This window comes from Martes martes, assembly GCF_963455335.1.
Source record: "Martes martes genome assembly, chromosome: 15".
In the NCBI taxonomy this organism is placed as follows: domain Eukaryota; kingdom Metazoa; phylum Chordata; class Mammalia; order Carnivora; family Mustelidae; genus Martes; species Martes martes.
The window spans coordinates 5,149,407-5,221,274 of NC_137903.1; the positions used below are offsets into that span (position 1 = coordinate 5,149,407).

General features: G+C 44.9%; 2 protein-coding genes across 2 annotated transcripts in view; both read right to left on the reverse strand.

The window, feature by feature from the left end:
- Positions 1 to 10,991: 10,991 nt before the first annotated feature.
- On the reverse strand, positions 10,992 to 43,906 carry SLAMF6 (SLAM family member 6). Its single transcript, XM_080823916.1, has 8 exons — positions 43,803 to 43,906; positions 20,555 to 20,887; positions 16,349 to 16,609; positions 15,785 to 15,913; positions 15,504 to 15,542; positions 14,333 to 14,412; positions 12,674 to 12,748; positions 10,992 to 12,302 (listed from the first exon to the last, which is right to left on the reverse strand). Exons 1-8 carry the CDS (start codon positions 43,846 to 43,848, stop codon positions 12,255 to 12,257), a joined length of 1,011 nt encoding a protein of 336 aa, XP_080680042.1. The 5' UTR covers positions 43,849 to 43,906; the 3' UTR covers positions 10,992 to 12,254.
- Positions 43,907 to 50,048: 6,142 nt separating this feature from the next.
- Positions 50,049 to 71,868, reverse strand: part of CD84 (CD84 molecule) — a gene marked incomplete at its 5' end in the record, with an annotated part of 33,576 nt that continues 11,756 nt past the window's right edge. Inside the window, 8 exons of the mRNA XM_080823837.1 lie at positions 50,049 to 57,324; positions 58,024 to 59,509; positions 61,076 to 61,135; positions 62,158 to 62,255; positions 64,506 to 64,538; positions 65,176 to 65,295; positions 65,646 to 65,897; positions 69,895 to 70,242. Of these exons, the coding sequence (XP_080679963.1) occupies positions 59,444 to 59,509; positions 61,076 to 61,135; positions 62,158 to 62,255; positions 64,506 to 64,538; positions 65,176 to 65,295; positions 65,646 to 65,897; positions 69,895 to 70,242 (977 nt within the window). The 3' untranslated portion in view covers positions 50,049 to 57,324; positions 58,024 to 59,443. The remainder of the gene's footprint in view (positions 57,325 to 58,023; positions 59,510 to 61,075; positions 61,136 to 62,157; positions 62,256 to 64,505; positions 64,539 to 65,175; positions 65,296 to 65,645; positions 65,898 to 69,894; positions 70,243 to 71,868) is intronic.

Here is a 71,868-nt window from a genome sequence, read left to right on the forward strand (position 1 = left end):
GAAAGACTGCGCCTGAGTCTCAGCCTAGAATAATTAGATCAGTATCTTTGGATGTCAGATCCTACGTTGGTGGGTTTACAAGCTCCTCTTGTGGTTTGGATGAGCAGTCAAGGGCTGAGAACCACTGGATAGGTGATTACTGAAAATATAGACAGGGTAAGGGGGTTTGAATTAGCAAAGGTCCAAAGAGAAATTGCATGGACTGGTGGTGTGTTGCATGGTTCATTGGCTTTCTCCTATGGATGTTGTAAGTTGCACTGGGAAATCAGGATGGGGCAGGAGCAATCGTTTGGATTGGATGCTGGCTCAGCAAAATGGAAAGCGAAGGAAGAGAGCACAGAGTATTAATACTGACTTTATTGATGTGTGGACAGGCAGTGAAAGCTATTCAGATAGGGACTAAGGGTCTGGATGACTTCACATGAGTGAAGGAGGGAGGAAACACCAGTGAGTATAGGGGGAATGTAAGGAAGAGGGGTAATTTCGTATTTCAGATTCCAGAGGCCATTGTGATGAGACAGTTTGGGGTTTGCCATCTTGGTGTGATTCCACTGAAAAGCTGTCTCTCCTTATACAAGGAATCCCCTCTTGTGTTCCCAGCATTCACACACTGGTTGTATTCTAACAATCTTAATGTCACTCATTCTGTACCCTGGTCCTCCCTCCAGTCTTTAAATTCCCCATCTACCAAATTACTTCCGATCTATTGTTTGCTCCTTTATTCAACCCACAGGTATTGAATGTCTACTTTGATAGACTAGGTACCATGTGAAGTTCTGGGGACACAGTCACTATTCTCTTGAAACTCAGAATGCAATATGTTAGATATATCAGACATAAAATTACATAAATGCTTATTAAATTACAATTTGTGTAAGTGTTTGGAGAAACAGAGGGAGCTATGAAACCACAGTTCAGGAATAGTGAGGGTCAATTTGTCAGAGAAGGCTTCTCTGGATAAACGATAAAGAAGCTGAATCCTGAAGGATGACCAGGAGCTGGCTGGTCTGTGTGGGTGTGTGTGTGCACACATGTATAGAACCTATCACAGAGGGAACTGAATATACAAAGGCACAGAAGCAGAGTTTGCACTCTTCCAGGAGTGAAATGAAACGTGGCTGGGATGCTGTGGAAGGAGTGGAGATGTAAGTAGGGGTCTTGCAGGTCATGCCACAGGTTTGGGAATGCCAGTGGTTGTGACTGGGCTGCTTAAAAGGGGAGAGGACTTATCTTTCATGATTCTACCAGAACAGCCAACCACAGTCTTCTTCCCTCAATCAAAGCGGTTTAATGGTGGTGCAATTTCTTCCATTCTGCAAGGAAAACATTGAAGAACAAGCTTATTTTCTGGACAAAGCAAGGTTTTTGTTTTTGCTTTATAGGAATTTTGTAGGCATTGAATGTTTTCTTTCCTGGCTGCAAAATGCATTTTCTGGGTCTTGGGAATGGGGCATCCAGGTCTTAATGTGTTTACCTTCATAACAATAGATTACTTACAGTTGGCTAACTCCTTTTGTTTCCCACAGGAAAGGGAAAAAATGATTAATTATATGGTGAGCATTGGGTGGTCTTCAGGCCTGTAAAGGAGGTTTCTCATTAACAATGGTTCCATTTTAATATGTCAGATATAGAGTTCAGAATGACGATTCTCAAGATTCTAGCCAGGCTCGAAAAAGGCATGGAAGATATTAGAGAAACCCTCTCTGGAGAGATAAAAGCCCCTTCTGGAGAAATAAAAGAAGTAAAATCTAACCAAGTTGAAATAAAAAAAGCTATTAATGTGGTGCAATAAAAAATGGAGGCTCTTACTGCTAGGATAAATGAGGCAGAAGAAAGAATTAGTGATATAGAAGACCAAATGACAGAGAATAAAGAAGCTGAGCAAAAGAGGGACAAACAGCTACTGGACCACGAGGGGAGAATTAGAGAGATAAGTGACACCATGAGATGAAACAACGTTAGAATAATTAGGATTCCAGAAGAAGAAGAAAGAGAGAGGGGAGCAGAAGGTATATTGGAGAGAATTATTGGAGAGAATTTCCCTAATATGGCAAAGGGAATAAGCATCAAAATCCAGGAGGTGCAGAGAAACCCCCTCAAAATCAACAAGAATAGGTCCACACCCCGTCACCTAATAGTAAAATTTACAAGTCTTAGCGACAAAGAGAAAATCCTGAAAGCAGCCTGGGACAAGAAGTCTGCAACATACAATGGTAAAAATATTAGATTGGCAGCGGACTTATCCACAGAGACCTGGCAGCCCAGAAAGAACTGGCATGATCTATTCAGAGCACTAAATGAGAAAAACATGCAGCCAAGAATACTATGTCCAGCTAGGCTATCATTGAACATAGAAGGAGAGATAAAAAGCTTCCAGGACAAACAAAAACTGAAAGAATTTGCAAACACCAAACCAGCTCTATAGGAAATATTGAAAGGGATCCTCTAAGCAAAGAGAGAGCCTAAAAGTAGTAGACCAGAAAAGAACAGAGACAATATACAGTAACAGTCACCTTACAGGCAATACAATGGCACTAAATTCGTATATCTCAATAGTTACCCTGAACGTTAATGGGCTAAATGCCCCAATCAAAAGACACAGGGTATCAGAATGGATAAAAAAAACAAAACCCATCAATATGCTGCCTACAAGAAACTCATTTTAGACCCAAAGACACCTCCAGATTTAAAGTGAGGGGGTGGAAAACAATGTACCATGCTAATGGACATCAGAAGAAAGCTGGAGTGGCAATCCTTATATCAGATCAATTATATTTTAAGCCAAAGACTATAATAAGAGATAAGGAAGGACACTATATCATACTCAAAGGGTCTGTCCAACAAGAAGATCTAACAATTTTAAATATCTTGCCCCTAACGTGGGAGCAGCCAACTATATAAACCAATTAATAACAAAATCAAAGGAACACATCAACAATAATACACTAATAGTAGGGGATTTTAACACTCCCCTCACTGAAATGGCCGGATCATCCAAGCAAAAGGTCAACAAGGAAATAAAGGCCTTAAATGACACACTGGACCAGATGGACATCACAGATATATTCAGAACATTTCATCCCAAAGCAACAGAATACACATTCTTCTCTAGTGCACATGGAACATTCTCCAGAAGAGATCACATCCTGGGTCATAAATCAGGTCTCAACCGGTATCAAGAGATTGGGATCATTCCCTGCATATTTTCAGAACACAATGCTCTGAAGCTAGAACTCAATCACAAGAGGAAATTTGGAAAGAACCCAAATACATGGAGACTAAACAGCATCCTTCTAAAGAATGAATGGGTCAACCAGGAAATTAAAGAAGAATTGAAAAAATTCATGGATACAAATGATAATGAAAACACAACGGTTCAAAATCTGTGGGACACAGCAAAGGAAATCCTGAGAGGAAAATATATAGCCATACAAGCCTTTCTCAAGAAACAAGAAAGGTCTCAAATACACAACCTAACCCTACACCTAAAGGAGCTGGAGAAAGAACAAGAAAGAAAACCTAAACCCAGCAGGAGAAGAGAAATAATAAAGATCAGAGCAGAAATCAATGAAATGGAAAACCAAAAAACAATAGAACAAATCAACGAAACTAGGAGCTGGTTCTTTGAAAGAATTAATAAGATTGACAAACCCCTCGCCAGACTTATCAAAAAGAAAAGAGAAAGGACCCAAATAAATAAAATCATGAATGAAAGAGGAGAGATCACAACCAACACCAAAGAAATACAAACAATTATAAGAACATACTATGAGCAACTCTACGCCAACAAATTTGACAATCTGGAAGAAATGGATGCATTCCTAGAGACATATAAACTACCACAACTAAACCAGGAAGAAATAGAAAGCCTGAACAGACCCATAACCAGTAAGGAGAATGAAACAGTCATCAAAAATCTCCCAACAAACAAAAGCCCAGGGCCAGACGGCTTCCCAGGGGAATTCTACCAAACATTTAAAGAAGAACTAATTCCTATTCTCCTGAAACTGTTCCGAAAAATAGAAATGGAAGGAAAACTTCCAAACTCATTCTATGAGGCCAGCATCACCTTGATCCCAAAACCAGACAAGGATCCCACCAAAAAAGAGAATTACAGACCAATCTCCTTAATGAACACAGATGCAAAAATTCTCACCAAAATACTAGCCAATAGGATTCAACAGTACATTAAAAGGATTATCCACCACGACCAAGTGGGATTTATTCCAGGGCTGCAAGATTGGTTCAACATCTGCAAATCAATCAATGTGATACAACACATTAATAAAAAAAGAACAAGAACCATATGATACTCTCAATAGATGCTGAAAAAGCATTTGACAAAGTACAGTATCCCTTCCTGATCAAAACTCTTCAAAGTGTAGGGATAGAGGGCACATACCTCAATATTATCAAAGCCATCTATGAAAAATCCACCGCAAATATCATTCTCAATGGAGAAAAACTGATAGCTTTTCCGCTAAGGTCAGGAACACGGCAGGGATGTCCATTATCACCACTGCTATTCAACATAGTACTAGAAGTCCTAGCCTCAGCAATCAGACAACAAAAAGAAATTAAAGGCATCCAAATAGGCAAAGAAGAAGTCAAACTATCACTCTTCGCAGATGATATGATACTATATGTGGAAAACCCAAAAGACTCCACTCCAAAACAGCTAGAACTTGTACAGGAATTTAGTAAAGTGTCAGGATATAAAATCAATGCACAGAAATCAGTTGCATTTCTCTACACCAACAACAAGACAGAAGAAAGAGAAATTAAGGAGTCAATCCCATTTACAATTGCACCCAAAACTGTAAGATACCTAGGAATAAACCTAACCAAAGAGGCTAAGAATCTATACTCAGGAAACTATAAAGTACTCATGAAAGAAATTGAGGAAGACACAAAGAAATGGAAAAATATTCCATGCTCCTGGATTGGAAGAACAAATATTGTGAAAATGTCTATGCTACCTAAAGCAATCTACACATTTAATGCAATCCCTATCAAAATCCCACCCATTTTTTTCAAAGAAATGGAACAAATAATCCTAAAATTTATATGGAACCAGAAAAGACCTAGAATAGCCAAAGGAATATTGAAAAAGAAAGCCAAAGTTGGTGGCATCACAATTCCAGACTTCACGCTCTATTACAAAGCTGTCATCAAGACAGCATGGTACTGGCACAAAAACAGACACATAGATCAATGGAACAGAATAGAGAGCCCAGAAATAGACCCTCAACTCTATGGTCAACTAATCTTCAACAAAGCAGGAAAGAATGTCCAATGGAAAAAAGACAGTCTCTTCAACAAATGGTGTTGGGAAAATTGGGCGGCCACATGCAGAAAAATGAAATTGGACCATTTCCTTACACCACACACGAAAATAGTCGCAAAATGGATGAAGGACCTCAATGTGAGAAAGGAATCCATCAAAATCCTTGAGGAGAACACAGGTAGCAACCTCTTCGACCTCAGCCGCAGCAACGTCTTCCTAGGAACATTGCCAAAGGCAAGGGAAGCAAGGGCAAAAATGAACTATTGGAATTTCATCAAGATCAAAAGCTTTTGCACAGCAAAGGAAACAGTTAACAAAACCAAAAGACAACTGACAGAATGGGAGAAGGTATTTGCAAACGACATATCAGATAAAGGGCTAGTATCCAAAATCTATAAAGAGCTTAGCAAACTCAACACCCAAAGAACAAATAATCTAATCAAGAAATGGGCAGAAGACATGAACAGACATTTCTGCACAGAAGACATCCAGATGGCCAACAGACACATGAAAAAGTGCTCCACATCACTCGGCATCAGGGAAATACAAATCAAAACCACAACGAGATACCACCTCACACCAGTCAGAATGGCTAAAATTAACAGGTCAGGAAATGACAGATGCTGGTGAGGATGCGGAGAAAGGGGAACCCTCCTACACTGTTAGTGGGAATGCAAGCTGGTGCAACCATTCTGGAAAACAGCATGGAAGTTCCTCAAAAAGTTGAAAATAGAGCTACCCTATGACCCAGCAATTGCACTACTGGGTATTTACCCTAAAGATACAAACATAGTGATCTGAAGGGGCACGTGCACCTGAATGTTTATAGCAGCAATGTCCACAATAGCCAAACTATGGAAAGAACCTAGATGTCCATCAACAGATGAATGGATAAAGAAGATGTGGTATATATACACAATGGAATACTACGCAGTTATCAAAAGAAATGAAATCTTGCCATTTGCGACGACGTGGATGGAACTAGAGGGTATCATGCTTATTGAAATAAGTCAGTCGGAGAAAGACAACTCTCATATGATCTCCCTGATATGAGGAAGTGGAGACGCAACATGGGGGGTTAGGGGAGTAGGAGAAGAATAAATGAAACAAGATGGGATCGGGAGGGAGACAAACCATAAGCAACTCTTAATCTCACAAAACAAACTGAGGGTTGCTGGGGGGAGGGGGGTCGGGAGAGGGGGGTGGGGTTATGGACATTGGGGATGGTATGTGCTATGGTGAGTGTTGTGAAGTGTGTAAATGTGGCGATTCACAGACCTGTACCCCTGGGGATAAAAATACATTATATGTTTATTAAAAAATTAAAAAAAATTAAACAAAACAAAACAAAAAAAATGGTTCCATTTATTGATATGGGAAAGAGTAGTAGAAGAGCCTTGGAGAGGGAAATCCAAAGGGTTTTTTTTTTTCTTTTTCGGCATCCTAAATTTGATATGTGTGTTAGACAACTAAGTGGAGATGCCAGGAAGTGATGTAAGCCAGCAGGACAGGCTAAAGATTTAAATTTGGGAACCATTAGCATATAAATCATATTAAGGCGATAGAAATGGTTGATATCATGTAAGAACATGGAGATGGAGAAGTGAAAGGGGCCCAGGTTTGAAGCTTAAGTCCAGTCTTTACTGGTCCTGCAGAGGAGAAAGAAGTTCAGAAGGAAACTGAGAAGCAGCTGGTAAAGAAGGAGGAAAATGCGGGACAATGTGGTTTCACAGAAGCCAACAGAAGAGAGTGTGACACTGATAATAAATATGGAAGATGTTTAAAGGTTTAAGGAAATGTAAAAATTAAGAAGTCTATATTTTATTACCTGGTCTATGGTGAAATGTTAGCTTAGTTTTTCTTAAAACTTTTTTCTCACTCACTTCTTAGATATTCATGGACACATTTCTAGTTCCCATTTCAGTAGTGATCCTGTCCAGGGCTGTCCAGGCTCAGGGTGGGTTCTTGTAGATTTCCTGCGCTAGATAGATAAGCATCCCTTCCAGGACTTGATCTCCAATTCTCTGGCTGGTTTTTGGCATCCTAGATGTTGAAAACATTTCTCTGCCTGCCCTGATTTCACAGATTATTCCTTCTTCCCCTCTGAAGAAGTCTTCCTTTTTATTGATTGATCCCCTCGGTGTAGAAGGCACACTTTTACCCAAAGAGATTTCCTCTGAGCTTGATGCCATCTTGCAGGACACGGCAGTAAACTTCTCTTTCCTTGATGCCTCCACGACTCTGTTCCTAGAAGTTCTTCCTTATTCTGATCAAATTTTCTCAGTCCTCTCCTATTCCACTGACTGATCATATAGTTGATGGCCGGTATGTGAGATTAATTTAACTTTGATGAATTTTGTTTGGCTCATCTCTTGTTTGCAGCCACTATTTTGGCCATTCCCTATTCAAGTTTGCTCACCTTCTCCCACTGAATCTTTTCCACTGAATCTTAAAAGCTGGTCTCCATCACATAGTTTCCATCACATGGGCTCTCCCCAACAGTCCTGGCCTGTTTAAAATTTTGCATTTAACTTTAAAAATGGATTTAAATTTTAAGAAGAATTTTATTCATTTAAAATCACAAAACAATACACTATTACTATAGCTATTTAAATGATTCAGAAATTTATAAAGGAAATCATAGATACAAAAGTTGGAATATCTCACAGAGGAGATAGATAAAAGATTTGATAAAGGTGATAGCAAAGGGGGTTCCCAAGACAATGGCTGTGCATCAGGCATAGAAAATAACCAGCTCAGGCTGGAGCAGGAGGTCAGATGCTCCAGTAGGGATGCCTCTAGAAGAACATAAAGCTAATAAATTATTTAACAGATTTAACCAGGTGGAGAATTATATTGAGAATCACTTTTACAGAGCTAACGGAGGGCATGGGAATATAGATGTTTAATGAAAACAGAGCGAAGAGGAAAATGAGACAATTAACTCCAAGAAAAACTAAAAACTGTGCAAGAGGAGAAATGTAACCATAGTCACTTCTTGGCTCAGTAACCAACAATATTTTACATGGTCGTAATGATGAAAGCATTTGAACATGTATTTGGCCAAAACAGATGTGTTCCTATTAGGAGGATGGAGTTTAGAATGAATGTAAACAGGTAAGAAGTCAATAGACAGCAGGTGGTGTGTGTATGTGAGAGGCGAGTATGAAACAAGAGACTGTAGTTAGTTGTTATATACATTTTATTTTTTAAAAAGATATTATTTATTTGAGAGAGAACGTGCACAAGGGGGGCTAGAGGAGGGGGCGAGCAGACTCCTCACTGATCAGGGACCCCCATGAGGGGCTCGATCCCAGGACTCTGGGATCATGACCCAAACTGAAGGCAGACACTTAACCAACTGAGCCACCAAGAAGCCCCCTTATTACATGCATTTTAAAGCACTATTTGACTTTAAACTATTTGTGGATAAAACTGATAAAAATTAAAAAGCAAAAACAAATGTAGGACAACGACAGGTTCTAACATTGGGATGTTGTTTAAGAGATATTCTTTTTTTTTTTTAAGAGTTTTTAAAATGTTGGGGCACCTGCATGGCTCAGTCAGTTAAATGACTGATTCTTGGTTTTGCCTCAAGTCATGATCTCTTGGAGTCTGGGAATTGAGGCTTGCCTGGGCTCTGTGCTCAGCAAGTAGTCTGCTGGAAATTGTCTCCCCCTCCCTCTCCCTCGGCTCCTCCCTGGCTCACACACTCTCTCTCTCTCTAAAATAAATAAATAAAAACTCTATAAAAAAAAAGATTTAAGAAAAAATCTAAGTACTCTCCACACCCAACATGGGGCTTGAAGCCATAACCCTGAGATCAGGGGTCACAGGCTCCACCAACTGAGCCAGCCACAGGCCTCTTGAGAGATATTCTTAAGCTAAAAAAAAAAAAAAATCTAAAAAATATTTCATTCTGGTAAAAAAAAAAATTGTTCTTTAATAGGAAACCATTTGTGGTCGTTATCTTGGGGATTGTAGGGGATTTTTGCTTGTGGAATGTTTGAATTATTTACGATGAGCATGTATTTATTTTTGTGATCAGAAAAAGACACACCAAGGAAAGACATATCAGAGTCGCGTCAGCTAGATGGAGGGATAAGAGGGCCCCAGCCTTGCCCTCCCACAGGAATACTGATGGAACAGTCATTCGTGGACAAATACACTTTTACCAGAGTTCCAGGGTCTCGTTGAGAGGTCCTAGGAGGCAGTGGAACCCCAAATCGGAGAACAGCCACATTGCAAAGGGTGAGAACAGTCTCACTTTATGGACACCCGCCAGTCCCCAGGCTGGCACAGCCCAGTGCTTGGAGAGACTCCCTCAGTCTGTGGTTCCTCCCACAGGAGACACTGAAAGTGAAGTGAGTGTGCCAGTTTCCCCAGCCTTTCCGAACGGGCCTGAGAGGTTTGCCTCTGTTCCCCAGAATGCTTAGGGAATTTGCATTTCTGCCTCATGGAGGGGCAGTTAAGAACAAAGAAAAGGGGATGGGGCTCATGGCGACTGACATGTGAATCTCCAAAACCAGCCCATGGGCCCTGCCCATCAGCTGGCCCATTGGTGGAGCCCAGCAGCTGGCCTGTGTCGGCCCTTGCAGATGTCACCCCATTGGGCACGCCCCACCCCACCATGCGTGGCCCTACAAACAGCACCCAGCTTGCAGCAGCCAGCACGGATGCCAGCAGCTGGTTGGCTCTGCAGGATTGGGAGAAAGCACACAACCCCCCGATTGCTCCTTCAGCAGGGAAGGAGAATAATGGAGCTTGTACCCATTATTCTGGGATGCTGAGTACTGCCCCGGGGAAGATGGACTGCTGACTCAGCCCTTAGCCTGGTTCTGCAGAGTAGGGAGAAAGGGTGTACAATTTCAGTCCTGCATGAGGAATAAGTCCCAGAGAGGCACTGTGCCTCACAGAGCCTATAATTAACAATATCGTATTGTATACCTAAAAATTTGCTAATAGGATAGGTCTTATGTTAAGTGTTCTTATCACATAAAAAACTAAAAATTAAAGAGATTAGAGGAAATTTCTTGTGGTGCCAGATATGTTTATTGTACCAGTTGTGGTCATGGTTTCACGAATGTATTCTTATCTCCAAACTCATTAGGTTGTGTGCATTAAGTATGGACAGCTTTTTGTGTGTCGATCCTACCTCAATAAAGTGTTGAAAAATAATTTGTTTAAAGATCTCAAACTTGGGGTATCTGGGTGGCTCAGTTGTTGGGCATCTGCCTTCGGCTCAGTTCATGATCCCAGGGTCTGGGGATCCAGCTCCGCATCAGGCTCTCTGTTCAGCGGGGAGACTGCTTCTCCCTCTCCCACTGCCCCTGCTTGTGCTCCCTCTCTCGCTCTGTCTCTCTGTGTCAAATAAATAAATAAAATCTAAAAAAAAAAAAATTTTCAAACTCACACAAAAAATTAGAAAATTCTTCCCTAGAGATGAAAGAATTAAATTTTTAAATACGATCAGAGGAAAAAGGTAGGAAATGATGTGGAACCAGGACACGGAGGATGTATCCTTCCTCCTCTTTTGTGCTGGGGATTTGCAAGAAGATTCTGTCAGCTCAGGAGGGATGCAGTTTCTTAATGGAAACAACAATAGCAGAAGTGATGCTCACACTTACTGAGCTCTTTCATGTGATAAGCCCCAACACAGGGGGCTGCAGGTAACTCGTCTTTAATTCTCACAAAACTCTACCACACATTCATTTATTTATTAAAAAGTATCTGTTGAACATTTTCTATGTGCCAGAGGCTCTGGATACAGAGATAAAATCGTCATGGTCCCTTTCCTGGAGAGGGTACAGTAGAGCAGGAGAAATGGTCATTAAATAAAAATAAATATTTAATGGCATATGATAAATGACACATAAGGTGTGGCAGCGTAACAGCGGTTAGGGTTAGGTCCAGTGACCTGAAGGTCTTTCTTGGAGGGTAACATGTATGTATTGAGACCTGTAGAGTAAGGAGGAACCAGGCAGGCAGAAAGGGTCTTGAGGCAGATGTGAGGAAACTCTCTTCTCTGATGGAGGGGCTGAAAGAGAATCAGAGAAGCCAAATCAGAGAGGGGCAGGGAGGGAGGCGTGATGGCTGAGGTTGCAGGTGGGCCAAGCCATCCAGAGCTACGGAGACTCAGTTTCTTTCTGAGTGCCTGGGAAGCCTTGCAAGGCCAATTTTAAGCAGACAAGTGAAGGATCTGGTTGATATTAAAAATATTTCTCCAGCTGTCTTGTAGAGAATGGATCAGAGGGAGATAAGAGCAAAAATTGGGGAAATTTGTTCAGAGCTTACTGTCACATTCCATGTTGGAGATGATCATGGGTTAATACAGGGTGGTGGATAAGGTTTGGAGAGAACTGGGTCAGTCTACAATACATATTTGGGCCTGATGATGGAACAGCTGAAGTCAAGGCTAACTCTGGTTCCTGGTTTGAGTAACAGGCTGATCCCCATTTTTCAGTCTAGGAGACCAGAGCTCAAGAGGTTGCAGAACATGTCCCAGGAGGTATGTCTATAAAAAACATGTGAGGATTTGGAAATTGGCCCAGCCAATTCCAGAGACAACATACATAACAAATCCACTGTACTCCCTCCCAGTGAATCACAATCCAGCTTTCTAAAAGGGGAGGAGGGGTTGTCCTCTGAATTATAACTCTCTGTCAAACAGAACTCTGTCAGTTGCCAAAGAGAAAGTCAATGTCCAGGCTTGTTCACGGAAGCATGTTTTGGCCTGGAGCAGATTAGAACATGTTATTTGGATCACACGCTGGAAATGACGTTATTCCTAAGACGTTTGACATACTTGAGAAGGTTCTAGTCCGAGGAACTGGAAGGGATAATCCTAAATATTCGAATTCTGTTGCCACACAGAAACCAAGCTGTGTTCTCCCCGATGGGATCAGGAGAAGCTGTGTCACTCTGAGTTTGAGAAGAAGCTGAGTTTCTTTTGAGACCTTTCAGCAACTTAAATGACATTGTTGAGGGCAGTTGTCCTGGAAGAAATAGGTTTACTCTAATGGAAAAAAGGAAAATGAAGAAGGTTAGTAGAGACAAGAGCCTCCCAGGCTACCTTTCATGGCTGTAGAGAAGGTCTGGAGAACACTAACTGGCGGATAAGGATATTGATAGCTAAGGCAAAGTTAAATTAAAAATGGAATTTAAAAAATCTCATTAAATTCAGATACGTTGAAAACCTACTTATGGGTGGAGATCCTAAAATACAAGATAACTTCTTGGATATGTTTTGGTGATTTCCTGAGGCTTTCTATACCCTGCTGGTATTCTTGCATGTATAGAACGACCCCTTTACTTGTACTTTGTCTGTAAACTTACAAGTCTGGGAGAGAGGTAAGATGTGAGAACAGGGGGCAATCATGGGCTTACCTCTTTGGACTGATGAACTGTGGAGTAAATGGTGGAGAAATCACTGCTTTTCACAGGTGTTGGGCTATTTATTTGCTGCAAAAAATAACCACACACATTTGTCTCACACAGATGAAGAGATATTCATGCACAGACGCATTCCGGGGGAAGACAATGTGATATAGAGGCATGATGTCGAAGTTCTTCAGGAGGAAAAGGCTAGAGACTGTGTGGCCAGAGGAGCTGGAGACCAAACACCATGAGCTCTCCAACCTGAGAAGTTTACTGACACTTCCTGAGGCCCACACAGAAGCACAACAGCCCAGCAAACCAGTGGCTCAAGAGCCAGAAAGGCACAGAAGGGCGACCTTGTTGGCAGATGGTGTATAGAAAAGGAAGGATTCTTTCCTGCCTCCGACTCTGCTCTCCTTCCTCCATTTTGAGAACTGATTCTATAGCTGAAGCGTACAAAAGTATTGGGTCTTTTGTCTTAGATCTTTGCTCGCTACAACTGGAGGTATTGCCTGCTCTAGTCTGTCCCTTGACTCAAATTGCCTTGTCCTCATGCCGTTGGGTTCTCCTCAAGCCCGGGGAACGGAAAAGTAGGAGGAACCCCCAGTCTGAAGAATGGTTCTGCTTGGAATACGAATACAGCCATAACAGCAGAAGTGCCTGTGCTCACACGTTTCGACATTTAAAACTAATTAAGGAATATTTAGGGTATTTATTAAAACCTCTGGGACACTCCAAAATATAATTATTGCTAAAGAAGAAGTTAGAAAATTTGCTGGAGATTCACGTATTCGTTTGTTGAGGGCGATTCATCCTGTCTTCAGGATGACCTTGAAAGGAATGTTCGAATAAGCGAGAGTACCCCTTCTTGTTACCTGTCTTCAAGGGACCTACCTTGCAAGTAACCGTGAGGGGCTGTGTGACATTTGACACTCACTTGGGGAATCTAAGATTTCTAGCTGGACCATTGCTCCCATGAGTTGGCAAATGCTGAGGTATCTTGGCTTACTTTCCAGAAGATGTATGGTATTATTCAGAAATGTTCACCTGCAGGTGCTTCACTTGGGGGGGGGGGTGGGAAATTGCTGATGTGTGGCAGAAGAGTTCCTGGTGGCTGACCAAGGCCATCTGTTATGTTGCAGGGGGGCGGGGAGAGGTTTGAAGGCTGCTCATGCTTTTACCGTCTTCTACTGTTGCAAATCCTTGCCCCACTTCCCCTCTTGAGAGACTGCTTCTGAGTTCCCCTATTTCCACTGCATCCAGGGTGAGAAATCCCCTGTGACTGAATTGTCTGCTCTGGAAACTCTCAGACTTAAGTGAACTCTGATCCATTCAGCAAGTATTTACTGTGCATTGTGCTCAGGGAAGAGAGAGGAAGATGCAATTTTCACTTCAGGTAGCTTGTAATTAAGCTGAAAATGGACAAGACTTACTGATGCATCACACAGTTAGAGGACCATGTTAAGCAGGGTATGAGCAAACACACCATGGGGCTTGAGCCCTGGGGGCTAGCTAGGTCCCACATACAATGCCATAGCTCCTGCCGCTGCCTCTCCTCTCCTCCACGGTGTGCGTCATTGGATTAGTCAGATGATTGTGGTGACAAGTTTGTGAACAAAGGCTATAAAAATCATGGCAATGATGGAGTATAAAGCTGAAAAGACTCACCCTGTTTGGATGTGTGACATGAGCATACACGGTATTCCCTGGAGAGACGGAGACATAATCTATGTTCCTTATGGTCTCTGCTGTTAACATAGGAAGGTGCAGTCAGTGTCCTGCCCTCCTGGGACCTTTGCCTACACCAGGGCACTTTTTGGCTCTAAAGAGGCAGTTGTTCAAGGCAATGTCCTTCCCTAGGGTTCATTCATTTTTGACAGTCTTTGAAGTTCCGGGTTGAACCAGAACCTTCTAAGCCATGCGTTCTATTTCTGACCTTATCTCTTAGAGGAATGTGGTCTAGAGGTACCCTAAAGCTTCAGAGTCTACCTCTGGGTTTGCACTGGGCCAGGGAGCTCCTGGACCAAATAGCACTGCCCATACAAGGGCTAGAGAACCTCCTTGGCAAGTTTAATGGAGCCAGATTAGGTCACATATATAATATTGTTAAACTTCTCAGATTATATTGTAAGTGATTATACTCTAGAGGATTATACTCTATAGAGGACTATATTATATTATATTATATTATATTATATTATATTATATTATAGAAACTGGAGGCTCTGAAAGTTCAATTAACTTGGTACAAAGCCAAACAGGAAGTGATGGAACAGGAAGTGATGCCTGCCTTCTGACTGTGAACCTCATGTTTGTCCTCTACACACGATGTCATATATCTCTCAGCCAGGAAATGAGACTCACAGCCAATCTGAAGCCAGAACCTGTGTTCCTGTCTCTATATCATACTTTCTTTTTGGACTGTGTCTACTCAGTGTTCAAACCTTGGCTGAAAGAGTGATGGGTCAAACAGTTTGTCTTTGGACCTTTGATGCTCTAACCTTGTCCCTGCCCTGGACTTGTTGGGTGATAATGGACAGGCCACAAACATTTCACAGGCACCTGGTTTCTCATTAGCAGGGCGGAGAATGACCCTAATCCCACTCCAAGAAACTGAGTGAGTGACTGGTTTGCATGCTTGTAAGGGGTCCTTTAGGTCCCAGAGGGGAGAGACACGCATAGTTACAGGTCATCTCCTTTTGCAACATCTGGTCCATCTCAATAATGACATTCCGACTCCCTCCTCTCTCGTTATCCAGCCCTCTGACTAGCCCTTTTCTCCTCCGTTAGGCTCTCCCCATCTGCTCTATGATTGGGAGCTAAGATTCTGCAAGCTCACCAGGACTCTGGGTTTGTGGAGTAGAGAAATGAAAGATGCCTGAAAAATAAAATCAGGTAAATTGAAATTTGTGAGTGTAGTGAGAGAGGCTCCCACACCCTACCCCATGCCCACAGGTGACTCTCTAGAGGATGTGGGGGAGGCGGGCTGCAGGGGAAGTGCAGCTAGACCTTGAAGCTTGGTTGGGCATTTTCCGGGAGGACCCACTCCCCTTGGGAACTTAGCAGGTGTTTGGTCACATCCCAGGGGTTGTCCCAGTGGACCAGCCTCCCTCCTTTTACCTGTTCTCCACAAACAATTTTTTTTCCTCCAAACAAATAACCCCACAGTGGTGACTGTGCACATCAAAATAACCACAACCACAGTTATAATCCACTTGGTATCGGGCTGATTTTTCGTACTCAAAACACCTGAAAAAGGAAAAAGGAAGTTGCATTTGAGACCCAGGGGGTGCTTTCCTCAGAGCCTCTGCTGAGCCTCTTTTAGGCCCCCTTTTGGGAGCTGGCTAGGCTCTGGCTCTGGGTAGATTTTCTGAGAGTGGGAGTCCTTGTGGCAGACAGGACAGGAGCCTGGTAGAGCCAGAGTGGGGAGCAGTTCTGACTCCCCAGGGACTTTGCTCCTGGGCTCGGAGTGAGCTGGAGGTGGGGTTGGGGGAGGGAGGGAGGGAGGAGAGGCCCTCTGGAGGTAGTGAGAGGCACAGAGTGGCAGGAGTGTCTGTCCTCTCCCAGCAGTGTTTGGCTGCCTCCCACTGGGCCACTGTTTTGGGGAATCACCTTGGGCAGGAGGGACACACCACACCCCACAGCTGCTCAAAGCTCCCAGAGGCACCTGAGACAGACTGTTACCTTCGCAGAGTCTCTGAGTGGAGACAGAGAGGGATATGTTGCTGACGGGATTCTCAGCTATGCAGGTGAACTCCTGTTCACCGGAATTCCTGGAGTCCCAGGAGATAGTGAGGTTTGCTTCACTTATAGATGTGTTTCCTACAACCTGCCACCTTACGAAGGTGTCCTTTGAGTCCTCCACAATGCAGGTCATGTGGATCTCACAGGTCCCAGTCTCAGACAGCCAAGTGCGACTGGCAGTTTGTAAGTTCCTCAGTCGTCCTGCGGGCAGAGAGAAGACCCGAACTAAGAACAAATGGCTTGGTTCAGCCCTCTGTGAAAAATATCCTTCCCACCACAGAATGGTTCTGCATTCCACCCGACACTCCATGCTATGGTCTGTGTACTCTGTAAGTAAGTTGGCGTCTATTGCTTAATTGATGACACCAAGGGCGGAGGTGGCCCAATGATGAAGGACATCTGCATGAGACGGAGTAGCCAGAGGGAGAAGTGGTAGAGACACACCAGGGCAGCCACCAACTAGTTAGATGATTCCGGCTGCTTGATTTACTTTCTGGGCCCGGTTTATTCCTGGTGTCCTTTCCAGCCTTGCACATAGCCTCGTGTAAAGACATTTGGGAATTCTGCTGAGGGTCGACTCTACTTTAGCCAGGGCAGAAGCCAGGAGACCACGCTCAAGAACCGTGTTTCCTCAACCATCACAATTCCCTTCCCTAGCTGGGATGAGAAATAAAAGCTTAACATCCTCGAGGAACTGTATTTCTCACAAATCTGCAGGAATCCCAGACCTCATTGTATCGGGTGCTGGCTCCCACGATGGCAAAGAGACTCTGGTGTGGAATGCCAGCAAGTCACAAAGGGAAATGTTGAGAATCGAGAAACCAGGGAAAGGAGTGAAACTGAATGAGCGAGGAACTCTAGGGAGCGAGAAGTACATTCAGACACGTGAGAGACCATCTGCTATGGAAATTTCTGAGAGCAGAGGCCAGAAAATATTGGCTATTAAGATGTCAGTAGCTGTGAATCAACGGGGAAATGGGAGTGTACAGAAAAGGCCACCGACATGGACTTGGCCAGAGGGTAATGGTGACCCAGAGGAGAACTGAATGACCACTGCCCACCCCCCCCCACCCCGGTCCGTTCTGGTAGGAAGAGATTGAAGGATGCTCCAAGCTTTGTTAATGGAGCAAGAGGTGGGACATATTTCGAGAGAAAGGAGATTTTGTGTAATGGCAAGTGTTGGATTTGGAGTTAGGAAGACCTAGGTTAGACTCATGGCTTTGTCGCTTACTGGTTACACGACCATGGATACATTTTTTAATCTCTCTGAACCTCAGTTTCCTTATCTGTAAAACTGGGCAATAATACCAACTCCTTAGGGAATTATGAGGATTAATTGAGACCGTGCCTAGCACAGCAATGGCAAATACTTGGCATGAATGCCACATTTCCCTCAACTTGTGTCCACGGCTGACCTCAATCTATCTTGTTACCTTTTTCCACTTAATGAATATAAAATTGCCTACGTGACATTTCCACTTGGATATAATGTGTGTCTCAACCCATCACGTTCAAAAGCATCCCTGTTTTTCTCTTCCAAGCCTGCTCAGTCCGTAGCCTTCAGCACCCTTGTTGGTAATCACCTTTCCAGTTGCCAAAAGCCCCGGAGCTGATTCACCCCTTCCTCTGATACATATCAGGACATCCTTGTGGCTTTACCTCCTAAATATATCCAGAGTCCAGCCCCTTCTCCTTACCTCCGCTGCTACCACCCTGGCGCGAAGCACCAGCAACTCTTGCTTGGCTTGTCACAGTGGCCTAATTGGTAATTGGCTTCTACTGCTGTCCCCTGGAGCCTATTCTTAAGGGAGCAGTCAAAGGGATACATGAAGCAAGTAAGTCAAGTCATATTACTGCTCTTCAAAATGCTCTGATGGTCCTCAGCCTCACAGAGTGAAGCCAAAGTCCCTGTGATGGTTCTCAGAGCTTTCCCAGACGTGGCCCCTATTTCTTTAGTGATCTTGTTTCCTGTTACTCTCCCCTTGCTCTGCTCTTTGGTGTTGGACCTCCTTAGTGTTCTTTTAGCACGCTGGGCACAGGGAATGCCTATGCTAGATGGCTCTTTGTTCAAACATCTACATGGCTCACTTTCTCACCTCCAACGGGTCTTGGCTCAAATGCTATTTACTCAGTGAGGCCTGTTATGATCACCCCATTTAGAACTCACCCCTGTTCTCTGGCAGTCTCGATGCCAAGAGGCCCTGAGAAAGGACTGGCATTGAACGTGGGGAGTATGGTTATTGCAGAGGAAGTCATGCTTGGTCTTCTGAAGAATGGAAGAAGAACATTGTCTCAGCAAGTATGATGGAGCCCAATATGGGGTCTATTCTCAGATTTTGAACTGGATGTCTCTCTTCTCTCCAGGGTCCTATCTCTGCCTTGATGGTCCTGGTCACCCTGAGTGATTCTGCTTGTAGTGGGTTGAATGATGACACCCTCCCTTCCCCACCCCTCAGCCAAAGGTAGCCCCATGTCCTAATTCCCAAAATCTTATTTGGAAAAGGGTCTTTGCAGATGTAATTAAGTGAGATGAGGAGTTGATTCTGGATTATCTGGGTGGGCCCTAAATCCAATGGCAAGGGTCCTTGTAAGTGGAAAACAGAGATATTTGAGACAGGAGAGGAGATCGCCCAGGGAAAGGAGGATGCAGAGACTGGCGTGATGCTGTCACAGACCAACAAACACCAAGGAATGCCAACAGCACCCAGAAGCTGGAAGAACCAAAGAATGGATTGCCCTCTAGGGACTCCAGAGGGAATGTGGCCCTGCCCACACCTTGATTTTGCACATAAGCCCTCTGGAATTGTGAGAGAATAACATTTCTGTTGTTTTAAGCCACCATACTTGTGGTGTTTTGTTTTGGCAGCCTCAAAAAACTAGTACACCGTCCCAGGGTGATTGTGCCCCTTTGGTTGGAATTCCTATTGCAGACCTTTCTAGACAATCTCTCTTTCCCATCCTATTTACATGTTCTGTGTCCTGTTCTTTTAGGGACACGACTTTGACCAATCTGAAATGGTAAATCCATTTGGGGGATTCTAAAGGTTCACATGTAACCTATTTGTGGTGACATTTTATTTTTACTAAAGTGCTTTTTTTGGATTCCATGTCTTAACACAAAGGATTCTGGGTGAATTTTAGATACCATGGATTCTGGAGGAGATAAGAATTATAGAATCTTGGTAGCCTTTAAAGTTGCCAACTTAATGCTTGGATCTCCTGTACAACATTCCCACCAAGTTACTATCTTAAAGCCATTCATGACATCTCTGAACAGCATTGATTGTCAAAAGGAGGTTTTCCCCCACCCCAATCTGATTCATAAGCTGTCTCATAGTTTTTATAACTTTATGTTGAGGACATGAGCCATCTGGGGGAAATATTGTTAGAAATTAAATAACCTTGAGATGCCCGAGTGACTCAGTTGGTTAAGCATCTCCCTTCAGCTCAGATCATGATCAAAGGGTCCTGGGATCAAGTCCCACATCGGGTTCCTTGCTAAGTGGAGAGCCCGCTTCTCCCTCTGCCTGCTGCTCCCACCGCTTGTGCTCTTTCTCTCTCTGACAAATAAATAAATAAAAATCTTTAAAAAAAGAAGTTAAATAACCTTGATAGAAAATATCTTTTTTATTATCCACTCATCTTTATAGGGCACTATTCTCTACACTGATCACTCTGGGGGGTCAGACCAGCCTTCATGTAAAAGGAGGGATCATGTCAGGTACTCTCCCACTTACTGTCTCCATGACTGCAGGCAGGTTGCTGGCACTGACTCGAGGCTTCAGGCGTAAGGGTGGCACCTGCCTCATGGAGCTGTTGTGAAGAATATACTAGAGATACAGGTAATGCACAAAGTAAGAGAGTCATAGCGACTTCACTTCTGCTACTTCCAGACTTGCTGGTCAAGAGGAACTATTTTAGGGTGTGAGCGAGAGTGATGGCATTTGAAGCCAGGAGTTACAAGACTTATGTTCTTTTCTCCACTCTGCCACTAACTGGTGGACTTGCTTTTCTGCCAGACCTCAGTCTGACCACAAAGCCATGCCCTTTACCACTAGGCTACAGTGCGTACTTGCGGTCACATAGGATCTGACCTCCGTAGTATCTTTCAGTCCATACACAATTAAACCCCACGCTTTGACTCACTGAAGACCTGCAGAGTGTAACAGGAGAACTCTCTAGAGGTCTGAATGGTCATCTGGGCGCAGTAACGTCCTGCGTCCGCTGCGGTCAGGTTGCTGAGTCGTAGGGAGTGGTTCTCCGCCAGCTGCAGTCGATCTTTCCGCTCTGGGTCAGTCACGAAGAAGTGCAAATCTGGAGCAGCTTTCGGCAATATGAAGGCGATGGAGTTTCCATCGTGAAGCCAGGTGATGGACTGAATATCCGTAGGCACAGGAAGTTTCAGGGAAAGAGTTACCGACTCCCCCAAGACCCCATTCACTGTCAGTGGGTTTGAGCTGTTTTGTGAAGCTGTGTTCCCTGTAAGCAAAGAAGGGAAACAGCTATGACCATCCCCCTCTGCCTACCCCTGCTCCCCACACCTTTTCCCCTAACTCTACCCATCTCCCATCTGTGAGAGCCTTCTGATACCCAAGCCCAGACATAGGAGGGAGACAGACAGGGGTTAGGAGAAGTGCTGAAATGGACAATCACAGAGGTTCCACTCCCAACGAAATGTGTGGCGTTCCTGGATAATGGACAGTTGGCCCAGATGGTTCTGGCCCAGTCCACCCTCCCACACAAGCCGGTCACTCCTGGGTCATGACCACGATATCTGACTCCAGCTTCTGAGTTCTCTGGGCATGAGGTGGACGGAGACACGGAACTTCATCTACGCCCTGGCATAGGCTCTAGAAACCACCAGTCTTTGCTGATGAAGTTTAACGAAAGCTCAACACTTACTGATTACCTACTCTGCTCAACGTAGTATGTTTGTGGGGCTTAGAGGACTGATCATGAGAATTTACAGCTCTTCTTATCCATTATTTCCTTTGATGCTTTACAATTCTGGGAGGCAGGTAGGATGGATATTACTATCTCCATTTATAGATAAAGGAACCGAGGCATGAAGAGTTTAACTCATTTCCCCAATGAGTTGTCCAGATAAAGAATATGAGTCAGGATTCAAACCTAACTATTCTGGCTGCACTACTTTGTGCTCTTTTTATGATACCAGAAGATACCTTTTCTATTCTCAAAAGGATTATAGTCTAATTGAGGAGATAAAACTGATAAAGATCAAAGTAATATATATAAGGAGCTCCTGGGTGGTTCAGTTGGTTAAGCGTCTGACTGTTGATTTTGACTCAGGTCATGATCTTAGGGTGGTGGGGATTGAACCCCACATCGGGCTCCGTGCTTCGGGGGCAGTCTGCTTGAAGATTCTCTCCCTCTGCTTCTGGCCCTCCTCCCGCTCACACACACACACACACACTCTCTCTCTCTCTAGCTAGAATAAATAAATAAACCATTTCTTTAAAAAAGTCATAAATATAATTTCAAAAGAAGAGATAAAGGCCATATTCTCATGTGCTTATCTCAGAGCCATTAATGTTTGAGCAAAAAAGATGAAGTAGTCACAACAATTCTTAAAGATGCTTCCTTAGCATCCTTTGCAAATACTAAGCCCTCCCCACACCATTTTGTAGTCCAATTTACTCGTTTGTCTAACTGACCGTGCCTTAATTATCCTGGTATCCCAGCACTGTGCCCGACATGAAGTAGGATCTGGAAATGTTTGAGTCAATCAGTGAAGAATTAACTGCAACCACGACCCAACCCTCTCTAGATCTCTTCCTTCTCAGGAGAGGATCTGAGCAAGGAGGAGATAGCTCTTGCGATCCTGACACTCAGCCTCTGGGTGAGCTCTCGCTTCCTCTCTCCCTCCTGGACGGTCCTGTGGAAGCTAGGCGCAGACACACGGCAAGCAGCCCCCTCTTCACCACATCTTTCCTGTCAGGAGCTCAATGTGCTCGTCTCAGTCGTCTTAGCCCTTCTACCCTCTAGTAACCACATGGGTGAGTATCACAAGCAAAATCTTGAGCAAAGATTTATTTTGCTTTTATTTTTATTATTGATTCCATTTATTGAAAGTTTAAAAATGGGCAAAACAAATCTGCTGCTAGAAGTCAGGACAGTGGTCCCCTTTGAGGAGCAAGGAGAGAGCAGGTAGGAGGGAACATAAACAGGGAATTCTGGGCTGCTGCTAATGTTCTATTTCTTGATCTGTGCCTTGATATACAGATTTATTCATTTTATGACAATTCATTGAGTTCACACTTAGGATTTGTATAGTTTTCTCACAGTGTGCTGTATTTCCTTTACTTTTTAAAATTTAAATTCAATTAATTAACATATAATGTCTTACTAGTTTCAGAGGTATAGTGATTCACCAGCTGCATTTAACACTCAATGCTCATTACATCAAGTGGCCTCCTTAATGCCCATCACCCAGTTAGCCCAGCACCCCCCCCCCACCTCCCCTCAGCAACCCTCAGTTTGTTTCCTAGAGTTAAGAGTTTCTTATGGTTTGTCTTCCTCTCTGATTTTGTCTTATTTTATTTTTCGTTCCCTTCCCCTATGTCCCTCTGCTTTGTTTCTTAAATTCCACATATGTGTGAAATCATATAATTGTTTTTCTCTGATTGACTTATTTCCCTTAACATAATATCCTCTAGTTCTATCCACGTCATTACAAATGGCAAGAATTCATTGTTTTTGAAGGCTGAGTAATATTCCATTGTGAGATATACATATATATCTATATCTAACATATTTATCCACTCATCTGTTGATGGATATCTTGTAGGAGAATGAAATTGGACCATTTTCTCATACCACACACAAAAATAAACTCAAAATGAACGAAAGACCTGAATGTGAGACACGAATCCATCAAAATCCTAGAGGAGAACACAGGCAGCAACCTCTTTGACCTCAGCTGCAGCAACTTCTTACTAGACACGTCTCCAAAGGCAAGAGAAATGAAAGCAAAAATGAACTACTGGGACTTCATCAAGATAGTTGCACAGCAAAGGAAACAGTTGATAAAACTAAAAGGCAACCCACAGAATGAGAAAAGATACTTGCAAGTGTCTTATCAGATAAAGCACTGGTATCCAAGATCTATAAAGAACTTAACAAACTCAACACCCAAAAACCAAATAATCCAGTCAAGAAATGGGCAGAAGATGTGAATAGACATTTCTCCAACGAAGACATCCAAATGGCCAACAGACACATGAAAAAATACTCAATGTGACTTGCCATCAGGGAAATGCAAATCAAAACCACAGTGAGATACCACCTCACACCAGTCTGAAAGGCTAAAATTAACCAGTCAGGAAATGACAGGTGTTGGCAAGGATGTGGAGAAAGGAGAACCCTCCTACATTGTTGGTGGGAATGCAAGCTGGTGCAGCCACTCTGGAGAACGTATGGAGGGTCCTCAGAAAGTTGAAAATAGAGCTACCCTATGACCCAGCAATTGCACCATTAGATATTTATACAAAGGATACAAACATAGTGATCAGAAGGGGCAGCTGCACCCCAATGCTTAGAGCAGCAATGTCCACAATAGCCAAACTATGGAAGGAGTCACTGTGTGTTCTATTTCAGTTAAAAATGTTAGAACAACAACAAAAACAAAATCAAACCAAAAGAGTTACAATGGCCTACAAGGACCAAAATGATTTGCTCATTTTTATCTCTCCGAACTAACTTCCTATCACTCTCCCCAGACTGGTTCACTTTGCTCCAACTATACGGGCCTGGCTATCCTTGAGTAGACTAGGGCTCATACACGTGCAGGTCCCTCCGTCTGGAAGCACTGCCCCCAGGGGTGCAGGGTGCACGGGGCTCACTTTTTCACCTCAAAAAGGTATTTAATGCACACATTCCCTTCCAAAGAGGACCACTCTTCCCTCATCACCAACCTTCACCCTTATACATTCAGCTGCCCTTTCTTGAAATTTAAATTCAGTTTCATTACCATACACTGCATCATTGGTTTCAGGGGTAGAATTTATGATTCATAGGTTGCATATAACACCCAACACTCATTACATCAAGTGTGCGCCTCTTAACGCCTATCCCCCCCCACCTCCCCTCCAGTGACCCTCAGTTTGTTTTTTAAAGTCTCTAATGGTTTGCCACTGCTCTGTTTTCATCTGATTTTATTTTTCCTTTCTTCCTGCTATATTCTTCTGCTTTGTTTCTTAAATTCCACATATGAGTGAAATCATGTGGTATTTGTCTTTCTCTAACTGACTTATTTCCCTTAGGATAATACCTTCTAGTTCTATCCATATCACTGCAAATGGCAAGATGTCATTGTTTTTGATGGCTGAGTAATATTCCACTGTATATATATCACATCTTCTTTATCCGTTCATCTGTCAAAGGACATCTGGGCTCTTTCCATACTTTGGCCATTGTGGACGTTGCTGCTATAAACATTGGGGTGCTGTGTCCCTTCAAATCACTATGTTTATATCCTTTGGGGTAAATGCCCAGTAGTGGAATTGCTGGTTTGAAGGGTAGCTCTATTTTTAATGTTTTTGAGGAACCTCCATGCTGTTTTTCCAGAGCGGCTATACCAGCCTGCTTTCCCACCCTTGTACGTTCAGCTGCCCTTGAATTTATTTTTTCCATAATGCTTACCATCTAGCATACTTTATAATTTTCTTTTTTTTTTTAATTCTTTCTCCCTTCCACTAGAATGTAAGCTCCATGAGAGCAAAGATTTTTGTGTTTTTTTAATTGTTGTGATCACTCTGGAACAATGTTTGGCACGTTGTAGGTACAGATGACTCATTCAATGAGTATTTGTAAGGAGTTTGGGAATACCCTGGGGCCCGAGGACTCCCCAGGAACTGTTGCCTCTCTGTCTAGCATATTCCTTGAAATCTCCTTTTTAAAAAATTGATTATGCATTTAACAAGACATTCTTCTACTATTTGCTTAGTTCTATGGTAACTCAGTGAATGAAGCCTTAGAAATCATGGCATTCAGACGATAGGTATTTGATTCCTTTTATGGACCAATTTTGGGGCTAAAGATTGGGAATGTGAATAGAAAATGTTGGTCTTCTGGGCTTACTATGTGGAAGAGGAGCCCGGTAGGTAAGGGAGTAGTTTTGGTGCAGTGAGCTAGCCCTTGAGCTAGGATGGGGCTGACCTCTGCACTGCCTTGTACCTGCTACACTCAGTACCAAATCCTTCTTTCTTTTTGTTGTTATTATGAAATGATTTTCCTCTCTTTTCCAGAATCTTGAGAATAGGGATTGTGCTTATTCTCTCTGTATCCCCAGCACTTAGCACACTTTCTAGCTCAATAATTGCCATGCTCTATGGGACAAAGAAGTGAGCATGAGGGGCTGGGAGACTTGGGGGCTGTCGGGGAACACTCACAGGGGAGATAACATTGTAGCAGTGTTTGAATAAAAACAAGAGGTTCCCAGAACTTAATTATTTGTGATTCTTCCAAGATTGTCCTCCCTGCTCTTTCTCTGCTCTGCTTTTTGCTTGAAATGTCCTTCTTTGCCTTTTCCACCTGGTGAGTTTCTAGTTATTCTTCAAGGATGAGCTCAAATATCTGTTTGCCTCTGCTTATATGTGTGGGGAGTTTGCTTGGGTACAGGGTAACGAGAAAGGAGTCCGTAACAGAAGAAGAGACAAAGCAGGAGAAGGTGGAGAAAGGGAAGGTAGAGGTCCCTGACGGTCTACAAATAAAGAAAAAGGCTGGAGGCACTTTGCTTGGGGAAGGGGAAGGACAGAAATTCCAGAAAATATCCCAAAACCCTTCTGTGAGGCTTTGGACACAAGGAAAGATTCTTCAGGGCCCAGGTGATTTTGTCCCCAGTGAGAACCCCACGACTCAAGAAACTCTTCAAAGCTTCTGCCTTTTGTCTTTTAGAAACTAGCTAAAGAATTGTTGGAACAGGAAGAGACACTTCGAGTAGGATCCCTTCTGTCCCCCGCCCCCAGGGCAGGCCTGGGCAGATGATTCATAAAGTGCCTAACGGTTAACTCAGCTTCATCATAGTGCTAAAAATCCCTGCCCTGGGAGAGCATAATCCTCATAAGCATAACATGCATTGTATGTATAGGCATGTTTTCTGAGTATGCGTGCACAACTCTATGTCTGCCCATGACATGTGATGAGGAACAACTCCCCCTTTGAATATTCATCTCAGACCCCAATGAGAGGATTCTGCTTATCTACAAATTTAATGCAATTGCTGTCAAAGTGCCAACAGCATTTTTCATAGAACTAAAACAAAAAAATCCTAGAATTTGTATGGAACCACAAAAACCCTGAGTAGCCAAAGCAATTCTGAAAAAGAAGAACAAAGCTGGAGAATCACAATTCCAGATTTCAAGATACACTACAAAGCTGTAGCAATCAAAACAGTATGACACTGGCCCAAAATAGACACATAGATCAATGGAACAGAACAGAGAGCCCAGAAATAAATCCAGGTTATATGGTCAGTTAATCTTCAAAAAAGGAAGTAAGAATATACAATGGGGAAAAGATAGTTTCTTCAACAAATGGTGTTGGGAAAACTGGACAGTTACATGCAAAACAATGACACGGGACCACTTTCTTATACCATACAAAAAAAATAAACCCAAAATGGATTAAAGACCTAAATGTGAGACCTGACGCCATAAAATTCCTAGAAGAAAACACAAGCAGTAATGTCTTTGACACCAGCCATAGAAACATTTTTCTAAGTATGTCTCCTTTGGCAAGTAAAATTAAATGATTGGGGCTATACCCAAACAAAAAGCTTTTGCCCAGTGAAGGAACCATCAACAAAACAAAAATGCAACCTACTGAATGGGAGAAGATATTTGCAAATGACATATCTGATAAAAGATTAGTATCCAAAATCTATAAAGAGCTTATACAACTCAACAGCCCCAAAACAAATAATCCAATTTAAAAATGGGCAGAAGACATGAACAGACATTTCTCCCGAGAAGACATCCAAATGGCCAACAGACACATGAGAAAATGCTCAACGTCACCCGCCATCAGGGAAATGCAAATCAAAACCACAATGAGATCCCACCTCACATTTGTCAGAAGGGCTAAAATCAAAGGCACAAGAAGCAAGTGTTGGTAAGATTGTGGAGAAAAAGGAGCTCTCCTGCTCTATTGGTGGGAATGCAAACTGGTGTATCCGTTGTGGAAAACAGTATGGATATTTCAGTTCCTCAAAAAATTAAAAATAAAATTATCATATGATCCAGTCATTTCACTACTGGATGTTTACATAGAGAAAATAAAAATACTAATTCTAAAAGATAGAGGCACCACTCTACCTGTTATTGCAGCATTATTCACCATAGCCATGACACAGAAGCAACCCAAGTGTCCATCCACAGATAAAGGGATTAAGATGTGGCGTATGCACACAATGGAATATTATTCAGCTGTAAAAAAGAACGAAATCTTGCCATCTGCAACAACAGAGATGGATCTAGAGGGTATAATGCTAAGTGAAATAGGTCAGGCAGGGAAATATAAATACCATATGGTCTCACTCACATGTGGAATTTAAAGAGCAAAACAAATCAAAAAAGAGACAAACCAAAAAGCAGACTCCTAACTCTAGAGAACACACGGCTGGTTACCCGAGGGGAGGTAGGTTAGGGGGAGGGGTAACAAGTGAAGGGGATTAAGAATACACTTGTCATGATGAACACCGAATGACGTGTGCAATTGTCGAATTGCTATGTTATACACCGAAAGCGAATATAACACTGTATGTGAATTATACTGGAATTTTAAAAGATTGTGTTAAAAGAAAGGAAAGAAGGAGGCTGCTTACTCCTGTATGGGGAGTCACGGCTTTGGAAATTCTCCATGTTCTCTTTACTTGCTGCAAATAAAGAAGACTTCGTAAGGCATCTCCAGCTAGTGTAGTCTCTCTCTATAACTCACCATGGGGCTGACCCACATGGGCCCAGTAACAAAGTCTGATGACCCAGATGGATTCTTGTCCTTCTGTGGTTCTGCCCTCTAGTTCCCTGGTTTCTGATGAGTGGAGCAGAGGACAGTGGCAGCTTCTCCTGGGCTAACCCATTCAAGCTCCTGGGGACGGGCCGGGCTTGGATTCCTCAAGGGGTTTTCCCTCCTTGGTGCCTATAACCGCCACGAGTGTTGGGACCGCCCCTGAAATCCAGTGTCCACACTGAGTACGTTTATTCAAAATGATCTCTGCTGGCATAAGCTGGGTGGATAGCACAGGTTTTAGGGGTAAATTAGAATTACCTCACAAAGTCTGGGTAAATCGGGAAAAACAGGAAGCTGGTATAACCTGGCTCTTCAAGAGGCTTGGATGTTCCAGCCTTGTGAAACCAGAGCTTTTCTTTAAAGACCAGTCCACGGGATAAATTTGGTTGGTCCCTTTGTCAAGGACTCTGGATGCTATGTTCTGATATCTGGTGCTTAGGGTCCGGGAGATTTCCAGACATCTCTGCCCTGGCTGACCTAATATCTGTGTCATACGTTTTTAGTCAATAGACCATTGCTGACTGTTTGGCTCACTCCCCTGGGGCTTGGCCTTTGTGTACCTTGTCCTTCCTTTCTCTTTCTTTACCGGCAATCTGCAAGGAGAGGTCCCCTGTTCTCTGGTTTACTTCCCCTTTTACTAACTGATAAGATAGAAATCTCAGAGTCCTTGGCAGTCTCCCAACATCTTTTAAGAAGCCACTGGGGCACCTTTCTTTCTCTAGCTTTTCTGTTAAGGACAAGCCACAGGAGTCTTAAATAATCTGTGACGAAGATGGTGTGGCATCCGTGTCACCACTACTCACTGTAAGTTACCTTTGTAGGTTAGAAGGAGACTCTAAGGAAAATCCCCAGAACGTGGGACAAGTTCCATTCTGAGGGAAAGACTGTGGACTGTAGCCTCCAGGACTGGAAGGCGTTTGGATACTCCCCCTGGACTTAGAAGCAAGTGATCCCCTTTTGCAACATAGCCTGACCACAACATACTGTAGAGGATTGAGAAAAATGACCAGGAAATGGAACTTTAAATTTCAATAACACATTGCAATTAAAAGTATTTTGTAGAAAGGTAAGAAAATGGGAAGGGATCCTATATGTTTAATGCTTTACGCCTCTATCTCGAAATGAAGGTTTACAAAAGAAATGTAAAATTTGTAAGATTAAGGTGGAACCTAAAACCTCAAAAATACTTCCCATATTAAATCTGATGAAGAACTAGTCCTTTAAGTCAGAGGACATAAAAGCTAGAAACCGTTAGCCTCAAATCCCTTCTACATTTCCATGTCAGCCATGAAGTCGTAATAAACCTCTGCCTTATTTCTCTTGTACCCAGATCCTTAGTGACACCTAGACCCCAGTTCTGCCAACCCCGTTAGTGCCAACCCCTGGTTTCCCATTAACATCCCCCCCCAAGCAGTTCCTGATGTCTCCTCCCTTACCAGATAGGACTGCTAGATTAAGGACCCACTTCCAGAATATTCCCATTTAGACAGGTTCCTAACGGTCACAGGCGTCCCATTAATGTCCTCTTTTCAACATCACACCTGTACGACTGGAAGACACACCAGGGGACTACGAGCTCATCTAGTTGAATTCATAAATTTACTGCATATTTTCTATGCACAGCCCAGTCTGGACGGACATCCAAGCTTTACTAACCATCCTCTTAAAGCCAGAAGAACAGTCTGTGGGACTGACAAAAGCCAGAGAAGGGGCTGGAAGGGACTCTCAGCCTGGGTCGTGTTCCCAGAGAGAGTGAAGAGGGAGTGCCAGGAGTTGTCCTTCAGTGGGATCCTGACTCCTTAGATGGCAGAGAGGATTTATATGGCTTTTCTGGAGGCTGCTTTTGAAATATATGCAAGAAGTGAGTAGACCTCCTATAAATCATCCAAATTGAGGGAGATTCACCAGGGAAAAAATGCAAACCCACCAGCCTTCTCGGGCTCCAGAATAGTCCGAGATAGCCTACAAATTGGGACCTCAAGGCATAAGGTAGTCCAAGTGGTCCTTAATACCTATTTCATATCTCAAAAGCACTTCAGAAGTCTGTAGAAAACTTCAAAAACTGGCCATAGGTCCCCAAACTGACTCTGCTCAGCTAGCAGAAGCAGCCTTTGGAGTGTTCCATGGGGATGGGGGTGGGGCGGGGGGAGTTGGCTGGAGAGAGGTCCAGAAAGCTGAAAAATGAGCTGCCTTCTGACGGTGGTGCTCCAGGCCACTTGAGGTAACCCAGGGTCAGGAAGGAAGACGTTGCGGGTGACTGTTCCCGGCCCCTCTGCCAACCTGCGTCCCAGCCGTGGGATCAAGAGGCGGCTGACAGAGTTGGGTTACAGTCAGGGTGGCTCCTGTAAACAGGAAGGGCAGTGGAAACGGAAGTGCTCACCCCACCCCCAAAAGGAGGATGGACAAAACTGAATCATCCCAGCGGCCCCTCAGTGAAGATGGGATGTGACGGGGCGTGGGGCTCCCTGGGCAGCTTCCAACAACCAGATCCTCCCTTCCCCTGAGGAGCCCTGAGTGACCCTCTCCGTGGGGAGGAGAGTGGGTTGAATTTTTGCCCAATACTGGGGCCACTTTCTCTGTGTCGAACACCCAAAAGGGTAGCCTTTCTAACACAAAATGTAGTATAAAAGGAGTCTCGGGAGGAGGAGAAACAAAGATTTCTGGAGACTCTGACCTGCGATATAGGGTCAAGATGACTAAAACACTCTTTTCTTTATGCACCAGAATGTCCTGTTCCGCTTTTAGGAGGAGACATTTTATCCTAATTGAGAGCCTTACTCAGTTAGGAGCAGGCCAGGAGAGAGATCCAAGTGTCCAGGTCCTGGGGAGCTAAAGCCACAGCTCTACCACATGGTCTGCTAGTGTCTGCAGGAGAGAAGACTGCACAAACTATTTTAAGCCAGGTTAACCCAGTGGTCTGGGCACAAGGAGGAGTGAGATGTGCCCACAGTGCCACACTCGTGATGACGGAATTGAAACAGATCGACTGGGCACCTGGATGGTTCAGTCATTTGAGCGTTTGCCTTCAGCTCAGGTCATGATCCCAAGGTCCTGGGATCAAGTCCCACATCAGGCTCTCTGCTCAGCAGGGACCTTGCTTCTCCCTCTGCCTTTTCCATTGCTTGTGCTCTCTCTCTCTCTTTCTGTTAAATTAATAAATAAAATCTTGAAAAATAAAAGAAAACAATTGGCCAGGGGTAAGGCAACACCCATGAAAACCAGAAGCTGTAAAAGGGATCTTCTGGGTAATAAATAGATTCTCAGAGCAAACGTTGATCAGGCCGTGCAGATCCCCACACAATACTGCAATTTACCTGTTAAAAGGCCAGGGACCGAGGAACAGATTTGTTCAAGGTCTCCAAGCTGTTGATGAGTCTATTTGAGACTTACATCCTGTAATACCCAATCCATATACCCTATTGGCCAATTTGCCAAGTGATAGTAAATATTACACTGTGTTAGATTTAAAGAAGGCCTTTTTCTACTTCCCACTAGATTCTGAATCCCAAGAATTATTTGCCTTTGAATGTAAAGACCTCGGCCCCCCAAGAAACCAGTACTGCTGGACTGGTTTACCTCAGGGATTTAAAAAAATTCCCCCACTATCTCTGGAAAAATCCTAGAACAAGCTTTAAACGAGTTAACTCTAGAAGAGAACTCTCAGGCCATGCGTGGATGGTATTCCAATAGCCAGCCTCACTCAAGATATTCTGACAAAAATACTATATTCATGTTAAATGTCCTAGTTAGCAAGGGGTATAAGGTATCAAAAGAGAAAGCTCAAATTTCTAAAGAAACTGTAAAATGCTTGGGGCTCATTATTTCTAAGGCTGGGGGTGGGGGGAGCAACAAGGTTTTCCTCAAGAGAGAAAAAGCAATATGTCCGCCAGCTCCACCAAGAACCCGCAAGCAATTTTGTGGGATTTGGGGAATGGCTGGGTTTTGCACAGCTGTGTTCCTAACCTTGGGCTAACCGTGAAACGCCTTTATGATCAGCTTCAGGGACGTGAGACCAACCTGTCTGAGCGGGATAAAGCATGTGATCAAGATTTCAATAGACTTAAAGCCCCTCTTTCAGAAGGGTAATAAGAAGTGGTAACAAGGAGTGGCTATGGGGGTGTTAACCCAAGTGCTGGGGCCCCTGGGGAGAACAGTAGTTTAGTTCTCTAAACAGCTGGACGTGGTGGCCAGGGGTCGGACTCCCTGCCTGAGGGCTGCGGCGGCCACATGCCTTTTGATCAAAGAGGCAGAGAAAAACTACAAGTCAGCCTATTAGTCTGGACCCCACACCCGGCTTCTGGTCTCTTGGAAACTGAGAGGCCTCTGGGGCTGTCCTAACGGAGATCACTGCGATGTCAGGCCGTGCTGCGAGGAGCCCCCCTCGGTGACAGCGGAAACCATACCGCACTTCCAACCCAGCCACCCTACTCCCTGATCTTCATCCACGCACGCCCCACAGTCGCCCGGAAGTAAAGGATCAAGTCTGCCCTAGTCCCAGAGATCTCCAAAGTGGAGCCCCGTCCAGTGCAGAGAAAGGCTGGTTTGTAGACGGCGGCGGCGTCGTAGAGAACGGGCAGGACAGGCAGGTTGTGTGGCTGTGTCCCCCAACACTCTCGTGGAGGCCAAGAGGCTGGCCCCGGCAGACATGAGTGTGCTAAGCAGAGCTTCAGAATTGGGTCAAGATCGAGTGCTACCTATTCACACTGCTTCTAAATACACCTTCTCTGTAATCCACGCTCATAGAGCCATATGGAAAGAAAGAGGGTTCTTAAATGCTGGAAATAAAGAAATCAGATACGGCAAAGAAATCCTCAGGCTGCTGGAAGCAGGGCACAAGCCACCAGAGGTGGCACTGGGTCATTCACTGTAAGGGCCACCAGAAAGGAAATTCAGAAGTGATACAGGGAGGTTGTTTGACTGACACGGGCACGGAAAGGCCTGCTAGATCGGGGGAGAGTTTGCTGAGGTTATTAATCCCTTCCTTGCCACTTTATCAGTCCATCCCAACCTACTCCTGTGATGAAACAAAGGAGGCAGCCAAAATGGGCTCCCCGTAGTCCCTGATCATCAGAGACTGGATGACAAAAGAGCAGCGGGAAAGTCCGGGCACCCAGCAAACTGTCTGGGTTTGGGGGGGATCCTAAGAGTGCACGTGATCCAACTCGTTACGGCCAAGAAGCTGTATGCCTGTGGTTAGCAAAGATTATAGACATTCCGGGGATGAGAAAGGTTATTAAAAGAATAACAAGCCAGCGTGTCTACTGTCAGACAAACAAGCGGTAATGGGTCGGCTTTCATCTCGAAGGTTGTTTCTGGGGCAGCTAGAGCTTTGGACCTCAGACGGAGGCTGTACTCTGTGCCTGGAGACCTCAGTTCTCTAGGAAGTCAGGGGAAACTAAAAGAACCCCCTGGAAAAGATCCGGTGAAGTTGTGTCTAGAAACACAGCAAAACTGTTTAAAATTATTACTGATAGCTCCCACCAAGGTAAGAACTGCCCCAAACGGTAAACCAAAATCAGGCCCATTCAAAACGACTTATGGGAAGCTCTTTCCTAAAGGCTCTCACTCCTCCTCACCTCCAGACCCAGAGGTTTCTCTGGCCATTAAACATATAATTAAGAGCATTAATAATTTATAATAATTTATAATAATAATTAATAATTAAGCATCCAATTAATCTCCAACACGATCCTTGGGACTTTCCCCTCTGCCTACCTACTGAAATCAGGCTTTACCCGACCAACCCGGCATTGGGTGTACCTCCAAACTTGGAAAAGTGGATCACCCCAGGATTAACCACAGCCAATAAGCACAGGGACCCACCTAGTGCTGTTGGCCATGCATTCCCCTGTAAAACGAGAAGGAGTGGTGCCTTGGATCCCCGACTCTGGAGTGGAAAGGTCACCGGCACTCAGGAGACAAGGTGCCCCAAGCAACAGATGACAACAAGCACACTTGTGAGCCACTCTCTGGCCTGAGACTTCTGTTCCAGGGACATGCAGAAAAGTAAAACCCCAGTGGGCAGGACGCTCAGATCTGAACTACAGTGATTTCAGTCCACACCGTGCTAATGGCTGTGCGGCTTTGCTGCCTTTGAGAGGTTAACCCATTTTCCCTCTGACTGCTCGGTAAGACATGCCGCCGCTCATTGCTAATACATGGTGAAAACAGATAGTTTTCAAGTCCTCGTGGCCCTGCTCACCAGGCTCCAGAGGCCAGGTACCATGTTTTAGCCCTTAAGATCTTAGTGAAACACTTTCCTGATATTATTTATTGTCATAGCAGTTCTAGGAACATCTCAGGCTACAGACACACCAGGGAACCTTGGGAACGGAACTCCCAAGGGAAACTAAGTAAACTCATAGCAGAAGGAGATAAACCAAAAGCTGCTGGATTTGTCACCACCGCCCACAGACTGAAACTGGACGGCTTCTGTACCATCCAGTCCAGAGGGACCCTAATGTAATTTTTGTCACTTCAAGAAATAACTTTACCCAATGGGAATTCAAATGGAAGATACATTTAACACCAATTCTTATATTAGTAACTTATACACTTACTATCAAGTGTGACTTCATTAAAGCACAAAGTAGTCTCTTTCAATCTCAACCCAACTTCTGGCCTCCATTATGTCTCGCTCCCATGACTACCAGCCGCACACCTAAAGAGACTAGGAAAAATGTACTGAAGATGGTTTTCCAGGAAATGGATAAAATGATAAGGCAAAATATGTCAAATGGAGCATAAACACCAATAGGGCCTAGAATTTACTCTGGAAAGGCTGCCTAAGGCATTACCAAAACCATGGTTGTAAATCCCTGATCTGACTTAGTAATTTTATGATCTTAAAAATTTCAGTTTGAAGCACAAGTTGACATGGCCATGCTCATTGGTATATTCTTTTCTCAGTGAGGGTATATGTGAGAAATAGTATGTCTTTCTAGGACACTGTCACCCCAGTATGTGTTTGTAACACAGGAGATTATATAAGGTGTGAAAGTCAACCTGGTTATTTTTTGATAATGCATTTTAAGAACTAATGACATAATGGGGAAAGGACTGTTTTTACACAGAACAATATTAAATCCACCTGTGATGAGGTGAAATGGTGAGGCTGTAAGAATTTTACAAAACACTAATTTAGAAATCGTAAGTGCTTTTATCCAGAACTGCAAAAAGGGCATCAGGTCTCCTCACTTGCTGGAATCACCGTTCTTACAAATAACAGCATCTACTGATGAACCTGATTAAGAATGAGTAAAAAGAGGGGCGCCTGGGTGGCTCAGTGGGTTAAAGCCTCTGCCTTCGGCTCAGGTCATGATCCCAGGGTCCTGGGATCGAGCCCCGCATCGGGCTCTCTGCTTGGCAGGGAGCCTGCTTCCTCCTCTCTCTGTCTGCCTCTCTGCCTACTTGTGATCTCTGTCTCTGTCGAATAAATAAATAAAATCTTAAAAAAAAAAAAAAAAAAAAAAAAAAAAAAAGAATGAGTAAAAAGAATTAATTGGAAAATTGGAATGAAAAATAAGATGCAATTTGGGATGATTCTGGTTGAAACCAGAATACAAAACGATGAAGACCAGATCAGTTTGACACTGGGGACAGCGGTACTGCTATCTGGCTAAGGAGAACAAGGAATGTTCCTGACCAGTGTTTTCCAAGTGCCCTGTGCAGGGGACCTGGGTGGCATTAGGAGCTGGCTGAGAGTGAGGCGGGCGCCTGGGGAGTGCGGCTCCACTCTGGACCTCGAGAAGTTACTTCTGTCTGTTTTACCATACATTGAGAATGTGTGAATATCTTCTTTTTTTTTTTTTTTTAAGGCTTCAATGTGTTTTAAAAAAAAGTCCTGAAAAAACATAGCTATATATATATATATATATATATATATATATATATATATATATTAGCATATGTGTGTGTGCGTGTGTGTGTGTGTATGTGTATGCTTTTTCCAAGCACACAAAGAGAATAGAAATCAGGACATCCGAGACCAAAATTTTTGACATTTAATTGTTAGAGGGGACCAGCTAACATAGGAATATACACAGTACTTAGCACACAAGTCCTTTAATAAAATGTTACTGAATCTATTCTGAAAATGTCCTGTTTGGGCAGCAACCTCTTTGACCTCAGCCACAGCAACTTCTTCCTAGGAACATCGCCAAAGGCAAGGGAAGCAAGGGCAAAAATGAACTACTGGGATTTCATCAAGATCAAAAGCTTTTGCACAGCAAAGGAAACAGTTAACAAAACCAAAAGACAACTGACAGAATGGGAGAAGATATTTGCAAATGACATATTAGATAAAGGGCTAGTGTCCAAAATCTATAAAGAGCTTATCAAACTCAACACCCAGAGAACAAATAATCCAATCAAGAAATGGGCAGAGGACATGAACAGACATTTCTGCAAAGAAGACATCCAAATGGCCAAGAGACACATGAAAAAATGCTCCACATCACTCGGCATCAGGGAAATACAAATCAAAACCACAATGAGATACCACCTCACACCAGTCAGAATGGCTAAAATTAACAAGTCGGGAAATGACAGATGCTGGCGAGGATGCGGAGAGAGGAGAAACCTCCTACACTGTTGGTGGGAATGCAAGCTGGTGCAACCACTCTGGAAAACAGTGTGGAGGTTCCTCAAAAAGCTGAAAATAGAGCTACCCTATGACCCGGCAATTGCACTACTGGTATATACCCTAAAGATACAAACGTGGTGCTCCGAAGGGGCACGTGCACCCGAATGTTTATAGCAGCAATGTCCACAATAGCCAAACTGTGGAAAGAGCCTAGATGCCCATCAACAGATGAATGGATAAAGAAGATGTGGTATATATACACAATGGAATACTATGCAGCCATCAAAAGACATGAAATCTTGCCATTTGCGATGACGTGGATGGAACTAGAGGGTATTATGCTTAGCGAAATAAGTCAATCAGAGAAAGACAACTATCATATGATCTCCCTGATATGAGGAAGTGGAGATGCAACATGGGGGTTTGGGGGGTAGGAAAAGAAAAAATGAAAGAAGATGGGATCAGGAGGGAGACAAATGATAAAAGACTCAAACTCACAAAACAGGCTGAGTGTTGTTGGGGGGAGGGGGGTCGGAAGAGGGTGGTGGGGTTATGGACATTGGGGAGGGTATGTGCTATGGTGAGTGCTGTGAAATGTGTAAACCTGGCGATTCACAGACCTGTATCCCTGGGGATAAAAAATACATTATATATTTATAATTTTTTTTTAAATTAATTTAAAAGAAGATTTTAAAAAAATGTCCTGCTTGCTAGTAGTATGTTCTGAAGGGTAAAAATCAGTAAGAAAACATCTACTAAAAAAAAAGGATGTAGTGGACGCCTGGGTGGCTCAGTCATTAAGTGTCTGCCTTCAGCTCAGGTCATGATCCCAGGGTCCTGGGCTTGAGCCCCGAATTGGGCTTCCTGCTCAGGGAGAAGCCTGCTTCTCCCTCTCCCACTCTCCCTGCTTGTGTTCCCTCTCTCACTATGTCTCTCTCTGTCAAATAAATAAATAAAATCTTTTAATAAAAATTTTTAAAAAGGATGTAAAGTCCACTCTATCCTAATGCTGCCATGGGAAAATTTTTTTAAGTTATAACAGGTTTTATGCTTAATACATACATTTTGGGAAAAAAATACATACATTTTGGGCTTAGGAAATAACACATAATTATAAGGCAAAATTTAATTTTGATTAACACATAAAAATATGGAATGCTTCAGGAATTTGCACATCATCTTTGAGCAGGGGCCATGCTCATCTTCCCTGTATCTTTCTGATTTTAGTATATGTGCTGTCGAAGAGAGCACTAATGTAAGTTTTTTTTATGGGCTCCCTGAATTCCTTTAAAAATTCTCCTTCCAGGGGTACCTGGGTGACTCAGTGGGCTAAGCATCTGACTCTTGGTTTCAGCTCAGGTCATGATCTCAGGATTGTGGGATTGAGCCCAGAGTCAGGCTCTGCGCTCAGTGGGGAGACTGCTTGAGATTTTCTCTTCCTCTCCCTCTGCCCCTCCCATTCATGCTGCACTCTTTCAAATAAATACATAAATTTTAAAAATAAAGGAAAATAAAAATTCTCCTTCCCTAGTTGTATGGCTGAGTCATTCCTATAGAGAAATTCTCTGTGTAAATCTTACCCTCATTGTTAATGATACCGGGAGGAGAGGGGTGTGATACCTAAGTCGCACCTCAGCACCAGAGCCCTGCTGTGGGTATACCCCTGAAACAGCCACAGCCCCTCTTACTGTCAAGGTCACAGAGGATTGCTTTCCAAGTGAAGCTCATTGGTGTCCATCGAAGGGATGCGACAACACTACAAGGACATGGGAAAGTCAGTGTAAGGCAAGGACAAGACTGACCAAGCCTAAGGGGTGCTGGAGACGTACCTATTTATGTAATCAGCCCCCTGGAAAGGCAGCCTCAGGTCCAATCCATTACACAGTCTCGTGGAGCGGACCTTTGTCTCCTGCATGCAATGGCGTCCCCCAGCTGGGGCCCCGAACTGCTTCACTGGTTTGACTCAGTGCAGCTCCCTGAGCCTGTGCACCCAGGTGTGCTTTTAGTTGTGGATCACCTCACCACAGGCTCCCAAGGACTCATCTCCAGCTGGGATTCTTATCTCCCCACTTCCGTTGTTGCTCATGTGTCTGTTGACGATGTCCGGCTCACTGGGCAAGGTACTGTAGGCTTCGTGAGTCCTGTGTGAATGACCTTCCATAATCCTACTCAACATTGGGAAAAGAGAGCCCTGGGACTGATTCTGGGCAGCATTGGACTGACCATCAGATTAACTGCCCCTTGGGGAGGTTTTATATCATGAAGCCACCCTAAAGAATTGGCACAACAGAAACATTGGCTAGAAATACAGGCAGTGCCCTCAAGAATTTAAAAGTTGTCCTTGACTTCTTAGCTAATGTAGTATGAGATAATAGACCCACTCTGGACTACTTGTGAGCAGAAGGAGGGGGCATCTGTGTAGAAACTAATACGCCACGTTATACCTGGATTAATAATGCTGCAGGTGAAGTAGAAGTGAATATTTAAAAACTCGGATCAGGAGTCTTGACTGCGTACCTTCAACCAGAGAAAAATCTCCCAATTAAGACTGGCCAACTATCAAACAGCATGACCCAGTATCACAGATTTCCTCTCTTCCCTGCGGCCACTAATAATCCTGCCACTCATTACTTCTTGGACCTGCATACCCACCAGTTTGGTACAGTTTGTGACCAAGCATGCGGAAGCCATACAGTTGAAGATGGTGGTAACACAAGGGTATGAAGAGCTCAGGGCTGAGCCCAGTGACCCACATATCTCAGACTAGCTGGAAAGAGGTTCTGCCCCTCCACTGAGCCCCCAGAGGATGCCCACATCCAGCAGGAAGTAGCTACAAAAGATGATCCCTTGTCCCTTGAGAAGCAGAATAAAACTGGAGGAGGGATTTTGTCACCAGTGAGACCTCCTAGACTCAGGAAACTTCTAGAAGCTCCTGCCCAACCATGAATTTTATCTTTCAGAAACTAATTAATTAATTGCTGGAACAGGAAAAGAAACCTTTTGAATACCAACTCCAGGACAGTGACCATCGCCATCATCATCGTCAGAAAGTAAGTGCTCTTAAGAATTCACAAGATAGGGTGCCTGGGTGGCTCAGTTGGTTGAGCGACTGCCTTCAGCTCAGGTCATGATCCTGGAGTCCCGGGATTGAGTCCTGCATTGGACTCCCTGCTCCGCTGGGAGTCTGCTTCTCCTTCTGACCTTCCCCCTCTCTTGCTCGCTCACTCTCATTCTCTCCCTCTCTCAAATATATAAATACAATCTTAAAAAAAAGAATTAGTAAGATAAATAGTTATTAATAAAATAAGGGCCGGAGAAAGTAGAACCCTCATATATTGCTGGTCAGAATGCAAACCGGACCAGCCATTGTAGAAAACTATTTAGTGATTCCTCAGATTAACCCTAGAATTACCGTATGATCCCGAATTGGATCACAATTGAAAACAGGTGTTCAAGCAAATACCTGCATGAAAATCCTCACTTACAAGGGCCAAAAGGTGGAAACACCCAAGTGCTCATCTATATAGATGAGTGGATCAATAAAATATGCTACATGTATACAATGGAATGTGACTGAACAATAAGAAGAAATGAAGGGCTGATACATGGTACAATATGAATGAACCTTGTAAACATTATACTTAGTGGAAGAAGTCAGACAGAAAGATTACATATCTTACTATTTCACTGATACGAAATGTCCAGTATAGGTAAACCCACAGAGACAAAAAACTAGTTGGTATTTGCCAGGGGGTGCGGGGCCTGGGGGGATGGGCAAATGGGAAATCACTGCTTAATGGACATACAGTCTTCTTTCGAGGTGTTAAAATGTTTTGGGATGATCAAGGAGGTTGCACGCCACCATGAACGTACCAAATGCTACCGAATTATACACTTTACAATTATTTTATGTTGTGTGAATTTTACCTTCATGGAAGAAAGAAAGACAATCTGCCTGTAGATGGAGACCCCACTGAGGCTAGATGGAGACTGGGAGGCTGGAAGCTGAGAGGCATGGGAGGCTGGAAGTCACATGGGGACAGACGGCAGACTCTGAGAGGTGGAAAGGCACAGTTGTCCTTGAGGATAATGTCAAAATGCAAAACAACTCCTTGCCCGTGGTGAGCGATGACAATGAGCAACAGTAATTCCTGGCAGCTATGCATGGTTGGTAAGAGAAGGAGCTAATCCTGCTCAAGGGCTGGGAGCCATTGGATGTAATCTCTGAGCAGACAAGTCTTCAAGTTTTGGACTCAGGACCTCAGAATCACAGGGCTAGCTCCCATGTACTGGCTCTGCCTACGCTAGCAACCACTTCTCTCCTGAACATCCGTACACCTGTATCTGCTTCTGGCAAACACAAGCAAAGTCTCAGTCCCTATTTCTCCCTCCCTTCAGCCGCAACATGACTAAAGTCCCATGAAATCTAGAGCCTTGCTACTCATGGTGTGGCCCACGGAGCCACATTGGGGTTACCAGAGAACCTCATATAAATGCAGAGTGTTTGTCTGCATTCAGAATCAGTATTATAAGATTCCCTAGTAATCTGTATGCCTATCAATGTTTGATTAAGTTCCCATCCAGAAAGAACAAAATGGAGAAACGAGTGAAATTCATTTTCTCAAGGGCACGAAGATGCCCGATTTTAGTTATACCTACTGGGATTATTTCTCAACATGGTTTATCTCTTCAGTGAACTTTAAAAAAAAAATAGCAAGTCACAGTGTCTGACCAACTGGAAAGTAGGTTGGACGGCATGAGTCATCTTCCTTCATGCTTCTTTTCAAAATTGACTTGATTTGTGCCAGATCTTTGCCATGACAGATTTCTTTCCCTTCCTCAAACTCTTCCCAGCAGAGGGCCTTTGCACACGTCTGGCCCCACGCAAAGCCGATACCCCTGTTTTTCTGTTTCATGGTACCCTGCTGATTTTCTTCCTAGTGTCACATTTTATATACATTGATGTGAATGTGTAGCTGTGTGTAAGCTGAGTAGCACAGCCAGGTGATTCTGAGCACGGACTCTGGAGCGAGGCTCCCTGACGTCTGACCTTGGCAATCTTCGCTCCTCTCCTGGGCTCCAGAACACCAGCAAGTGCATTCACAGGTGTTTCTTTTTCTACAGGGCCCACGGTGCCACCCCAGCTCATAACCGTGTGACACAAAGTAAGTTACTTAAGCGTTCTGTGCCTTCTTTCCTCTTCCCTGAAATGAGAACAAGGACCGTCTATTTCACAGGGTCTTTACAGGAGGTATTGATGGAAATGGGGAGGAGCAGGAGAATTTCAACCTGAGGACACTCAGCATATTGCATTTTAGGGTGGGTTCAATTTTGCAAGGAGGGAAAGGTGAAGCAAAGATGCGGGGCTTTGCTCTCAGGCCAGGGAGTGGCTCTCGACTATACACATTCTCCCTCTTCCTGCGCCTTACACATACTGCCCGGGGTTCCGTCCTCCTTGCACTTCTCCTTAGCTTTGTTGATCAGTTCTGTGCCATGACTTCCAAGCCTCCAGCCCCCAGTCCTCAATTTTCAGCTGCTCTTTGGAAATCGTCTCATGGATATCATGCTGATGTCTTAAAATCAGTAGGTCCTGAACTAGGCTCCCCTTCTCCATGGCGGCTCCCTCCTCCCCTCGCCTTTGTCACCCAACTTCGCCACCTTTGGTTACTCTGTCTGAAATGTCCCTGCCCCTTCCACGATACTTCATACCCTCTTTCTCTGCTCGGCCTAGTTGTCGTTTATCCCTGTGCAATACGCCGTTTCACTTATCCATTTGTTTCCCTGCTCAAATGTGAACTCCACAAGGAGGGGAGTTTTTGCCTGCTTTGATCATGATACGTCCCCAGAAAGCAGAAAACCAGCGCGTTCCCCTCACTCCTGCTGCCAGTCACTCTACATCTGTGGTGACGCTCTCACTTCTGTCTTTTCTCTTGTGCTGTCACTGTGTTTGTCAGTTTCTCAGAACTTTTGCAACTGTTTCAAGAGTTTGCCACCTGCTGGCTAATGAAATTCGGACAAGTTCTTTAAATCATCTTGGCTCCTCAAAGTGGGTCAATATAGTTCAAACTCACAGGCCTGTCCTGGGGCTTATGCATGTATTGTGTGTGCAGCGCTTAGCCCAGGGCCCGGAACAGAATCCCTTCATGTTTTCCAAGTAGCGGACAGCAGGGAACCAGGAGGCAGGACCAGCTCCCGTTCCGTTCTCTGCGGCACGTACAGTCCTGCTGGGCTGCCTAGACCCTGATTTGCATCAGAGGAAGGGAGATGTCTTTTTTTACAGTGAGCAGAAACGAATAGGACTATTTCTAGTGTCTTCATTATGCCCAGAAATTCTGGCTACACTGAGCCATAGATTTTCAGTCTTTTTGATGAGGACAGTGAGGTTCAGGCACACTCAGCAACCTACTAAGGTTATGGAGCAAGACAGTAGCTAATTTGGGAGGAGAACTCACCCTCCTCACCTCAGTACTCTTTCTATCAGAGCATGATGGTTGTAAACGCCAAATCGTCTGGTCTTAGAAGCACCTCACCTCCCGGGCTCCGCAGAGACCTCCCTCACAGCCCCACGCAGGTGAAGCCGTGAGCTCTGAAGGAACTTGGGCACTTAGTGTGCCAAGGTGAGAGGAGGTGGCACTTTCTTGGGCACCACCGAGAACCCCCCCCCCCCCGGTCCACAGCAGACAGACAGACAGACACACAATATGCACAAGTGATTCAGATTGAGCAAGCAGCACAGAGCCCGGGAGTCCGTCCGTGGCTACGCCAGTCTGCTGCGGCATTTACCTGGGCTGGAGAAGACAAGCACGAGGGGCGGGAGCAGCCAGAACATGCTGTCGGCGGCGGAGGCTGGTGCCGGTGGCCTCCGATGCCTGGCATCTGCCCTTCGGTGCTCTGTCACAGATTGAAATTGGTTCTCACGAAGACTTCCCCTTCCTCTGAGAGGTGTGGTAAGCCCTCTTCCTGCATACTGCATTCCCGATTTTATTGCTGTTCTACTCACTTTTTCTTCTGAGCAAAGGGCAAAGATCTGAAGAATGAAATGTCAATTGGCATTTTCGTTTTTCATGGAGATCCTTTTCTCATTTCTCTGTATTTTTTTAAAAATTGTGGTGAAATGGCCTAAATGACATGCGGTGATGTTGTAAGCTGAAAGTTACTGTCGTAGGGACACCTGGGGGGCTCAGATGGTTGAGTGTCCGTCCTTGGCTCTTAGGTCGTGATCTCCGGGTCCTGGGGTCGAGCACCACGTCGGGAGTCTGCCTGTCCCCCCACCCCCTGCTATGCTCATTCTCTCTCTCTCTCTCTCTCTCAAATGAATAAATAAAATCTCAAAAAAAATTACTGTTTTAACCGTTCAATTCAGGGGTGTTAATTACACTCACAGTGTTGTGTAACCACCAACATCACAATCATACCTTCTTTCGTTGCACTCCACTTTACAGAGTGTTGCAGACATTGTGCTTTTTACAAGTCAAAGTTTTTAGGAACCCTGGGTTGAGCAAGTCTACTGGCGCCATTTTCCCAACACTTACTTGCTTTGTGCCACGTTTTGGCACTTCTCGCAATATTTCGAAGTTTTTATTACTATATTTTTATGAGCATCTGTGATTACTGATCTTTGATGTTACTATTTTTTTTAAAGATTTTTATTTATTTATTTGAGGGAGAGAAGCGGGGGAGAGGGCAGAGGGAGAAGCAGGCTCCCCGCTGAGCAGGGAGCCCTACTCGGGGGCTCGATCCCAGGACCCCGGGATCATGACCTGAGCTGAAGGCAGACGCTTAACTGACTGAGCCCTCATGGATGTTTAGGTTACTTCTTGAACTTCAGATTTGGTAGAAACAGTTAAGAGAATGAGAATCAGAAGTGGGTCCTGAAGATGGGACTGAAGGGCTGTAATCTCTTGGCAAAACTTTTTAACGAATGAGGGGTTGCTTCTTATAGATGAGCAGAGGAAAAAAACTTTTTTTTGAGATGAATTCTATGCCTGGTGAGGGTGCTGTGAAGATTGTCGAAATGGCAACAAAGGGTTTAGAATATGATGTAGACATAGTTGGGTAAAATGCTATCAAAGGGCATCACCTAATACAGAGAAACCATTCCTGTGGCGAGCTTTATTATGATCTCCTTTTGAGAAATTCCCACAACCACACCCAAGCTTCAGTCACCACTGCCCGATCAGTCAGCAGTCCCCAACATCGAGGCAAAATCCTCCACCAGCAAAAAAAGATTACTACTTGCTGAGAACTCAGCATTTTTTAGCAGTAAAACATCTTAAGAGTCTTATTGTATCTGATATATGAGTGTTAAGAGATAAAGAGATATGATTTCATATTTCCATTGCTAAGATTTAAAGATGCTGGCGTAAGGGTGTTTGCAGGAGAAAAGAATTAGGTCTCCACTCACAGAGGAGCAGAGATAACGAGAGTCAAGGAGTAGAGAGAGAGAGAGAGCACCTGGAATGATATCATTTGTCTCTGGGTATAAATGTCCCCCATGCTTGAAAGACACACTCATGAATTCCCCACATATGTAAGCCATGGCAGTCCTGTTCCCCACTTACCTAGAATTTGGTAAGTGACATTGTTGGCCACTCCCCAGCTCTGGAATTTTTAAAGATTTTATTTATTTATTTGACAGACAGAAATCACAAGCAGGCAGAGGCAGGCAGAGAGAGGAGGGAGCAGGCTCCCTGCCGAGTAGAGAGCCAGATGCGGGACTCGATCCCAGGACTCTGGGATCATGACCTGAGCCGAAGGCAGAGGCCTTAACCCACTGAGCCACCCAGGTACCCCTGGAATTTTTAAATGAAAAAAATCTCTTCTGTCTGAAATATTTCCCCTTCCCCTTTGAATACCAGTTGATATTTCTATTTTATATCCAATATGTTATTTATTTGCCTTTTATCTTCTGTTCAAAACCATGCTCACCTTGAAACTAGGGATTATTTGGTTGTATCAGCAAGTGTGTCATAGTACATAGCACAATTTCATGTACAGGGTATCATCTCCTTGAAAAACTTTCCCGAACCTCTTGAAAACCAGGGGAAGTGATGTGCTCTTCTTGTTACTCAAACCATAGCATTTCTCACATGGCTCAGAATTTTTCCTTGGCCTCTCTTCTTTATTTCTTTTTAATTTAACTGAGGACATGAAATGTGTGGATGATTACCATTCTTACCCACAGCCTAACACAGTACCTAGGAACATACCAGACACTCAGTAAATAGCAATTAAGTTCATGAGTAAATGCAATGCAATGTATTCATTCCTATGTAAGGACTACAAGATGATCTTTTTTCTTTCCTTTTTTTTTTAAATGGAAGCTTTGTTGACTATATTGACTATAGTTGACTGTAAAACTAGTATTATTAGGGGAGCCTGGGTGGCTCAGTCCATTAAGCACTCTACTCTTGATGTCAGCTCAGGTCATGACCTCAGGTTGCGAGGTTCAGCCCCGCATCTGACTCCAGGCTCGGCCTGGAGCCTGCTTGACATTCTTGCCCTCTGCCCCTCCCTGTGAGCGCTCTGTCTCTCTCAAATAAATAAATAATCTTAAAAAAAGTCAAACTGGTATTATTAGTTTCAGGTGTAAAACATAATGATTCGACATTTATAGGCATTTTGAAATGCTCACCACTATAAGTATAGTTACTGACTTTAATTGTACAAGGTTACCACAATTTATTGACAATATTTCCTCTTCTTAAAGTGTATTTGAGAGAGAGAGAGAGAGAGAGCACAAGTGGGGAAGGAGCAGAGGGAGAGGGAGATGGAGAGAGGCAAACTTCCCATTGAGCGCAGAGCCAGAGGCAGGGCTTGATCCCATGACGTTGAGACAATAACCTGAGCCAAAATCGAGAGTTGGACGCTCAGCGGGCTGAGCCATACAGGCGTCCCACTGATTATATTTCTTGTGCTGTACTTTTCACCCCCATGACTTGTTTTACAACTGGAAGTTTGTACATCTTGGTCCCTTCACGTATTTCACTCATGTTCCTACCCCCTTCCCTCTGGCAACCACCAGTTTGTTCTCTGTATTTATCAGCCTGTTTTTGTTTGTTTGTTTTTTAGAGTCCATGTATAAGTGAAATCATATAGTATTTATCCCTCCCTGCCTGACTTATTTCACTGAGCCTAATACCCTCTTGGTCCATCCATGTTCTTGCAAGTGGCAAGATTTCATTCATCTTTAGGGTTGAGTAATAGTCCATTATATATATCATGTTTTTTATTCATTCATCTGTCAGTGGATGTTCACTTCTTTATCTTGGATATATATATATATTTTTTTTTAGATTTTATTTGTTTGACAGACAGATCACAAGTAAGCAGAGAGGCAGGCAGAGAGAGAGGGGGAAGCAGACTCCCTTCTGAGCAGAGAGCCCGATGCGGGGATCGATCCCAGGACCCTGGGATCATGACCTGAGCCAAAGGCAGCGGCTTTAACCCACTGAGCCACCCAGGTGCCCCTTTATCTTGGATATTGTAAGTAATTCTGCAATAAATGTAGAAATGCATATATCTTGTTAAATTAGTGTTTTCATTTCCTTTGGATAAATATCCAGAGGTGAAATATCCAGATCATATGGTAGTTCTCTTCTCAATTTTTTGAGGAACTCCATACTGTTTTCCATGGTGGGTGCACCAGTCTACACTCCCACCAAGTCATGAGGGTTCCCTTTTCTCCACATCCTCACCAATACTTGCTATTTCTTGTCTTTTTGATACTAGCCACTCTGACTGGTGTGAGGCGACATCTATTGTGGTTTTGATTTGCTTTTCCCTGCTAATTAGTGATGTTGAACATCTCTTCATGTGTCCAGTGGCTATCTGTCTTCTTCAGAAAAATGTCTAGGCGGGTTCTCTTCTCATTTTCAAATCGGATTGATTTTTTTGGGGGGGGGTATAGAGTGGTATGAGCTCTTTATTTTGTTACAAAGTATTTTTAAATGAAGGTGTGTGTTTTTGAGACATATTGCCATTGCACACTTAATAGACTACAATTTGGTATAAACATATTAAAAAAGATTTATTTATTTATTTGAGAGAAAGAGGGGGTGCATATGTGTGAATGGGGGAGGGGCTGAGAGAGTGGGAGAAAGAGAATATTCAGCAGACTCCCCGCTGAACAGGGAGCCCAACTCAGGGCTCAATCCCATGACCCTGAGATCATGACCTGAGCTGAAATCAAGAGTCAGACGCTTAACCGACTGAGCCACCTAGGTGTCCCATTATAAACATAATGTTTATATGCACTTGGAAACCAAAAAATTCACTTGACTTGCTTTATTGCGATATTCACTTTATTGCAGTGCTCTGGAGTTACACTTACAATGTCTCTGAGATATGCCCGTATCTATTTCCAAAATGATTTCATAACCTGTGATAGTGTGATTCATGCGAAATATATATTTGGTCACTCATTTCTTATATATATTTGGTCTTTGTCCAGGGTTTCTGTCTCACAGCTTCCACGACCCTTGGAATTTCCTCAGTGCTTTGAGTCATGGAATAGTTTTTGTTATAATATTTGGTCTCTTGTCATCAGTTCCTAAAAATCTCTTCAGAGCCTTGAAAGAGAAATGGGTGTCTTGTTCATAACAAACCTTTTCCATCACAACTGGATTTATGTTAACGAGTGACTTTTGGACTTCACCTTAAGATGAAGGCTGGTTGCTAGGGGAACCAACCATGTGATTAGAGGGTTGGAAATTTTAGTTCCACTTCCTGACCTCTGAGAGGGGAGGGGGCTGGAGGTTGAATCAGTTGCCAATGGTCAGTCAATTTTTCAATCATGCCTACATAACAAAATCTCCATGAAAACACAAAAGAGGGTTTAGAGAGCTTCTGGGTTGGTGACCCTGTGGAGATTTGGGAGAATGGTGACCTCAGAGAGGACATAGAAGCTCCCTGCCCTTTCCCATACCTTGACCTGTGCATCTCTTCCATTTGGCTGTTCCTTAGTTACACCCTTTTATAATAAACTGCTAATCTAGTAAATGAAGAGTTTCCTTGACTTCTGCGGGCTGCTCTAGCAAAGTAATTGAACCTAAGGAGGTGTTGTAGGAACTTTCAGTCTATAGCCTGTGGGCCAGAAGCCCTGACGATAACCTGCATTGTGACTGGCGTCTGGAATGGGGGTGGAGGGCAGACTTGTGGGACTAAACACTTAACTTATAGAACCTGATGTTATCTCCAGGTAGATGGTGTCAGAATTGAGTTGAATTATAGGACACCCACCTGGTGTTGGAAAATTCCTTGTTTGTTTGGACACCCACCCCCTACCAAAGGACACAATGGGATTGGGTGGAGAACCTTTTATTATCCCAAAGAGACTCTCTATAAACATTAACCAATGTATCCCTATTTCTCCTTTCCTTCAGCCCCTAGTAACCTAATCTACTTTCTCTCTCTCTGACTTTGCTAACTCTAGATACCTCTTATAAGTGGAATTATACCATATTTGCCCTTTAGTTTCTGTCTTATTTCACATAACATAATGTTTTCAAGGTATATCCATATTATAGGATGTATCAGAATTTCACTCTATTTTTTCTGGCTAAATAATATTCCATTGTTTTTATGTAATTTTATATAATTTTATATGTATTATATATTTATATTATATATAATATAATTATATAATTTATAATTTTATATATATTATATATTTATATAATTTTATATAACACATTTTCTTTATTCATCTATATGTGGACTCTGGAGGGTTTCCACTTTTTGCATATTGTGAATAATTTTACAGTGAGCATTGGAGCACATGTATCTGTTTGAGGCCCTGCTTTTGATTCCCTTGGATAGAGACCTAGGATTGGAATTGCTGGGTCATATGAAATTCTGTGGTTAGCTTTTTGAGGACCCACTAAACGATTCCCCACTGTGACTGCACCATTTTACATTTGTACCAGCAATGGGTGAACATTCCAGTTTCTGTACATCTGTCATTTGTTTTTTTTTTTTTTTTGACAACAAAAAATTTGATAACAACATTTGTCATTTTTTTTTAAAGATTTTATTTATTTATTTGACACAGAGAGAGAGATCACAAGTAGCAGGCAGAGAGAGGAAGGGAAGCAGGCTCCCTGCTGAGCAGAGAGCCCAATGCGGGGCTCGATCCCAGAACCCTGGGATCATGACCTGAGCCGAAGGCAGAGGCTTTAACCCACTGAGCCACCCAGGCGCCCCTTGTTTTTTTGATAATAGTCATCCTCATCGATGTTAAGTAGCATCTCATTGGTGGTTTTGATTTGCGTTTCTTTAATGATTAGTGATGTTGAGCATCTTTTCATGTGCTTATGGGTCATTTGTTTATCTTCTTTGGAGAAATACCTATTCAAGTCCTTTGCCCCTTCTAAAATTTGTTTGTTTGGGTTTTATTGTGGTTGCTATTGAGTTGTAGGAGTTCTCTATAATTTCATTCAGTAATGTTTTATAATTTTCTGTGTTTAAGATTTTTTGCCTCCTGGTTAATTTTATTCCTAAGTATTTAATTCTTTTTAATGTTATTGTAAATGGAATTGTTTTCACAATTCTGTTTGTATGGTTCATTGTTAGTGTATGAAAACAACTCTGTTTTGTGTGTTCATTTTGTATATTGCTATTTTGCTTAACTCATTTATTAGCTCTAATAGTTTTTTTTTTTTTAAGATTTTGATTTCTTTATTTGACAGAGAGAGAGATCACAAGTAGGCAGAGAGGCAGGCAGAGGGAGAAGGGGAAGCAGGCTCCCTGCTGAGCAGAGAGCCGACATGGGGCTCGATCCCAGGACCCTGAGACCATGACCTGAGCTGAAGGCAGAGGCTTAACTCACTGAGCCACCCAGGCACCCCTAGTAGTTTTTTATTAAGATTTTATTTATTTATTTGACAGACAGAGATCACAAGTAGGCAGAGAGGTAGGCAGGGCAGGCGGAAGCAGACTCTCTGCTCAGCAGGGCTCGATTCCAGAACCCTGGGATCATGATCTGAGTTGAAGGCAGACGCTTTAACCCACTGAGCCACCCAGGTGCCCTCTACTGGGTTGTGTGTGTGTGTGTGTGTGTGTGTGTGTGTGTGTAATCTTTAGGGTTTTCTATATATAAGATCATGTCATCTACGAACAGAGATCATTTCACTTCTTCTTTTCCAGTTTGGATGCCTTTTATTTCTTTTTCTTGCCTAATTGCTCTGGCTAGAACTTCAAATACTATGTTGAATAGAAATGGTAAAAACCAACATCCTTGACTTCTTCCTTACCTTAGGGCGAAAGATTTTAATCTTTTACCTTTGAGTATAATATTAGCTGTGACTTTTTCATATATGGCCTATTATGGGGCTGAATTACAGGTGTGTGACTTATGGATACAATTAGTCATTTCAGTGGAAGCCAAGAATAGACATGGAGTTATCCAGGAATGACCTGGGGAGGACTCTCTTCTCTGAATGGCATAGACCTCTGTGAATTGCATGGGAGGCTGGCAAGGCTTTTGGGGACTTTGTACTAGCAGAAATGCTGTCAGCTTGGACTGAAGGATACAGAGACAGGACTAGATGCACAACGGCCACGGGATTTCTGGAATTCTACAGGACAGACCAATGAAGTTATCCAGTGACAAATGTGTGTTATCCTTCCAGAAAAGAGAAAAAAGGCAGGGCTGATACTGCCACTATGGGCCCTAGGGCACAGCTCAGGGGTCAGGAATGCTTTCAGTTACAGAGGGGTGGGACTATTGGTGAAGGTGGAGAGGATGAACCTGGTTGTCCCAGAAGGCAGGGCCACCCAGGGGGACCAAAGAACAGAGCATAGAGCCAAAGAAGATTACTCCCATGTCTTAAAATATAATAAAATCTGCCCTGCTAGGTTTTAGACTTGCTTGGGACCTGTGAGCCCTTTTCTTTTTTTTATTGAGGTGTAATTGACATATAATTATATTAGCTTCAGTTATACAACATAATGATTCCATACTTGTATATAATGGGAAATAATTGCTACAACAAGTCTAGTTATTATTGGTCACCATACACAGCTACAATTTTTTTTCTTGTGTTGAGAACTTTTAAGATTTATTCTTAGCAACTTTCAAATATGCAATACAGTATTATTAACTATAGTTTCCATAAGTACATCCCCATGACTTCTTTATTTTATAACTGGAAGTTTTCATCTTTTGAGCTTCTCCCACTTCACATTCTCCTCATGCCCCCACCCCAACCCCAACCACCACTAATTTGTTATCTATATCCATGAGGTTGGGGGTTTTTTGGTTGTTATTGTCATAATTTAAAAGTTTGTTATCATCATAATTTGATTGTTTGTTTGTTGTGTTTTAGATTCCACATGTAAGGGAAATCATAGCAACATCATTGGTCCTTGAGGGCGTTATGCTAAATGAAATAAGTTAGAGAAAGACAAATTCCATGTGATTTTGCTTATGTATGGAAATTAAAAAAAAACAGAACAAAAAATGTGACTCCTTTTTTCTCTTTCTCCCTTTGGAGTGGGCATGTCTATCCTTTGCTTGTCTCACCATTATATTGGGGAAGCATATAGCTTGTCCAGTTTTACAGATTCACGGCTGGAGTTGAATTTTCCCTCAGGATAAATTATACCTTGAGATTCCCACATACCTGATTTAGATGATATTTAAATGAGATTTTAGGTTGAGAATTGATATTGGAATAGGTTAAGACTTTGGGGCTATTGGGATAGAGTAAACACATTTTGCTTGTTAAAAGGACATGGATTTGGGGGATGCAGAAGGCAGAATGTTATAGGTTGAAATGTGCCTTTCCAAAATCTATATGTTGAAGTCCTAACCCCCAGTATCTCAGGCTGTGACTGTATTTGGAGATAAGATATTTAAAGAGGTAACTAAGTTAAAATAAGGTCATATGGGTGGGCCCTAATTCAGTAAGCTTGATGTCTTTATAGGAAGAAGAGATTAGAACACAGACATGCACAGAGAGACCGTGTGAAGACACAGGGGAGAGAAAGCCACCTACAAGCCAGAGAGCGAGGCCTCACAATAAATTGACCTTGCTGACATCTTAATTGCAGACTTCTAGCCTCCAGGATTGTGAGAAAATACCATTCTCTTATTTAAACCACCCAGCCTGTTATACCTTGTTATGGACAGCCTTTGGCAAACTAATACATGGCTTTTATTATGTGGAAGAAATTTCCTTGTATTCCTATTCTGTTCACTGTTTTTAATCATGACAAGGGTATTGAATTTGGTCAATTTTTTTTTTTTTTGCATCAGTTGAGTTGATCATATGGGTTTTTTTTTTTCACCCTTCATTCTATTAATCTGTTCTATTGCATTCTTTTTTTTTTTTTTTAATGTTGAACCATCTTTGCCTCCCAGGAGTAAATCCAAATTGGTCATGATATATAGTCATTTCAATGTGCTGCTGAATTTGGTTTGCTGGTATTTTGTTGAGGATTTTTGCATCAGCATTCATGAGGGATATTATTCTGTACTTTTATCAATGGGTGGTACTGGTGAAACACTGGAAAGTGGGAAGAAGGGAGAAATGTTCTTTTCATCTTGGCTTCTGTTAATGTCCCCAGCAGTAGCAACAATGGTGGGAAATGAAAGCAACTCCGGGGTTCTTGGTCTAGCAATGCAGTTCCAGCAGTCATTCCAGAAGCCTTGGCGCTGGGGTATTTGTGGGCTCTGGCTCCAGTGGTGGCAACCACAGTGGTGAGGCATCCTGGGCTCTCACATTCTTGTGGCTTTGGTTGGAATACGGACTCCTGGCATCCTGCAACGGGCAGCACTAGTTTCCAAAGGCAAATTCCCCCAAGAGTGCTAACACCTTCCTAGACTTGGTTAGTCACTCATCCTCCCTGTCTCACTCCTCAAACCCTTCCATCACTTTCTGGATTCGATTCTTATGTTCAGTTGAGTATAAAATACCGAGGAATGGAAAGGAGAGAAGGCTTTCCAGGCAGAGGACACAGCATGGCAAAGGCATGGAACGGGAAAGGAGTTGGTGGGTTCTCACTCCCATGTACTTCTGTGTGACTGGAGCTGAGGGGGGAAAAAGGAGAAAGGCCTGGACAGTCTGATGGGTCAAATGGCTCAGAGTCTGGTCCCACGGAAAAATTTTTCAGTAGAAAAACAAAGTGATAAGGTCGGCATTTTGGAAAGATTGCTCTTTATGTGAGAATAGCCTGGGTCACGTGTGATAAAGAAATGACCCGGGAGGGTGGCATCAGAAGGGAGGTTGGGCAGGTTGAGGGGACATGGTTGAGTTGGACTTGACAAGACCCAATGACTGCTTAGGTGTGGGGGGTCTGGAGTCAAGAGCAAAATTTTCTGCCTTGGGAAGCTGTGGGCTGTAGAAGCAGTGCGAACAGTGGTTCCGCTCCCAGCCCCCAGACTTGGGGGGCCAGCAGTGGAATCCTGGCTTCCATATTAACTTGGACTAGTTGCTGAGCCTTTCTGTGGCTCAGTTTCTTCATTTGTAAAGTGAAGGAGGATTGCATCTACTTTGGGAGTAGGTGAATTTTAATGTTTCTCGCGGGCTTTAAATGAGTTAGTACACGTAAAACCTTTGGGTGGGAAATGGCACATAATAAGCACTAATAAATGTTAGCTATTTTGAGTGTGGTGGGTCATCAGAACGTAAAGGTACACAGTTGTTTCTAAACCTTTAAATAGTGTTGCACAACTCATAAATTCTTACTCTTCTTTTGTTTCTGTTCTTCTGATATTAATTTGCCCTGTTTTTCTCTCATCTTATAACAACTCACCAGCAGCGCGGATGACCTGGCTCCCTTGTTTGCTTGAAACCAGCTCTGCCCAAAATGCAGACGGTGAGCTCTACTCAAGATTCTTTCATGGATGTTTCCAATAGAAGAGTTGAGTCGTTATCCAGAAAACAACGGAATTAATATACGAATACATCTACTTGGAGCTGCCCTTGGTGTCTCTAAAGTATTATTACATGTACAGATTCATTCAGCAAATGCTTGTGGTCCATCTGTGAAGTGTCAAGCAAAGTGCCAGGTGTTGGGAGGCCAGAGCCACGCATAGGAAGGCTCAAGTGCATGATCAGGTACAAGTGTGTGGCTCTTGGTGACAAGAGGTCTGGAGTTCAAGTTCTGTCTTCCCCAGCTGTCTGAGTTTGCTAAGGTATTTATTCCCTCAGTCTTAACGTAAGCTGGAAGAATTAATTTCTACTTTACAGGGTTGTTGTGAGTTGTAAAAAGCTTCCAGTATAGCAGTTGGTACACAAAGGAAGCCCTAAATTAACTCTTCCCGGCTCAACGCCCTCTGGAGCTCTCCATTTGCATTATTCTTATTATTAAGACCAGCCCCTCCTCTCTCTCTGTCTCCGGAGCCGGTTCAGGGGAGGGTGGGACGGTAAGGGAAATGACAGGAAGAACAAGCATTGGTGTAGGAGGACCGAGAGTTAAAAGTTCGGCACACAACACTAATTGAGCACAATATCTGATGTATTTGTTCTGCATGAACCTGGTACAGGTTTAGCATTTGATGAAGGTGTCAAGCCTGTGAGATCAGCTTGCAGGCATACTCTTACAGTGCTGCCTCACTTAATCCCTACATCAACCCCACACAGTAGGAGCTATTATGGTCCCCATTTTACAGGTGGGAACACTGGGACAGAGAGAGGTGAGCCTAACTTGCCCAAGGTCACAGAACTAAGAAACCAGGATTCAGACCCAGGCACTCCAGCATCAGAGCCTGCCTTTGGGATCACTCAGTACCCTTCTGTCTTCTGTCTCCTCCTCCAGACTTCATTTTATAGCCAATAGAGACTATCGCTAATGGTTCTTGAGAAAATTACTCAAATCCAGAAAATTCAGGGAAAAGTCAAGTAGAAGAAAAGTAATGGATCTGGAAGGCAATATGACCTAGCCATTTCTTTTCTCCAGGTGGAACCTAAGAAATGCCTTAGGGGCGCCTGGGTGGCTCAGTGGGTTAAGTGCCTGCCTTCAGCTCAGGTCATAATCTAAGGGTCCTGGGATCGAGCCCCACGTAGTCTCCCTGCTCAGTGGAGAGTCTGTTTCTCCCACACACCCCCACCCCAACCCCAAACCCCTGCTTGTGCCTTCTTTCTCTCTCTCTCCCTCTCAAATAAATAAGATCTTTAAAAAAAGAAAAATAAAATAAAAACCCACCAGACCAATCAGGCTACTTCCTTCCTTTGTCCGGTTTCCAGAGTGGCCCAGACAAGCTCCTCTCTTGTGGGCTGTGCAGTTTAGAGCGTTCTATAGTTTTTTTAAAAAGCATCACATTTTAAATCAGCTTCACTTTCTTTTTCTGAGAGGCGTTTGCTGCACGGATCCTCCCGTTCTCCGTTCTCTGCGGAAAGCCCATGTGGACCCGCAGGTGCCGGGCTTGAGCTGCCTTACCGGCGCTTGCCACTAGAGGGCCCAGCCCCCGAGGTTTCAATTTCCATGAACCTTCGGAAAAACTGGCCCGTCTTGGTGTGGTATGTAAGATCACACCCATTTTGCAGAAGGAGAATCTGAGAACCAAGCCCTTCGGGGATGGGGTGAGTAGCTCACATCTTCATAAATCAGAAGACTAGGGAAGGAAGAAAGTGAGAGATGGGAGCTCGGTGGTCCCAAGGCCCAAAGGCCACATGAAGAATTCCTGGGCACTGGCTCCCTTCCAGGTTTGTCCTGCAAGACCCAAGGAACACGTGCTTCTGGTTCTGTTCCTTCTCCCCACTTGCCACCGGGGCTGTAGGAGACTAGCAATTTGACCGGGTGAGCGCACCAGGGAGGAGTAGGGGCAGGCTAGAGAAGGGCCACGTTCGGGAGTGGTCCCTCAGCTCACACAAAGGTGAGGAGACGCGCTTTTATTTAAGGGGAAACCCAGCCTGTTCAGGGTCCCTTTGGAGCTCCTCCATCCTTAGGATGTGTCTCTTTACTTCTTCCCTATGTTCCTCCCCGGGTGACTGCCTTTCGCTCACACCTGGTTCATTGCTTCGGGTGGTGTCTCCGCTGGTCTAGCTCCGAAAGTCTTTTCCCTCCAAAGTGTCCTTACGCCCACGTCTGCGTTCTGACACTGAAGGCCGTAACTGGGTTCCGCTGTGCTTCTGTCTATCAGCGCTTGAAACAGAGACCTCCTGTTTGAGCTGGCTGGTCATGTTCCATTCTATTCAAAGAATTTATTGCTCACAAGCCTGGTGCAGGGCACGACGTCGGCTGGTGGTGGGTGCCCAGGGGAACAAAACTCTCATCGTTCAGGGTCAGTCTCGATGGTTTTGAAGTCACGGACCTTGCCCTTCAGTATGCACAGTGTGGAGGGACGCAAATAGCGTCTATACTGTGAGGCAGAAGGAAGTGAGTTGCAATGATATAAGGACAAAGGGGGGGAAAGGAGGGCAAAAAAGCCGTAATTAATTTGACCCGTGACGCCAGGGAGAGCTTCACAGAGGAGGTGACATTAGAGCTGAGCACGGATGTGTATGCAAAGGGCCGGGGACGGGGCACACACTGAAGCAGAGGCGCTCTGCCGTCATAGACAAGGGACGGTGGATGTGCTCAGTGCATCTGGGGCAGTGCCCAGAACACATCACACAGATCCAGCCTCCGCTTCTTTCTTGGGCTTTCCTCAGCGGGATGCCACCCGTCTCCTTCATTCTCGGCCAAATCCTACTCTTCCTCCAGATCCCAGTTTCAACCCACCTCCAACCCTCCAGGCCCCACCTCCTTCAGGAAGCCTTCCCTGATTTTGCTAGCTCCTGCCACTCCCCGAAACATGTAATTCAGCATTTAACACTAGTGCCCATGCTTGCCTCGCACAGAGCAGCTAGACCAGAGCAGACATTATGCTCATCGGATACTTTGGGGGTCTTGCAGCCCCCAACACAGTGCTAATGGTGGTCAGGGCTAGACGGTGCTATGGACTCATTCACTGGGACTAACACCTCCCTTCTGCCCACATGCAGCTCATTTCTGCTGCCCAGCCTGGGATCGTTGATGGGGATTTGGGATTTAGCTGGCCGTGGGTGCTCACACATACGGGAAACAGTTCTTCATATGATCACTTGAAAGTTCTGCTCAGCCGCGGGCGATTCCTCCTCAGCGCTGGTGGGAGGCGCGTGGACATCTAACCAGAGCGTGAAGTCCATGGTTCTCTGGACTGAGCCTTGGGAGCGGGGGCGGGGAGCCGGTTTCATCATCTACACCATCATCGCCAAGTCCCCTCTGAAGAATGACTCGCTTCTTTCAAGGGCTCTTGTTTCGATGGCTGGGTTGTACTCAGCTCTCTTAAAGCATCAGAAATAGAGCTGGTCAAGCCCTTGTGGTGAATGGGGTACTGGGGACAGTCTCTTCTCCTTGCTGAGGCTGCTTGGGAGAGATATCGGGCTGGTTCTGCAGAGAAATGGAACCAACAGGAAACAGACGTAACAGGGAGCCGGCTTGTGTGCTTATGAAGACTGAGAATCCCAAGGTCTACGGCTGGGCAGCTGATGGTGTAGTTCTCCAGCCCAAGTCCAAAGGCCTGAGAACCAGGGGAGCTGACGGTATAAGTTTCAGTCCAAGTCCAAGTCCTAAGGCAGGAGGACTGATATCCCAGCTCTAAGATGGTCAGGCAGAGGGAGTGAATTCTCCCTTACTCTGTCTTCTTCTCTTCAGGCTCTTGATGGATCTGTGACAGGCACCCGTACCGGAGTGAGGGTTAATTTGCTGTACTCAGTCTACCAATCTGAATGTTAATCTCATCCAAAAATGACCTCATAGCTGCCCCCCCCCCAGAATCATGTTTAACCAAGTATCTGGGCATCCCATGCATGGCCCAGTCAAGTTGAACGCTTGGCCAGAAAGAAAAATCTTATGAGGCTTTTGAAGTAGAGCCTGAAGAAAAATGCCGCAGCTGTCTAGTCCCTACGGAAAGAGCCTTTTCCAACGCTCCATTTGGAGAGTGTGTCTGCACAGCTGAGAGCCACACCACCAATGGCTTCCCATGCAACCCCATCATGCACGGGTGGGCCGGTCCAGCCAGCTGTCCCCTGCACAAAAGTTCCTGGGCAAAGGGGCACAGAGAGGCTGAAATGCAGCCCACACTCTACTCATCAAGCCATGTGCTTGGGAGGGGCCGCATCTGCCTCAGGGAAAGGGTGCTTTTGTCTCATTTGTCGCTGGTGCTGTGTAGAATTTGGAGGCTCTGCGTCAGGGCTCCTCGCAGACACCGACTGTGATAAGAGCATCTCAGGTGGTGTGCCACCACCTAGCACAGGTGTGCGAAGTATCAGTCCTTCTTACATAGGGGGTTGCTGGGCAGGGTCATCACCTCAAGTTGCAAAAAGTCACATATCGGGGTGTGATGGCTTCAGTCTCCATGTAAGACATGCGCAGAGAAAGTCTGGGTCCGGGGCATCTGCTGGGCTATCAATGGGGGCTGAAGCTCAGTGTCCACAGGGAGAAGGCTGCACGGGAGCCTAGACCTCATTCTCATAGGCTGAAATCCCAGGAGGTTTGCCGTCCTGAGTGCTGGTTTTCCCCATCTGTGCACAAGAGGGAGTTGGAGCGGCAGGTTAACTGAGAGATGTTGCATGGAAAGCCCGGCCCCGAGCGGTACCAGGACAGACAGACGGCCCCGGGGAGATGCTCGGGTCACCCACTTGCAAGCGCTTGGGTAATCAGCAGTGGAACCCAGGAAAAAGGCAGCCGGAAAGAATGGGGGTATTTGCATTGATTTGATGACAGGCTTGGGCAACACCAGGCTCAATCTACCTGTCTTCCTTGCTCTTAGCTGGGCCTCAGCTCTTTTTGAACCCCCACAAGTGCACCCCACATACTGAGGAGCTGCCTCCACCTGTGTCCTGTGCTCTAGTTATGCGGACAGACCTAGAGCCCTCCCCACACCCCACTCCCAAGTAAAGTGGACCCGACAGGACGGGAAAAAAATTCTTCTCAAATCACCTAGCGAGCAATCAATAGTTGCTCTCCACCTTGTCCAGAGGATGCGCTTGGAGATGCCGCAACCTGGGCCACCCTGGTGAATCCCTCCAGTCGAGTCCTTGCCAATGTCTCCTCCTGTGTCCTTCCCCGACCTTCAGATCCCAGCTCACACTTGCGACCCTGCCCCTCCCTTCTTCCTTCCCCTTCACCTGTCCTTTGTCCCTCCGTTGTCCCTCTGTCTCCTTCTCTCTCCTTCCCTCTCCTGAGCACTGAGGGAGCGAAGGCCCTTCGTCTTGTGCTCCAGAACATTGGCTTAGCCCCACACCCCCCAACCGCCCGAGCACGAGTCCTCGAGTTCTCGCGCAAGCCTCCTGCTTCTGCAGCTCGCAGATGCCCTCTACCGAACCAGCGCTCAATTCTCATTCCCCACCCATTTCCTAATGTCCCCGCCCGCTCTTCATTTGTTCTCTGACTTTCCCTCCCCCCAGACCCCCCGGGTTCCTGTGTATCTTTCACGATGATTTTGCTCAGCTATTACACAGGAACACTGACAAAACATTCGATTCCCCAAGACACCCCAAAGCTGTCCTTCTGGCTGCAGCAGAAATGACGATCCTCACAGACAGTGAGCGACGCCCCAAACGGAAAGTCTCACCTGCCCTCTATGCATAGTCCAGAGCAGGACATTGAGGCACAGGGCACTGTGCGTGTCGCTGCTCCATTTCAAATTGTGGTGCAGGTTGCACACTGTGCAAGTCAGCTGACGGAGGAAGTGGGAACTGAACTTCAGCCCGTGTTCTACTTCCCCGGGCTGGGCACCTGGTGTGGGCCTGTGTCTGTCCAGAGGGGGGCACCTGTTGTCTAATTTTATTCTGTGAGCGCGCAGGGCCCCCGCTGCTTGAGAGGCTAGAGTTGGAACCCTGCGGTTCAGAGGCCCGGGGGCTCCTGCGCTTAGAGGCGGGCTCGACACCCCAAGTGAGCCAGGTTTTGGATGGCTGGAGCTGGGTTCTGTGCAGGGGTGGAACACTGTGGGCCAAGGCCCTCAGCAGTTAGTCCTGAGAGGGACAGAGAGAAGCACCAAGCGAGCCGGCTGGCCCCGGTTGGATGGACAGGGCACAGCAGAATGGCTGGAACGGACAGGCCGGGCTAAAAAAATCAAAAGGATTTACCTTATCCATCTGCAATGTGGCGTAAACCCTGTTCACTGGGTCCTCCTTGGCAGGGAGCTCCTGTAAAACACCCGTCTTCCCCTCAGTGAGGGGCCCAGGCAAAACCTCATGAGGCCCCCTTCCCGCCTCTGCCTGGCCTGCTGCCCCCCTGCTCCCACTCCCCCCAGCCCGCCTCCGCTCTGGTTCCATCCAGCCTCCAGAGGGTCAGGGCAGGGTGTGGGGCGGGAGGAGTGGGTAGCAGTTGGGTAAAACCCTCAAGAGCCAAGAGGAGGGGTTTGCGTGGTTCATACTGGGTCTTGCCCACTGAAGATTTTGGCTCTGGGCACCTAGTCGCCCATCAGCACAAGCTCAGTGCTGGCTGGACCAGGCGGACCTCCGTTGCCCTTCCACTCCTGTGGACTTCGGGGAGCAGGCCAGGGTCTGGGAGCACAGAGAAAAGTGGTGCCTTAGAAGGTGGGTTGAGGGTGGAGGTGAGGGCGGGACGGGCAGGTGAAGGGCAGGTGGGAGGAGGGGCTGTTGCCGCCAGACCAGGAAGTTCAAGGGGACCTCTCTTGGGGCGCCTGGGTGGCTCAGTCATTAAGCGTCAGGTCATGATCTCAGGGTCCTGGGATCGAGCCCACATCGGGCTCTCTGCTCAGTGGGGAGCTTCTCCCTCTGCCCCTCCACCCTGTTGGTGCTCTCTCTCAAATAAACTAAATCTTAAAAAAGGAGGGGAATCTCTCTCAGTTCTGTGCTCTTAGAGGCCCCTTAGCCTCCTGTTCGCATGTTGGTGGTCACCGAGCAGCCCTCACCTCACACCTAAACAGCTCCCTTGCCGTTCGTCCCTCGTGGTGGGCACCCCACTCCTGGCCAGGCCTCTCACGTCACCCAGAGCCAGACCCCCGTGTGGAAGCTGACGGCCTCCACCCCTGGAGGTTGCCGTGCGGTGACGACTGGCCATGTTCCTGTCCCCACAGGGGGACCCACGGCATCATTTCCCTGACATGACGATGCTTGGTTGGACCCTCTAGATCCCTGGCCTGCTGCCCCCGACTGCCTTCCCCTAGGGGTGGTGGGAGGACCCGTGAGTGGCATCAGCTCACCTTGGACGGGGGGATTTCATCGTAGATTCTGCCCTCTGCTGGGGGGGCAGCTCTGGTCACCATGACGTAGGTGTATATTGTTTTCTTCGAGGCGGCATCTGCGTCACAAAGAAACATAGAAACACAGCGTGTGAGAGGCGGATGGGTTTTAGAGATGACTTCTTCTGAGGTTCTCTCTCTTTTTTTAAAAAATAATTTATTTATTTACTTGACAGAGAGAGAGAGAGATCACAAGTAGGCAGAGGCAGGCAGAGGGGTAGGGGGAAGCAGGCTCCCTGTGAGCAGAGAGCCCGATGCGGGGCTTGATCCCAGGACCCTGAGATCATGACCTGAGCTGAAGGCAGAGGCTTAACCCACGGAGCCATCCAGGCGCCCCTGAGGTTCTCTTTTTAAGGTAAAGAAACGAAGCCCTAAAAGGATGCTCGGGTCCTGGGATGGCCTCTCCCTCTTGTCGGGATTTCACTCCGTGTGGGAGGCACCAGCTCAGGCCTGGCTCACCCAGGGCTCTACTCCAGAATCCACATGAGGCTGACAAGGTTCTCCGGGCCCCGGCGGGCAGTCAGAGGCAGCCCCTCCCCGCAGGGTCTCGCATGGCGTCTCCGGCACACGGCGCTGACTGCCTCGCCTGGGCTCATTGTCTTCTCATGTGAGGGTCTTGGTTTTCCGTGAGGTTGATTCTCTCTAGTTACACACTGTGTTGGATTCCTTTGCCCTGTACCTTCCTGTCACTATCTCCAGGGAGAAGCACAGAGAAGATACTCTACAGACATTCGTTGTCTGCTCGATTGAGCCACATGGTAAGACGTGGACGAGAGGCTTCCTCGGCGCACCAGGCTCCATGGGAGGCAAAGACCACAGAGACAAGTCCCTACTCTTGGGAATTCCTGGGCTGAGAATAGCCGAACTATGGAAAGAACCTGGATGTCTGTCCACCAACAGAAGAATGGACAAAGAAGATGTGAGATAGATATATATATATATGTGTGTATACACACACACACACACACACACACACACACACACACATATATATATCATAATACTAGGCAGTCATCAAAAAACCCGAAATCTTGCCATTTGCAACACCGTGGAAGGAACTAGATGGTATTATGCTAAGCAAAATAAGTCAATCAGAGAAAGACAATTATCATATGATCTCTCTGATATGAGGAATTTGAGAGCAGAGCAGGGGGTCTTAGGGGGTAGGGAAGGAAAAAATGAAACAAGATGGGACTGGGGGGGAGACAAACCATAAGAGACTCTTAATCTCAGGAAACAAACTGAGGCTTGCTGGGGGTGGGGGGTTGGGGATAGGGTGGTTGGGTTAAGGACATTGGGGAGGGTATGTGCTATGGTGAGTGCTGTGAAATGTGTAAGCCTGATGATTCACAGACCTGTACCCTTGGGGCAAATACTACATTATATGTTAAAAAAAAAAAAAAAAAAAAGAATTCCCGGGCTGAGGCAGCTGGGTGGCTCAGTGGGTTAAGCATCTGCCTTCGACTCAGGTCATGATCCCAGGTGTCCCAGGATCGAGCCCCGCAGCGGGCTCTCTGCTCAGCAGGAAGTCTGCTTCTCCCTCTCCCACTCCCCCTGCTTGTACTCCCTCTCTGCTATCTCTCTCTCTGTGTCAAATAAATAGATAAAATCTTAAAAAAAAAAAAAGGAATTCCTGGGCTGGTAAAGGCATCCGTCCCAGTGTGCTCCTCTTCCTGCTCCTAACATGCAACATTTTAGGGCAAAGTCAAAAAGAGCTGTTTCAGGGCACCAACATACCCACAAACAGCAGTGAGCTGAGTGGTAAGTCCTGTCCCAGACCCTACCTCCGACTTGCCAAGAGAGTCAGCCCGGGTGCTCTCTGTCATCTAATTGGTAGATGAAAAAAGTAGCACTTCTTCCTTCCCAAGAGACCGTGATGGATTTGGAGACAGATGTCTCTTGGAGGAACCCTGAAGATACCTATGGCCTGAGTCAGGTTGCGGGACTTCTCCCCATCACTCCCGTTTGAGTTAAATCCTCTGCCCCGGAAAGCCTCCTTCCGTGCCAAGGCTGAATGGTCAGTTGTACGCACCGTGCTGATATTTACTGAGTTCTTACTATGCACCAGGCTCCAGGCCAAGTACTTAATGTGGGTAATTCCATTTAATCCTGTTAATAAGTATGTATGTCTGTTTTACCACCGACAAAACCAAGGCTTGTGGTGACAGATCACTCATAGCTAATAAACGGTCAAGCTGGGACCTTCGGCCCAGACCGCCTACAAAACAGAAGCTGAGAAACAGAACCCATCTGCCGTGAACTCATCGCTCCCGGCTGTCGTCTGTGGAAACTCGTGGCTGAGAACTTACCAGAGTTCTTACCGAAGGGCTTCAAGAAGGAACCTGAGGAGTCAGACCCAAAGGAGAGTCAGGAACATGGAAACAGAGGTGGAGCTCTCTACTCCCAGGCTTGTTACTGTGACTGGGGGGAAAGGAAGATTTGGGGAGATCGTGGGGGTGGGAGGAATAGGAGGGTCTAATGATCCTGGGGGGGGGCCCAAGATCAGGTTTTCTGCATTGCAAATAGCACAATTACAGAAGGATCCAGAGGGATCCAGAGGGATCTAGTGACGTCCATGGAATGAAAAGTTAGTAGTACACGTCCGTCAGGGACTCTCCAGAGTCAAAATATGGTGGAATTGGAAGTGACTCAGGATACCCTATAGTTCGAGTCCCATTTTACACATGAGAGCACTGAGCCAGAGAAGGAAAGACACACGTCCAGTGCAGCACAGCTCCTCCATGGCAGTAGTGAACTCACACCCAGGTTCTGGGCCCACCAGATACTGATGACAGCAGGAGCCCACTCAGAGCACCGGCATCCAGGGGTCAGCACTCCAGCGAGGGTGAGGGCGTGTGGATTGGAGGAAGGCAGATTGCCCGGAACAAGGGACCTCTCTACCCCACCTTGGATAGATGACTCCAGTCCCGGGAAGAAGGAAGGTGTATTTCCACCTTTTACCTTCTGGAGAAATCCTACCTTCTCCTCGTTTGCGCAAAAAGAACAAAAGCACCAAAGGCACGATGAGTATAGACAGAAAGAGCCCGGCCAGCCCGCTCAGCAGCCCGGTGTGGCGAGAACGGAGGCCTGTTGCCGTGTCTGGAAACAGAAGAGACAGTGAGACTTGGCCACACTCAGGGACACTGTCAAAAGGGGTGCCCGGCAGGGGAGTGCCACAGCTCCAAGGGAGACTGGACTTTCTGGTATTCAAAGTCGGCATTCGAAACAGTCAGAGAGCCGAGCAGGGGCTGCCTCGGAACACCGCAGACACCCGGCCTAGCTCAGAAAGCTCTAGCCTCTTCTCCAGGCCCTCCTGGGAGGAGATGCCCCTGGGGACCAGGCCAGGCCTAAGGGAGGGACACCCCCCCCCCGGGGAAACAAGGCCCAGGTTAGGCCGCTCTTCCGAGTGGGTCTTGGAGACCGCAGGGGAGATGGACGGAGCCGGTCACCTGCACAGAGCTGCTGGGCAGATATGGAGTCCGAGCTGTTGCTGACGGGGTTCTGGGCTGTGCACGTGTAAGTCAGCTCCTGGCTGTCGGGGGTCCGGGAGATTCGAATTACATTCCCCTTCTCCCCCAGAGGACTCCAACTGTATGTGACGTTCTCTTCTTCTTTCTCCACGGAGCACGTCAAGGTGACATTGCAGGTGCTGTTCATAGACGTCATTAAACTCTGTGTGATTTGTGGCTTCCCAAGCCGACCTAGGACAGGGAGACACAGGCGTCCGGGGTGAGCGGGAGCTAACCTGTCTCAGGAGAGCCAGCTGTTGGGTTCTCAGAAATTCTTTCAAGAGGGTTGTTAAGTGCAGCCATCATGAAAAATGAAATGATAACAACTTACAATAAAATAAATCACATTTTAAAAAAGCTAGTACCTACTCAAAATTCACCGCTTTCTATTTTTTTGGCCGATTTGCTGTTACCTGCGCTCTAAAAGTTATTTACATCTATCAGATCTGTCTTTTGTAATGATATACAAAGTCTTCCCAGTTCTGCAAGCTTTAAAACACAGTGGGAGTCTTTACACCACAGAAATGGACAAATCAGGGGGTGCTTGGGTAGTTCTGTCAGTGAAGCGTCCAACTCTTGATTTTGGCTCAGTTCCTGATCTCAGGGTCATGAGATCAAGCCTCGTGTGGGGCTCCGCACTGGGCATGGGGCTTGCTTGGGATCCCCTCTTTCTCCCTCTGTCCGCCTTTACCCCTCCCCTCAAATAAAAGAAATTGGCAAATGCTCAGACTTGGGCTGGGTTGACTGGTCTACAGATTGTCACTCTAGACTGAAGAAAACAAAAAGAAACATTAAAAATGAAGAAACATGAAGAACATTAAAGATGGTTAAAGTCAATTAAACTTCAATGTGCCTCCTGTCTGCAGCCATTACATTGTGAACAGCGCCAAAGAAACTAGGAAATATTCTTTCAGTGTTTGAAAACAGTTATCTGATTCAGCAAAGAAGTCTCTTGCACCGATGTGCAAGCAAAGGTCTGAAATACTGTTTTGTTGGGTTAATTTTTCCTTATTAGCCCATTTCACAAAACTATCAGCCAGTATGCCCGTTGGCTTCTTCATCAACACCTGAAGGCTGGGAAGGATAAACGTTCAGCAAAACTCAATGAAAACGTATATACACAATAGAGACCGGTGTATATTTACTACCATTTATGAAATCATGTGCCACACGCCCTTTGGGTCACACGTGCCATCAAGAACCAGTGCACCGCTGCATGAAAGTCTCTACAAAAAATGTTTTGGCTGTGTTTTCTGGTGTGTTTTCATGGACTTGTTTTGTGTTGTTCTAAAGTGCCACAGTAAAAAGTTAAAATCCCTTCAAAAGTTCATTTTAAAAGATGTTTTTACGAAAGCAATCAAAAGGTTAACTGTCCAAGTGGTAGGCTGGTAAGGGGTTACGGAAGAGCAATTATATTTAGGTTGAGTAAGAGCTATCTGGGGCCGGCAGAAGGAAAGGGAAGTTCTCCCTTTACCGGCAGATAAGAAAGTGCCCACGTTCCGAGTTGGTAAATTTAGTTAATTCTTGGCCAGGCTGCTGTGCCGGGCTTTGTTCCTTCTATCCTAGCCACATGGGGAGGGTTCAGAAGGAGGGGGCATGTGGCTTTCTGGTTCATGTAGTATTTTTAAAGTTGTCTGTGCTCGCAAGGAAGTAGAATATGGTAAGGAAGAATCTATAAATGTTTTTCATTCCAACCGCACCAGAAACCCTGGTCCTGTGAGTCTCTTAGAGGGATCTACTCCAGACCAGAATTAGTGGTGACTTGTGAAAAAACTCCCAAAGAAGTTTGGAGTGACCTTGATGTGCTACAACAGTGATCAATACAGACGTCTATAGCAAAAAATCAGCCAAAGTGTGTGTGTGTGTGTGTGTGTGTGTGTGTGTCTGTGTGTGTGTGTGTCTGTGTGTGTGTGTGTTTGTGTGTGTGCTTTTCTTTAGAAACTGGATTTGCAGGAATATTCAAGTCTCTCCTTGATATTTACTTATTTTTAGAGAAACTCTTTTGCTGAGTGTCGAGATGGGGGATAGTGGTAAAGACAGGATCCCATCTCATTCTTCCCAGCAGGAACAGAGATGTTACCTGCATCAGGCTGCTGGACAGAGAAGGTCAGGGCTGTGGCTGAAAGTGGGGAAGCCACTGGAGACCTGGGTCTGACCAAGCTCTGCTGCTCTCCAGAAAGGGGATGCGCGCAGCCTCACTGAGGTTTAGCTCCGTCCCTTACAACACAGGTAGAATTTTCTCCTGCTGGGGTTGTTTGTTGTGAGGACTAAATGAGCTATTGTGTTTAAAGAACACTCTAATACCCGTCTCCGTCCATCTGCCCATCCTCTGTCTAGACATATTAATTATCTATGGGAAAGACAAAACGAGCCAGCAACAGGGACTGTCTGTGAGAAGGGAGAGTTGCAATGCACTATGTATTGTCTTTGACTCTGTGCACGTGTTGCCTAAATGTATGTGATCTCTACCTATTTTTTAAAATTAGGTGGTAGAATGGCAGACACACAGAGTTCAATAAGTGTCAGTTCCCGTCTCATTATCTTCTCCACTAACTCCCTCAAAGGTACAGATTGTGTTAGGTAGGCAATCTGGCCTTCTCTGAGACTTTCCGGTGGTCTGCTCTACCTGCAAATGGTGTCATACCTCCCAGAGATTGAGTGGGTAAAACTGAACATATAAAGAGATGAAAACAGGGGCATCTGGGTGGCTCAGTTGGTGAAGCATCCCACTCTTGATTTCAGCTTGGGTCATGATGTTGGAGTCCTAGGGTGGAGCCCCAAGTTGGAGCTCTGTGCTCAGCAGGAAGTCTGCTTCTCTCTCTCTCTCTCTCTCTCTTCCTCTCTTTCTGCCCCTCCCCCTGCTCACATGCACTCTCTCTCTCTAAAATAAATAAATAAATCTTTTAAAAAATGGTTAAAGTGTTTAATGTTGTGTTACATATATTTTTATCACAATAAAATTTTTTAAACAAATAAAAGAAAAAATGAATTTACCGTGTGTTTTCCTTCTTGGGCATTTATCCTGGAGAAGCAAAAAGTCATTGCGTGCAGAAACTTGTACGTGAATGTGCATAGCAGCTTTATTTGTAATACCCCCAAGCTGGAACTAACTAAAATATCCCCTCGTCAGTGAATGGTTAAACGGACTGGTCCGTCTACACCATGGAATACTATCCAGCCATCAAAAGATAAAAACTACAGATACTTGCAATAATTAGGATGACTCTCAAATTATGCTGCGTGAGAAGAGCCAGTCTCAAAAGCATATGCATACTGCATGAGTCCCTGTATGTGACATGTGAAATAACGTAACGATGGGTGGGAAGAACGGAGTAAGGTCGTCCAGGAGCCGGGGAGGGAGCCGGTGACTCTGAGCGGCCGAGGGACTCTTGCTGCAGTGGGGTGGTTCAGGACCTTGATCGCGGTTGTGACACACGAGGGCCCACAGGTGAGTAAACTCTGCAAGCTCCACGTGCACTTACACATAGAGGAGAGCCCGCACAACTGCTGACATCTGAATCAGCTTCCTAGGGATGCCTGTGCCGACTTCCTGGCTTTGATATTGTCCTATAGTTACACAAGATGTCACCACTGGGGGGACCGGAGAACGTGCACACAGAACCTCTTCTTTTTTTTAAAGATCTTATTTATGTATGAGAGAGAGAGACAGAGAGAGAGCATGAGCAGGGTGAGAGGGAGAGAGAGAGGGAGAAGCAGATTGCAAGGAGCAAGGAGCCCGACATGGGGCTCCATTCCGGGACTCCAGGATCCTGACCTGAGCCCAAGGCAGACACTTAACCGACTGAGCCACCCAGGCGCCTCTCCCTGCCTGGCTCTTTACACCTCTCTATGCAACTACACTTATTTTAAAATAAAAAGTTTTTTTTTTAAAAGGAGTGCTTTCCATACACTATCTCACTTGATCCTCTCAGTGACCAAGGGAAGTGCATCGCATGATTGATTATTCACATTTTATAGAAAAGAAAAACCAGACGCATGGAACAACCTGCTGATTGAAGATTACACACCTAAAAACAAGCAAAATCACAAGCTCTGCCTTAGTATTGGTGTATTTATGTATGGATGTACAGGTGCAGAAAGAATTAGGGACGTCAATAAAGACATAAAGGCGTTCTATAGATAGCAAATTCGCAAAACAAAGCAAGCCCTTTATCCTCGCACTACTTACGGAAGACCTGAAGGTTGAAGCGCCTGGTGGTGGTGACCGTCCCTTCAACGGTCTTTGTATTTATGTCGGCTTTGTAGGTGCCGGAATCTTCCATCCTCAGATGACTGATCTCCAGGTTGTAGTTCTGGCAGGAGACATTTATTCGGTCATTATAATTTTGGTGGGTCACAGTAACCTTGGGGGCTGCTCCTGTATCTCCTGGCATTATGAACGCAACAGATGTCTCAGAGTTCCAAACGATGTTGACAACGTGCTGTGATTTTTCGATATTTAAGGGGAAAGTGACCAACTCCCCCAGTATCCCAATCAACGTGACGACATCTGTGTCACTTCCGTCTGCTTCCAGACCTGGGGACATAAGTAGAAAACCATTGCCATTTCCCTGTTGCACTTTTTAGAGTCTCCTGTCTCCCAGGCTTGAGTCTCCCTGAAGAGCTGCCCAGGTGCAGCTCATCCAACCTCTGGAGGGGTTTTTTGTTTTTCTTTTTTATTTGTGTGGGGTTTTTCTGTTTGTTTTTTGGGTTTTGTTTTGTTTCGTTTCGTTTTTTGTTTTTGGTATTCTACTCTCCATATAATATGTTATGATGGCTAAATTTTCTGAGGGATTTTCATTAAAAAATGAAATTTCCAGTGAATTTCAAGGGGCCTATTTCATTAAAAACATTTATCTAGACTTATAGACCGAAGGGTCTATGAGATTGGAGGGACAAAGACCATACACCTCCAGAAGGTTTGAGAATTAAGTGTCTTTCTTTCCCAAGACCATATTGCCAAGTGACGGAAGATCTGGGACAAGAGCCTGGCTGCTGTGGTCTTCGCAAAAAGAAAGCTACATTTATACCTTTATTTCTGGAAGATACAGGCCTATAGTGCTTTGGAGGTTCTCGAGTAAGTATTTCCCAAGTTGGTGATTTGGGGAGGTCTTTTTTGTTCCCTACTCTATCTCCAGCCTCTAGACTAGTCCATGACATGTAGTGGGTGCTTAATAAATATTTGTGGAATGAATTAATAAATGGAACTCACTTACGTGTTGCCTAGAATCTCTTGGAACAGCTTCTGATGTAAGCAAAATTCATTAATTCATTAGTACATTTATGAATGAATGCATGAATTTTTTTTCAAGGTCAGCTTTGTCCCAGATACTACAGCAGGTAATTATTAATCAAATTTCTAATACAAATGTTTGCTGAACATCTACTCTTTTAAGTGCAATGCAAGGAGCTGTGGGATACAGAGGTGAGTGAAAATTGATACAAATTTCCTGCTCTTTGGAACTTCACAGTTAAAGGAAGAGATCAATAGTGATCAGATCATTACAGATGTACAGATACGATATATATAGTTGACTCTTGAACAACACAGACTTGAACTGCGTGGGTCCACTTATACATGAAAATTTCCCGTAAATACAATGCAATACTGTCAATGTGTTTTTCTTCTTTACGATTTTCTTTTTTTTTTTTTAATATTTTATTTATTTGACAGACAGAAATCACAAGTAGGCAGAGAGGCAGACAGAGAGGAGGAAGCAGGCTTCCTGCAGAGCAGAGAGCCCAATGCGGGGCTCGATCCCAGGTCACTGGGATCATGACCTGAGCGGAAGGCAGAGGCTTTAACCCACTGAGCCACCCAGGCACCCCTCTTTATGATTTTCTTAATAACATTTTCTTTTCTCTAGTTTACTTTATTGTAAGAATAAGGTCTGTAACACAATAAAACATACAAAATATGTGTTGACTGACTATTATCAGTAAGGCTTCTGGTCCAGAGTAGGCTGTAAGTGAAGCTTTGGGGAGCCAGAAGTTATACATGGATTTTCAAGTGCATGAGGGGTCAGTATCCTCAACCCCTGCATCGTTCAAGGTCAACTGTGTAAGTATTATGGTGCTTTGAGAGACAATAGCAAGGAGACTTGACCTGTTACTTTCTAGTAAAAGCTGAAGGATGAATGCTTTTAAAATCTGATGTGGGGGG

Coding starts and splice junctions, on each gene's coding strand:
- SLAMF6 (XM_080823916.1), bottom strand. CDS start 43,848: ATGTTCTGGCTGCTCCCGCCCCTCGTGCTTGTCTTCTCCAGCCCAG. Junction 15,543..15,784: donor AAATTGTTTGTGGAGAACAG/GTAAAAGGAGGG, acceptor TTTATTTTTCAG/GCATCTTTCATTTCTCTACT. Junction 14,413..15,503: donor TCCACAAACCCAGAGTCCTG/GTGAGCTTGCAG, acceptor CTATGTTAACAG/CAGAGACCATAAGGAACATA.